Source organism: Psittacula echo, assembly GCF_963264785.1.
Source record: "Psittacula echo genome assembly, chromosome: 7".
In the NCBI taxonomy this organism is placed as follows: domain Eukaryota; kingdom Metazoa; phylum Chordata; class Aves; order Psittaciformes; family Psittacidae; genus Psittacula; species Psittacula echo.
In genome coordinates, this window is record NC_137740.1 from 37,882,301 (window position 1) to 37,954,389 (window position 72,089).

A 72,089-nucleotide genomic window follows, 5' to 3' on the forward strand; every position below is an offset into this window, starting at 1 on the left:
CGGAGGAGTGCTGTAGTGATCGGCGGGACGGCGCCAGTTCTTATAGGGGTGGCGAGCGCAGGAGTTCCCCATCTCATCCTTCCCTTCCCGTTGCAGCAGCGGGTCGGTAAGCGGGCTGGGGGCAGCCAGCACTCATCCCGGGAGCGGCGGGGCAGCCGTCCGCCGGGAATCCCGGCACCGCAGAGCGGCGGGATGTGCACAGAGTCCCGGGGTGGTGGGACCAGGGTTCTTGGTCCCGGAGTGGCTGCGAGCCCCTCAGCCTGGCCGAGAGGGTGGCACTTGTAGAGGCTGGAAGCACTTTCTTCAGAACTAGTACCTTTGCATGCAGCCTGCAGCGAGCCTCCAAATAAGAATTAACTTAAACCACGTGTATGACACACACATAAGCTTTTTCATTTCCATTCTTTACTGTTAAAAGCTATAACAATGAGATGTCAGTAATGAATATTCGTGAAAACCTGCATGAAAACTTGCTTTTTGATGATATACTTGGTATAATCACCAACTATGTCAGTATTACTTCACTTGCATGGGGCCATTCTTAGCTTGGGTGAAAGGCAGTAGAAGACTTTACTATCTGTTGTGTCTGCTGCGAAGTAGATGGGAGTTTTGCTACTGATTTGGAAAGGAGCAGGATGAATCAAGAGTTTTATACTGTATTTTCAGATTCTTTTCATTAACATCTTTTTTCTCATAAGAAGCTTGTGGTGTGTCTAGAAAGTGACTTTGCTAGAATACCAGCACTGCATAATTTTCTAGTTTCACTGTGTGTTTTCCACTTCTACACTAGTCATTGGGCTGTGGGCTGTGGTTTTAATTTGTGTAGGAGACTTATGTTTTTTTCTGACACAGAAGTGGGAGAGACCTTTGGGATATGCTTGTGTGCGTGTTCAGCTTTCCAGGTTTCTTTGCCCAATGCTCATTTATAGCGCTGTCTCAACAGCAGGGCATGAGGTGTATCTTCAGATGGGGTGCTGATACACAATCTGAACAACAGCTTCTTGTTCATGGCATTCGTGTGCTGCACTTAGGCATGTATTGGGATATTAGTTAGATTTCTTCATCAGAAAGGAGGAACATTTAGCCCCAGTACCTTCAGAAGTCTCTGAATGCTGAAAATTGGCTGGGATAGCAAGAGCATCTTCCCAGAGAACTTAATCTCCAGAGCCCCCCCCAGCGGCCCCCAGCCATGGGGGACTGAAAAACACAGGCTAGACAAGTAGAACAGCCATGCAAGTAGGACACTACTTATTCCCTTCGATGCAAAACCTTGAGCTATATTTTGCTTTCTTCATGTAATATCTATCCCTAATGATATATGGGCTCACAGATAATTTGCAAGCCATGTTCTGTTGTTGCACAGGTGTTTCCAAAGCAGAAATGCTTTCTTGACCGGTGCTCCCTCACGGTTAGAAAATGTATTACTGAAACATGGAATGGGTTTTATTTACTGATAAAGTGGAATATATCCTAATACTTGTGAGTGATTATTTTCCTGGTAGAAGAAAGGATAATTAAATGTTGATACATTTGCTGTTTTACATGTAGGAAGGTTTTTCTCAATTATCTATAAAGAACCATGCCCAAATGGTATCACTGTCAGCAGTCATTTATTTTTCTGATAGCATCTGAAACTGAAGTTGTTTCCATGCTGGGCTGCTGAAGATCCTTGTACATGTTTTTGCAGGATCAGAGGCAATAAATCCAGAGATCCACTGAAGCCCCAGCATCACACACTGCAGACCCAAATCTCCCCAGAAGAGCAATCACACAGGTATTGTGGTGAGGGTCTCCAGGGCAGATGCTAAACATGATGTTAACGTAGTGGTTGTGCTAGTTTGGATGGGTGGTGAGTTGAGCTTAGCCAGTTTTTGCTTCTTTTGCCTGATCTGTACCATATCTGTATTCAGTGCCCGTTTCAGCTATGGACTGAATGCAAGTGCACTCCTGTTTAAGGCAGGGTTTTTTTTGAGATTTGTCTCAAAGTAATGTATAAGATATTAACTGCTGGATGCTAGCAATGAGGTAATAGAGTCTTAATGCTATGTTTTTTTTTGGGGGAAGATGTTATATCTGGTTTTCATTCATAGTCTTGTCTATTCATCTGCCTCCATCTCAGACTCCTGTATTATATATATAAGGGAACTTTTTACAAGGGCATATAGTGACAGGATAAGGGGAGATGACTTTAAACTAAAAGAGAGTAGATTTGGATTAGGTATTAGGAAGAAGTTCTTTACTTTGAGGGTGGTGAGGCACTGGCACAGGGTGCCCAGAGAAGCTGTGGCTGCCCCACTGCTGGCAGTGTTCAAGGCCAGGCTGGATGGTGCTTGGAGCAACCTGGTCTAGTGGAGGGTGTCCTTGCCCACGGCAGGGGGTTGGAACCAGATGATCTTTAAGGTCCCTTCCAACCCAAACCATTCTGTGATTCTCTGGTTCTATATTTGACCAGTCTTGAGTCTGAATGAAGCATCTCTATAATCACTGCGCATGGTCTGCTTTTGCCTGTCTGCTTGGCTTGAAGGAAGTGTGGTCTTGTGGCCACATGCAGAGAAGGAAGCAATGCAGCTCTGCATCAGGGCTGGTCCAGTCCCAGGCACTAATGGTCTTGCTGCCTTAGCTGCAAAACGGAAATTATTGTAGATCCATGCATGGGCTGCGCTTTGATGTTCCTTAGTTGTTATATATAGTCTGACATCTAATATTATTTTGGGGACTTAAACATAATAACATTTCCTATGTTGGCAGCATCCAAAAGTGGAAAGCAAGTTCTTTTGAAATTGAAAAATCGGTGCCCTTTTTTTATGGCATATAGTGTCTTGATCTCAGGTACCAACCTCAGCAGGCAAACAAAGTATTATAAAGGTGGAGTGATGCATTTGTTATTAAAGCAACAGAAATAGGGATATATCATGTACACATTTAGAGGTACAGTGCAGAAATTGCATAACATGGTCTATTAAAAGTGTTAGAAGATGTATGATTTTACATGAGAAAATGTAATTCCTCTGGCTTTATTTCAGCTATAAATTGCTCTTGCTGAAATTAACCTCCAGAGAAAAATAAGAACCATTCTGGATCTAGCTATAAAAATGTATTTCAACTATATTGTAGTCAAAACTAGGCAAAACTCTTTTCTTGGATATGCTGCACTCAACCAAAACAATACGTTAAAATCCTATTTGAAAAAGAAAGGAAAACCTATAATAATAAAGAAACCAATTAGAAAAACCCCAGCCCCCAAACACCTCAGTTCAGTTTAGTTTTGAGGACTGCTTATGCGAGTGATGAGAAATAGGATATTCTCCAGCCACACCATTCTAAAAAACTGCGAGGTTCCTGGAAATGTGTGCTGACACAAGGTTCTGCAGTGCTAACATTTTGTTTCAGTCTTGGCTTGCCTTCCCTCCCCTCTTAACAAATAGCAATCTAATTTTTGTCTTCATGGTTGCTGTCAGAGTCCAAGCCAAACGAAGACCATGTTGCTTTCAGGGTAAGCTGCCTGTGAAGACCCATGAACACCACAAGCTGTCCTCTGCATTGTCAGCTGTGTGCTGTGGCAAAATGGCCATTAGGGATGTTTCCTAATGGGCTCTCTAGTTGTGTGGTGTTATTTCTCCTGTAACATGTAAAAATTAAATATTATTTCTCCTGTAACATGTAAAATCACATGAATTTTCTTCACTAGAAGGCGATACCAAGCCCTTCATGAAGGTCATGTAGCAACTTGCAACTCTATCTTCAATGGGAAGAGATTGGTTATTTGTAGGAGAGTCCTATTTCCTGTAATTATAATTATATATAATTATGCAATAATTATATACATATAGAAATTAAAGCTGCAGAATTATTATATCACAGCTAGGCTGACAGCTAATTGTAGATAGTTGCTACATAAAAAGAACTGCAAAACGTTGTGTGGAATAAGACTTTTGGATGCATCAGTAAACAAAACTAGTTTTTCTACTATTTACCACTCTCAGAACATATGAAGGATTGATCAAGGATCATTGTTTTGCTCCTGGATAATTTTTTTGGAAGATCTGGGGCCAGATATCTCACAAACATAGCCTCATTGACAGAAGCATTGCTTCTGATTTATGTTTTTTATGGCTCCATAAAATGAGAAAGCGAAGAGTCAAAAGAAACTTTCCTGGTGTCTTCTGGCTGTCATTTATGGTGTTTATTTATTGAGGAATCCCCTGAAATACGTAACCTTAGGCATGTGTTCAGTCTGCTATTTCATTGACACATAATTAAATATGATATCTGAGTTGAAGTGGCTTTCCTGCATTGGCAGTCAGGGCACCAAACCCCATAAAATCTTATGTCAAGCACCTGCGTCTCTTGGCTTTTCTGTCTTCCAGCCATGGCTAGAGTTGGTGCTGTTTCCCCCATGACCCTGACATGTTCTGCAGCATCACTGCTCTTCACTGAGGGTTTCTGGCTATTGGCTTTCAGGTGATAGCCTGGCAGCTTTGTGTCTTTAGGTGGATTGTCCCCAGCTGGACTGAGGACACCCGAATTCAGCAGATGTTATTTGCAGTCTTCACTAAAACGCTTGGATCCACATGCCAGGTTATAGCCATTTTTGTGAAAGGGATGGAGCTGGTGGTGACTGCTGAATAGGTTCTGTGGCTCCCTAAAAAGCACACAGGGATTTTGATTGGTTACATTTTGGGTAAATAAGTTCTCACACTGAAATAGGAGGATTGCTTGAAGAGCATTCTAGAATTGGGGAAAAGAAGTATTTTTTTTTTCTGAATCAATTTTTGCCTGATGTAAGCCAGGAGTTATGATTTTTTTTTATCCCTAACTTTTATCAACAGCTTTTTTAGTTTGATCTAGGAGCCGATTTTCTTTCCCCATAATCAGCTGGCTGCATTTACAGCAAGGTGAAGGCAAAGCTTTCTATGAAGGGAACATTAACACCAGTCTTGGCATTGTCACTCTAAGGGATCACCGTACTTAGCTCATGATGCTTCACAGAAAATAAAAGATGTGGGCAAGCTCCAGGAACCATTACCCAACTCACAGAAACAGGGTTGGTGACGTGGGTAAAATTCTGCATCAGTCCTGTGGGTTTTGTTCTGAAGTTTTATGATGTAAATAGAAATAAAAAGCTCATGGAGCTGGATGATGCTGCAGTGCAGAGGGGCAGGGAGGAGTGGGTGCTGTGGGCTGGGGCACTGCGTTTATCCCATGGTCCCTCCATCAGAGCACAGAGCAGTGGTGTCTCTTCTGCCCACCATTCTGGGACCTCAGGACCACATGATATCCTCCTTTGTCTCGTTGTCTTCTCTGCGCTCTGAAAACACCCGGGTGAGTAATGTCACTGGTGCCAGTGGTGCCTGTGGTTTCGTGTGGTGCCCGTGGTTTCATGTGGTGCCCGTGGTTTCGTCTGTGGGGAGGGAGCATTGGCCTCTGGTGAGCACAGCACTATCAGCACTCTCAATAGTCCCTCTTTCGCTCTTGGTTTCTGTTTCCATTCACTGCAGCGTTTCTCATCTCTGGGTGCCTTTTTTCTGTTCTTTCATCTGCCCATTTTATCTCCTGCCTGCAAAAGCTCTCGCAGGCTCAGATGCTGTTTGTTGACCTGATGGACACCTGTGATGGGAGAAAGGGGTGACTAATTTTGTTCTCTTCTTTCTGGTTTAGTATTTGCCTTTTCAACTGGCAGTGGTCTTGACCCAGGGAAGAAAAGGAGCATCGATTTCGGTTGACTGGAAGAGGCATCAGCTTTTTTTGCATTTCTTTCATGCAACATGACAGACTGAATCACATTAATGATGTATTCAAGCCTTCACCCCATCCTGAAGAAGCAGGATGGGAAAAGTGTTCACGCTTTTGGTGCTGAGCCCATCGATGATGCAACACCTGAGAATACTTACCAAGATGCACAGGTCAGAGTCTCAAGTGCCTGGGGATATCCATAGAGCTGCTGGCATGACTGAAGGTTATAGCATCTGTTAGAGCATTCCCTGGTGAGAGAGGGAACCGAACTCCTGTCCAAGAACATGTATTTGGTAGGAGTTATTCTGACACCCATTCCCCTGGGGAATGCTCTGCCTGGGATTTCACACCCAGGAGAAGCATGCTGTGATGGATTGAGCACTCTTCTGGCAGATAGTTTCCATACAGGGACATATTTAATATTTTTTTAATACTTCGGTGAGCATTAAAAATAAAAAAATGCAGGCTCAGTGAGCTGAAGCCCTGGCCAAAAGGAGGTTATAGCCTCTAGGGCTCTGGGAATGGTGGGAAAGTGGCCTTAAAGCCATTCTTAGAAGAAAATACAGTCTCTTCATGGGCAAAACCCAACACTTCTGGCATCACAGGTGGTGTTTTGTCTGACAGGCTCAGGCAACGTGTTGGATGGACGGGCAGGGATGGCCTGGACCCTGCAAAGGTCACTAGGAAGGACTGGAGCAGCTGACATGCTTGCAGGAGTAATTATTACATGTGTGAGTGAAGTACAGATTACATGTGTGAGCAAGTGCCATTCAACTTCCAATATTTAGTACAACAAGTTAATTGAACATGTTTTACCCTTATTAGGCTAAAGATTATTCATATTTTAGCTGTTCCCATCAGGTCAAATAAGGGCAGGCACAGCTGGTAACAGGTACTGGGAAACAGAGGCTTTTTGTCCAGTTACTTGAGGAGGAGAGATCTCCCAGCTCATGTGTGCTTCTCAGGGTAAATGATGTTCTCTCTGGGTTCTCAGGGTAAATGATGCTTTGTGTGAGCAGTAATTTGTAAAGAAACGTTATGGAAATACATGGACAAACTTGCTTGTTCTGTTTGCTGAATCCATGGGAAGGCATCCACCTTACAGGCAAAACAGCCTGTGGTTCTTAAAATGCTGAATGAGAACATCAAAGATATTTGCAGCAGCTGCTCTGATTGCAGCTCTGACTTGCAGCTGCCTCATCCTCAGAAACGAAAGGGGAAAGATAGCAAAGGTGCATGAATCAGGGGTTCAAGGTCATTGGGTGGCCGTGGGGCTTTGCCACGCCCATATGGAAAGATTGGGAAGCATTAAACAGGTTTGAATCCTAACAGATGTCATGTGAAAGCTTTTAATGACTGTGCTAGTTATTTAACCACTGCCAGTTGGGATGTGTATCCCTCCTGGCACAGCTTTAATCTCTGAAGTTAGAAAGAGCGATTTGGAGAGCTGTGGGCTATGCTCATACAGGTTTGATTTTTATTTTTTCCTTAGGTGTGTTATGATTCTTCCCTTGTGGTTGCCTTGTGGGTGTTTTGACCTCTGTTATCTCTCACCATAGCCTGCCGTATGTGTGTCACCTCCTGTGCTGGTTAGGCAAGATGAGCTATGAACCACTAAGTGGCAGGGAGTAAAAGACTGCAGATAACCCGAAGAAGCTGCTATTCACATACTTGTGGATCCATAAGGACCTCTAGGGCAATGCAGGGCTCAGTCACCCAGCCACAACCGATGATGGTTTTCCCTTGGTGAAGGCACTGGGAGCTTTGTTTTTGCTCGTGGTTACATCCAGCTGCTGGCCCTGTGAGGGCTTTGCAGGAGACCCAAACCATTTCCAAGGGGACTGTGCTAAGCTGCTGGCGTAATATTGAATTCAAAGGCAACCCAAATATGGTTGCACAGCCTCTAGTCGCATCTTCTAGCCCCAAACATCTGCTGCAGGCTCTTGGTCTGTGCACAGATATGAGGTCTGGTGTGCTTTTTCTTCCCATACCTCACATTCCAGTGCAGTGGGATGGTGCAGGATGAGTGGTCTGATACTGTGATGTGGGTCTCTTCCCCACTCCCAAAAATAGATCTCTGCATGGTTTTGGAGCCACAGAGTTCTGCATAGCTCCTTGACAGCTCTTACTGCTTTGGAGGGGTGTCAGTCCTCTGCAGCCAGGAGTGCAGTTACTCCAGCAAAACTCCCTGAGTGTCTGGTGGGAATTTTCCAAGCTAGTGCCTGGCTGGGGGTGTCAGTCCTATCTCCACAGTTGGCTGAGGCCAACACCTGGGAAAATTCCTCTTCCCACAGCTCTGCTGGCAGTTTCCCTGACGGGCAGTGGAGGAGTGCTGAGCTGGCTGCCTGGAAATGGCTGCTCCCCACAGGCCGTCAGCTCAGGAGATGCACCCGAAACCCTGCAATTCCCTTTTTTCATATGGCTGTAGCTATTTCACTTTTCATTTGAACGTATGTTTCTTCCCCAAACATGCTGTCATTAGGGAGCTAAGGGGTAGGTGGCAATGACCAGCATGGTGCCTGGGCTCTGCTGCCAGTCATTCATGGCAATTGCTTCACTGGCAATAGAGCCAGCGTCCCAGTTTTGGTGTCACATATTAAAAGTCGTGAACTAGAAGAGGCTGTGTTGGGTCAGAGATTTGCACCACTGAGAAGTGGGATAATTTATTTTGCATCCATCCTTTTTTCGTCTCCAAAGCTGAGACTTTCAAAAATAGTATTTTACCGCTAAGAAGGAGCTGATGGTTGATACAAGTGAAGAAGGAAGGTCTAACTCCTCCGTCAAATGACCAAAGAAAGCTGCTTTAGCACAAGACTTGGTACTCACTGGCAAAACAACCAGCAGCTTTGCTGCCAGTGGCCCTGCCCTGCATGCAGGATGTCACCAGTCACATCTGGGACAGCTGGCAGAGAACAAAGGGTCCTACACACATGGGTTTCACTTCGCTTTACAATAAGAAGGAAGAGAAACTTCCCAGGAATTGGTGTAGGCTTCTGCAGGGAAGCGAGTGCCGACCGTAAGACCCCCACAGTGGCTTTTCCTGGGGGATGCCCTCTGCAAAGCTTTAAAGAGGTAAAAACCAGCTCCTTCATGATAATTGCCTTCTCTAAAGAAAAAAAAAAAAAAAAAGGAGCTAAAAGGGGAACCCAAACAGCAAGGTTTGCTTGCGAGGAAACGTCTGGCTCGTGAAGCACATCTCTGCTCCCAAAGGCTGATTTAACATCAAGTGAGACCTTGTCTCAGACATCAGGATGATGTTTTTTCTTTTTCAAATGCAGCATTTCATACTTTATCAAGCACAGGGGAGTTTAGGACCAAGAAGCAGACTTAAAAAATTAAGGAACATCACGTTTTGAGACCCACTGGAGGCAGGCAAGCAAAAGCAAGCAGAATTTCCCTTGGATGGCCAAAACTGGCTGAGGGGAAGAGTGTTGAAGGGGAGCGTGATTGGGGCAGGACATGGCACGCTGAGGAGCAGGTCCTTTTCTGCGCAGCTAGTCAGGCAGCATGCAAATAATTATTGCAACAGCTAAGAAACAAAACTCCGAAATTGCTTCCAAGCTGCACAAAGCCCTGCGCGGGTCTCTTGCTCCAGTAGGGGACAGCAATGCCCAGGTCTCTGTTGGGCAAGGACCTTCCGTGCCGGATGTGGCTGGCAGCACCCTGTGGTTTCTGCATCCCTGCCCAGAGCCTGGTGCCGTGTTGTGCCCGTGGCGCAGGCTGGGTGTGATGGGGCCCTGCGAGTCCCAGGGCCATGCCATGCCTGTCAGGGAGAAGGGGGATCATACAGATTTCATGTACATGTTGCCCTGTGTTTCCCTGCCCTCAGCTGGCCAAACCAGATGGAGGAGATGGTGCATTTGCAGCCATTTATTACAGCTCTGCAGCCTTCTTTTTTTCTCTCCCAGTGCTATGAATTATATATGTGTTTGCTGGGGGGGTCACTGATCTCTGGAGGCTGCATCACCTCCAGCAGCAGCTGACGCTGGTGGATGTTTCCTTTCACTAGCGTGTCCAACCTACCCCTGAGCTTTCCTTCAGCTTTTTAGTCATTTGAATGTTTTCTCCAAATGAACACATATTCATTCTTCCCCTTCCCTCTCCGCCCCCCCCCCCCCCCCTTATGTGCAAGGAGCATTGGGCAGGGGGCTGCTTCAGGCACTCTGTCATAACAGAAGCTGCTTATTACTGTCCCTGCTGAGCTCACCCCTTGAAAGCAACCTTCTGACTGAAAGCTCTCCAAGTCTCCTTTGGGGAATTCGGCTCCAGGGTTACTGTACTGATACTGGGAGTCCCAAGTGGAACTGTGTAAACGCCCCATTCATGGAAGAAAAGCATCAAAAAAGAAAGAAAAAAAAATCAAGGCAGAACAAGAACCCCAAATTCTTCCCAAGGATGCGGCTCTCAAAAATCCCACTGTAAGGAGCTACTCCCTGTGAATATGCAGAATTAGCTACAGGCAAGCGCAGCTGGTGCATCAAGGGTAGCAGTCTGTGATGGGGAGCTTGTGGGACCCTCAACCCCATAGCCCCATCCATATGCAGGTTGGTAGGTGGTTTTGCTTACTGCATCAGCCAGTTTTGGTGACTTCCAGCCTCAAGAGGTACTCTTCCTGTTGCACACAGTGCAGACAGCCTACAGAAGGCAAACATTGCCAAGTTTGGCATCTCATTCAACATGGTTTATGTTTGGTGGGGACAAGGGGAGAAAGAACCAAAAACCCACCCAGGAGGATACAGGAGACTCTGAAAATGGGACCGATACCCTGAAAGAAATAGGTGACAAAATATAGACAGACCATGACAGGGCAGCAGCTCAGAAACCACACAACACCTTTCTGTTTTAAAAATGTCATTTAATCCATTAATTCCACAGCATTGCCACCATACACACCAGCATGACACCTCAGTACACGGGACACAGAGCCAAGGAGATGCAGTTACCCAGAAACACACTTTTTCTTAAAAAAATCACCCCAACCCCCAATGGGGGAAAACCAGCAATAGGTGACTGGAATAACTAGTTCTCTTCAGCAAGTTAAAGGCACTTAGCAAGGGAACGAAACTCCAGCCCGACCAGGCTGCCTCACCCTGGTGCCCCACAACTGGGCCCTGGTGGGTGCGATGCCAGGGATGATGATGCTGAGGGCTGTGGGGAGTTCCCTGGGAGCACCTGGGGCTTTCTGGCTTTTTTTTTCTTTTGAAAGCTAAGAGCAACCATTTTGTATTTGGGGATTTTGCTGTTCATCCTTTAAACCCAGTGGCATCCACCTCCTCACCAATACCCAAACAGCAGCTTCTGATGGAGGCATCAGCTCTGTGCTCCACAGGGATGATTTTGGATTCAGAGCATTGCAAATACGGCCTGTTACAGAGCAGAAACATAAAACCCAGCAAGTCTCCCCACATGCAGGCAACAGCATCAAGCCAACCAAGAGCTACAGGGAAACTAACACCCCAATAGATATACTTTTTCTGCATAGTTAAAAAAACCCCAAAAAAACCAAAACAAGGACTTTACATCACCGCTGGTCTGCAGCTGAACCCATCCCAGCATCTTTCTGTTAAAGCCACCCCCCTGGGGCAGGCACAGCTCCCTGCTCAGGGGACACTGCCCAGCAGGCACACAGGACTTGGCCCCCCACAGGGGCTGCAGACCACGGACTGTCTGCTAGAATGCCCCCAGAGCAACTCCTGGGAAAGGAAAACCAACCCTCTCCCCAACTGCCCCGCTAAGGGCCAGCACTTCCATAACCTGCAAAAAGATGACGGAAATCATAATTTTATAAAATACATTCTTGGCAGGGGATGAAATTTTAATGCAGCTCATGCTTTTCTGAAAACACCCTGAATAAGTCATTAGCCAGACCCTTCGCTAAGATGAATTTGCCCCAAGATAAAAGGAATGAAAATGTAAAAAGCTGGTGTGTGTGAGATGCATGCCTGCTGCTGGCTATGGCTGGGCAGCCTCAGGAAGGGGCTGGCCGAGCTGTTGCAGCATTAAATCAAATAAATGAGGGATGGAGACAGACCTATTAGTCTCCCCGTGTCCCTCTTCCTGTACGCACAGGGGAGGACACATCCAGCACTCGGGTGATGAACATAGCTGCTAATGGGGAGCCCAACCCAAAGGCAGAGAGGTGAGCAATTACCATTTATAATACATTTAATATGCTGCTTTGACTGTTAACATGGATTTTCTTTTTTATTTCTGACATTGGTGAGTCGTTTAAATATTTAGCCTATACAATAAAATAGAAAAAGAACCCATCTATAGTATGTGCCTGATTATTCTAACAATAGTCACAACATTAGGGCCCAGTGAATGTTATTATAGAAGAATCTCTTAAGTCCATGTCATACATACATTATGAGCTTACAAATAAATAACTACAAAAATCCTGTCTTCTTTCTGGGATTTCATGTGATTGACTGGAAAAAAAAAGAAAAAAAGAGGCTTTTTCTGGTGATGACAAATGAGGAATTGCACATTTGGTTCAAGGAATACGTCACTGGTGCATCACCAAAGTCAACCACCAGGCAACAAAAAGACGTATCATATGAAACAATTTTTTAAACTTTTATTTTACATATTTATACATAAAACTTTCAAGGTAACTCTCTGAATCCAACTGAATGTTAATAGTACATCTAAAAATGCATGTCAGGTAGTCAACATTCACAAAATGTTGAAAACTGATTAAAATGTACATATTACTGAAAGCTACAACTTCACTACGAGGCAGGCATGTATTTTTTGACTTGTATAGCACCGTCAAGTACAGTTTCTTTATTTTAAAACTACAGTGAAGAATAAAAAAGTAGTCAATGGTAAAATATCATTCAAATGAAAATCTCTAAACAAACAAAAATAAAGTTAAACTACCCTTTCTTCTCACCCATGATTTATACTGTTATAAGTACTGTACATTTTCTGTAATAATATTATTAAAATGCCTGATATTTAGTGGCACGAGTAAAAAAATTAAAATAAATTAAGAAGCAGAGGCCAATCACCGGACATAAAGCTTCAGACATGGTCAATGACTAACACTGGTTTTCTTGTGCGCCACTGTGGACATCAGAGCTTGGACACACACAGAAGCAAAATGAAGTATCACTCGAGCTCTGCTCCCCGGACTCCGGGGTTCATTTTGCTGGCATCTTCTCTGCCATGTGCTTCTGCTGACTTTCAGCGTGTCTGTGGGGAGGAAAGAAGCTGTGTTATTCAGCATGCTGAAGAGAGGTGGAAACACGAACCACAGGCTGGGCTGTGCTCCAAGCCAGCATCCCCACTGCCCTGGCAGCGAACCACAAAGAACGTTTTCCTGAGGAAAAAACAAGCACCGAGCATGGGATGCATGGTCTCTGCCCAGGCTCCTTCCTGGCAGGAGGGGACCAGGAGATGGGTAAAAGGTAGAGGAAACCCTTCCCCAGAGTAGTTTTAGGTCAGCTGGGATCATTTCCTCTCCTCCTGCAGGGATGGCCACGGTGTTTGCCCCCAAACAATGCCAGGATGAGGGGAGCTGGTGCCTCCCACCGTGCACCAAAGCCCCCACCATGCTGACCAGCTTCCAAACAAATATCGATTACTAAACTGTCATTAACTGCATTTAGGAAGCAAAGCATTTCCTGAAGCACAGAAGGAGAAAACAGATGCAAGGTGGTGTTGACGTTTGCTTGCTGACCCAGCTGCATCCCCCACCCCAAACCTCCTGTTTTTGTCACTTGCTCTGTAAGGGAAGCAGCGACAGTGTGTCACAAGACTCAGAAATGACAACCTGCCTGCTTGTCCCAGGGAGACACCAGCCCCCGGGCAGCATGAGAAATGCTCCCAAATCCCTCAGCTGGCAGATACTTTATTCAGGCTGAGCACTGACAAATCTCAAACAGCTGCTACGCAGCACTACAATGTTTTTAAATAGAAACAAATTTAGGCCATATTTTTTGCAATCTTAATGCTTCAGTCTTGAAACCATAGTCCTGGTGCACTGACAATAGCCAGTGCACCTTATTTTTCCCCTTCTTTTTCCCCTAAAGCTTTCAGGATTAATGTTTCTGCAGCACATCACTAATTATCTCAATGAAAAATATGTCTTAAGCCTTGCTGCCCAGGAGATGGAGTCCTTTAGGAAACCCACCTATATTCTGCAAGGCTTTCTATTTTACCAGCTATAGAACATTAATATGAATGTGATTCAGAAATTCTCCTGTCAGTCAAGTCCTCCTGACAGCAGAGGCAGGGCGGCTCTTGCTTACCCCAGCAAGAGGTATGGGTTGACATGGGAGTCCACTTGGATTGTTTTTTTTCTGGGGGGGGGAAAGGGAGGTTGCAGCATCACTCCTGTCAGGGCTTCGGAAAGGGAAACAACAATTCAAAAGCAAGCACCAACACCTATGTTTGGGGAGCTGTTGAAAACTGCTGACAGCTTCCAGAACTTGAGTGCCCTGATTTCTTGCTTTAGAGTAGAGAACAGTGTCTTTCCCAGCCCTTTGATAGCAAAAGTACTTTACTGAAATTCTGCTAAAAGAAAAACCCTACACACTGCCAGTGGCAAGCTGGAACCCTAAGAGAAATACCCCGTGGAGCCTCCTTCACCTGGTCAGATCCTCAATGTCCACCAGCATGGCGTCCTGCTCCGTGTGCAACTCGTCCCGAATGAGAAGCAGCTGCACCAGCTCCTCGTTCAAGCCTGGTGATGGGGAGAAAGGGGATGAGTTTGTGATGTCCCAGGGAACCCTGGTTTGGGCCCCATACATCATCTTTCCCCATCACATTACACAAGCTGGTACAGAGAACCAAGAGGGACCTCACTAAAGGATGCATGTTTTCTAGTGTAAGCCCCTTGCTGCTGCATGCACTTCCTCACTTGAAATAGCTTAACGCAGCAGGAAAAATAAAGAGGAATTTCTCAGTGCTTACAGTCTGCTGGTTCAGCTTTCTCTCACTTGTGGGCAATAACCCTGAGCAAGAAACAGGCTGCAGAAAGCGTCTGAGCTGCTCACCCAGGCAGCCTCAGGTTTAGCTTTTGAACTCCCTGTGGCAATGCAGAACATGCTGCCTACTTGTCCTGGTTTGGGGTTACTGTCCAAGCTGGTCCCTCTGCTCAAGAGGGATGTTTGTGACATTGGATTCCTGCTTAGGGCCGTGTCAAACAGTGGGGAGGAAGAAGAATACAAAAAGGACCATGTGAAAAATTAACCTGAGGGCACTGGCTCCCATGAAGGCTGTACTTGCCCAACACTTGCTGACAGAGCTGCTGTTTAGACTGTTTAAATACAGCTGTACTGGTTTAACACCTCTTCAGTTTGGGAAGCAGGCTCCCTGTTAATGACATTAACAGTTATGATCCCATACTTGGGTGCTTTGTAAAGTGAACCTAATTATTAGGCCTTTTTTTTTTTTTGGCCTTTGAGGCACAAAATAACAGATCACAACTCAATAGCACACCTCTCCATCCTCAGTGGGCTGCTTCCAGAAGGGATGCCAATTAACCAACACAGGTGGGGAAGGAGCAGCACAGCGGCCCCCAACCAATGTGTTTTTTTTTTTACCTACAGCCACCAGAAAAGTCTACCCCAAAATGGGGATCCCTTGGGGAAAGAAAACCCTAGATCCTCTCTTGGAAAACCCTGAAGCCAAGCAAGAGCTTTAAGAGAAACTGAAAACAGGAAAGAAAGCCAAAGGCGTCAAATCTGGACAGAACTCCTCTGTGCACCTCTTCCATATACTCACGTTATTATACATTTGACAATATTACTGTGTGTATCCTAGAGAATTGTTCTTAATTAAATGGAACGTATTGAAGAATAATTAAACAAGTATCACTTACTTTCTATCTGTGAGTGGAGATCATTGACTATCACTTGTAGCTGCCCGATAGTCATGTCTCTTAGATCAGTGGGTTTTAAACTTCTCTTCATCAGGCATTCACTTATATGAGGCATATGTGGCAGCTGAAAAGACATTTTTAGTTTTTTACTGTTTTCTTCCAACTATTTGCATTTCTGTGCAGCAGCAGTTTACATTGCCTGCATCCCACTCCCAAAAGCATGCATCGATGACTCCACCAGGACTACCACACCAACCTAAAACATCTACACATTTGACCCAAGTCTTCAAATCTACCAGCATCAGCAATATACTGATGTAAAGAGAGGCACAGGCTATGGCTTGTCCAGGATAGGATGGGAGCAGACTACGACTTGGAGGGTGAGCGGCATCATGTGTTGGCCTCAAGGCAGTAACAATCTTCATGCTTCATCATCTCATTCCCTGCACCCATCCCGCTCCTGTAACACCCAACAAGACAACCCATGTCAACCCTTCAACTCCTGACAGCAGTCCTTATCTCCACTGCTCCTCTGCATGTCTACAAGCACTGTGAGCAAGCACCATGGTTGGTGTGCATGTCTCAACAAGCAAAAGCAAACAGCAAAAGGGCTGGCATTACCCCCACGGACCGTCCCATAGCCCTCACTTACAAGATCCGCTACCGGTGATTTCTTCCTGTTCTGTTTTTCCACCTCTACCTGCATTTTGGCCATGGGTTTTGCCATAGCCAAGGCCATTTTGGCTTCAGCTTGGAGTTTCTTTTGCCTGGTGAGGAAATCCATGTCATCAAGGGACTCCGACTCTTCCTCCGTTGTGTCTCTGTCAGAGTAGGACGAACTCTGCTTGCTCTGGGGAAGCAGACATGTAGCCGTTACAGCCCCATTGCACCAGCAAAGTTTGCCATAGGCTTAACATATTTTTGTGCACTTAAAGTAGTATAATTTCTACAGAAACAGTGAATAGCACAGATTTTTTTTTTTTTTAATTTTAATCTGTAAGATTATCTTTAGAAATCAGAGTAATTCCCAGATAGGTCCCAATGACTACTGATAGTAATTTGAGCATTTTAAATGGAAAGAGCCAACCAGATCAATACATGTTGAAGGGACAGGCTGGTTAAGTTGGAAGAAAAAATCTGGGGCCACAATGTTATTATTTACAAAGGAAAAGAGAAGAGAGGAAAGCTGGTGGGAGCTGATAGCACTTCATATCCATTACTGCCCTGATAATTATCAGAGCCAAAAAGAAAGGGAGGAAGGAAGGAAGAAGGAACACTTTCACATGAAGGCATCTACTCCACTGCAGCTCTGTGCTAGCTACGGGCAGTTCACTATCTGCCCCTCAGCATCTCACTTTTCATTAATTGGTGGCTGAAGATGCTGCTCAGGAGTTTAGCGTTGCTATTTTAATATGATCAGTTCTTCACCAGCTTCCATTTTGGATGGCCTATGGTTTCCACGCTCTGGAGCCTCTGGAGGGGTTCCCAGACCTACCATGGGCGACAACGGTGTGTCCAGGCTTGTTTCTGTCTTGCTGTCATCAGCGTCACTGTCCTTGTCGCTGCCGCTGTCGTTCACAAAGCAAATCTGCAGGTTCATCCCACTTTGTAATCTGTGGGGGAAATGAGAGAGGTAACACCACAGCTCCCTCACGCCAGTGCTGCCGTCGGCAAACTGCAGCTCTACCCACTGCACTGATGGATCACATGGACAAGATGCCGCAGCACCATCAGCAGCAAGTCGTTTGTGTTTTGAAAGGATGCTATTGTCCCGATTTTGTATTGGCCTCAGGAAAATATTACCATTTTCCCTTTTTTTTTTTTCTTTTCAAGAAGATGGTCATCCCACTCCCAAAAGCAGCACTAGGACCATGGTCTCATGGCAGCAGGGCACAGGCAAGCTCCTGCTGATGCCCAGTGCTGCCATTTCGGAACAGCAGTTAACATGGGATTGGGAACTCAGTGACACGGTAACAACAATGCTTCTACCACCATCTATTGATGAACTTCAGAATTACTAAGATACTGCAGAGCTATTATCATGGGTGGCTATATTATTACATGAAGTAAAATATATATAAAGTTTATATAAAATGAATATATTAATAAAGAAATATATTTTAATAGCAATATAAAATAATATAATGTTCTATAATGTATTAGCAATTGAAAGTATTTATTCAGAAGGATAATAGGCCTGTTTATGGCGAAGAGGCACTACTGTATCACAAGAGATTATGACTGTTTTCTGGACCTTCTGCTCCACCACCTGGTTTGGACAGGTTAAGACCACCCAAATTCACCTCCATGGGAATTATTTTCTCAGGGTAGGAGATTCCCAGCTCATGCTGAGAGAAGGGGAAAGTACTTTTAAGGCTGAGAGCATTCTGGCTTTGGCTCACATAATAGTTATCCCCTCCAGAGCCGTTGCAGAGCAGGTCATCAGCCATGTAACACACATTTTAGGGATGCTGAACAGCTTGGCACACCACACTGCAGATGGACCCCAGGGCTCCCTCTGCTCAGATCAGCCTCAGGAAGCAAACAAGGGAACAGATTTTTTGGACAAGAGGGTATCTGTGAAAGCCCACAATGATGCTCACATTGTGGAGCAGCTCTGCAGCCACAAGCCAAGCCCATGCACCCCAGGCTCTCCACAAACAATTCACCCATCTGACACCAGGGTCAGGCCCGTTTGCCTCCCTCCTACAAAATCTGCTGAGGCTTTGCACATCTTCAAAATTCATTAAATATTAACCCCAGAACTAGAGATTTTGGGGTAAACACTATCAGACTTCTTGGTGGATCATACTCTATCACAGCCTGCTGAAGATGGGACAAACTCCCCACATGTTCTGTTACTCCTCATTCCTGACAGAGGGGCTTATATTGGTACTTACAGGCAGCAAACTTTTATTTTCCACTTGTTCCAGTGGAATTTCTTAGTCACTGTTACCATAAAATAGACAGCATTAATAATTAGAATTGTTTACGAAACACTAGCACCCTGAAAGGTGGTAGATGCCCCACTGCTGGAAACATCCAAGGCCAGGCTTGGACAGGGCTCTGAGCAACCTGATTTAGTTGAAGACATCCCTCCTAATTGCATGGCGGTTGGATTAGACAGATAGCCTTGAAAGGTCCCTCCTATCACAAACCACTGAATGATTCTATTGTATAATTCTGCACAAACTTTTAAGCCATGGTGCACAGACATGGGCACCCAGGCTGTGGCTTCAAATTGCATGGCACGGAAAGGGCAGAGAAACTGCAAAATGTGGGTCTGCGACTCACGTGCCTTTCAAGAGCATGATCCCCACACCCAGCAATTTCAGCAACTTAAGTTCTTTTATTTTGTATGCAAGCATGAGAGCAATAGTCCTACAAAGGCAGCGTGCAATACTAATGCTTTGCCTGGACTATGAATATTAACAAAACACCAAAGTGTTCAGGTACAGCTGGTAATTTCTTGTGGCACAGCTGCCAAACCCCGCCACGCAGTGCTAATTAGAGCCGCGCTATAATTACAAGATAGCATCTCCTGGTTTAGCTGTAACTACACACAGCAAAACTGTTTTCCCTTTCAAATGACTTGCAGTTCAATTTAATTTCACAATTGTACTCTCTGGTGTAATAACAGTATTCCTCCTGGCTTTACGCCTCTCTAAGACTTCTTTCTTCTCCCACACCATGGCAACAGGTAGATCTTCTCTCCCAGTGTGGGAGGTGTTTGATGCCTTCCCAGTGCCACATGTTATTCCTCAGCAGCTGAATATAAACAAGCCTTTCTGGAGTGTATTTGATGTAGGAATTTTAAAAATCAGAATAAGTGAGGTGTCCATGCTATGCAACGTGTCAACCCTATGGATGGAGCAGTGCACAGTGAGTAGAGCCTGCACGGAGCATGTGGACATGGAGGGGAGGCAGCGAGCCACGTCTAAACTCATTTTTTCCATTCTCTGGTTGCTTTCTGTGCATGAGATTACTTGCTGTCCACTGCCCTGCTGTCACCAGGGCTAGCTATCAGCATCAGATCTGTTTCCAACAGGCTGCCAGCTCCTGAGCTACTGAAGGAAGGTGAGCTTTCACAAACTCATGGGTTTTCACCAGGCGACACCATGCTGCCTGACCCAGGACTGCTGGGACGACAGGACCATTCTCAAACCCTGCCCTGCTTTGGACATGCACGCCTGGCATTAAACGAGGCATTCAGCCATTAAAATCCTCAGTATTTGGCAACAAAATATAAAGAATTCCTTGGGGAAAAAATTAAATTAACAATAACTCCAATTATGCATTCATGATACTTCCACCACCATTCTTGGTCTGCTCACGCCCAAAGGCAACGCCCAGTTCAGGGCAGAGATTCTAAATGTAAACCTGAAGGAATCCTAACTCAGGAAACTTCAGCTCATTTGCTTTATTTCCCAAGCACCCAATTATCTCTTCTACACAGTTTTAAACTTATATAACTAAATAATAAACTAATAGCACATTATTTACAATTATTTACATAATGTACAACTATTGAATTTGGAGAGTAAGATGTTCTAAACCAAGGAAAATTCAAGAATATGGCTGCAAGCAAAACCTGAGGGATTCTCTGAAGGAGAGACTGCAGGATGTCCCATTGGAGGCATCTCACAGATTCTGGCCTCCAAAGAGGTTTTCGGCTGTGAGCCCACCTGGCTTACCGAGAGGAGAGGCTTGGCTTGCCACTCTTACTGCAGCTGGTGTAAAGTCCCGGGCCATCATCGAAGAAACTGCCCAGAGCCAACTTCTGTCTGATTGACTCCCGCTCATTCTTCTGGGCCTGAAAGGGAAGGGCGACACAAAGGATGAAGCTGTCGATCATGCCAGTGTGCACACAGGAGAGCTGTCCCACCAGCCGCATTGCCACGCTCATGATGCCAAGAGTCTTCCACACTGTCTCCCATGCTTGGGTGGCCCACACAGCCCATCCCAACAGGGAAGCCCATCTGCATCTCTCTCTACACACACTGACAAATCTATATCTATATATGCACACACATCTGCTGTATACCTAATATATCATAGAACGGTTAGGGTTGGAAAGGACCTTAAGATCATATATACACTGATATCTGTACCTATAGACATATACAGCCACTGAGGCCACACTTGCACCATTAGCATCCTCCCCTTTCCTGAGCAGCCTCCAAGACCACACAATCCTTCTGCCAGGGTGCTTACAGATGTAGTTTTAATCATCATCAAATTATCCTGTTTTTAAAATATATTTTTATGCATATTTTTTTATCTGAAATTAATCACCAATCAATGGTTACGGAGATGACTCTGTAATCAATGTGCAATAAATGAAAATCACAGATCTAGATTCAAGATTAGTACCAGTACTATCCCAGTGTCTGTCACTAATGGACTATGCGCCAAAGTCGACAACAAATTCATACAAGGCAGCAAGTTATTGATAGAAGGAACATTCTAAAGCCCTCAAAACCATTTAATTTTAAAATAACACATAATACCCAGTCAAGGATACCCAACAAAAGAAAACGTAGCAAGCAAGCATAAGCTCCTTCCACAGTGTTAATTAATATAACTGTGCTTCCCATATTTCACCTAAGTAAATGTAAAACACCTCTTTTTCACACAAGGAAGTGAGCTATAACAAAATGCAAATTATTAACTTAAAATAGCTAATGATTTAATTCTAACTCCAGTGCTGACTACATATATTATGTTATCACACTGCACACTATTATTGTCAATCCCTTACCGAAATACATGCTTCATTTGCAACCTAACTCCTTTTATTTAAAATATTAAAAATAACCCACATGGCATCAAGTGATGAAATATTTTCAGGTTCAGCTCCCAGCTTCCAAAGTTCTACCCAGACTGCCCAGGTATCTTTTCCTAATTTTGGGGTTTTTTTCAGCTTCCATTAACTGATGCCTCAGTCACATGGAGACAGTTAGATTTAGAGTTAAAAACAGCCATCCCTGCTGGTGAAGGTAGCACAGTGAAAAAAAAAAAAAACCAAGTAAAAATGAGTGAGAAATATTTTTTTAATTGGCTGAAAGCAGAGACAGGGTTGCCTATGGTGATTCTTCATCCATCCCATCTCACACACAATGCATGTGGGCCTCTCTCTCATGAGTGCCAGCTGCATCCCTCAGTGCATCAATATTTCATGAAGACACAGATACTCAGCCTCTCCTTTTTTCCAACTCAGATGAGCCTCTCCCACATTTTCCCAACTACATCTGATTTTCCTTGTATTCCAAAAGAAATCAGGAGCCCAAAGCACATCTCCACGTCCTGTGTGTGACAGCACATCCCAGCCTCCCCACCAGCTGGGACCACTCCCTCTACCAGCAGTATACCCACCTACTCTGTGTGTGCTGAAAACTACTCTCCTTGCATTATAATACACACAAATACAGGCACACTTTTACATATTTGCCCTTTCAGATGGGGCTGTCTTTCCAGATCTTTTTTACTTTTGCTCCATTTCCCACCGAGATACAACTGCTCCCCATATGACATCTGTACGTTTAATCAACGTGCAATTTGTTTTCTCCACCAGGTCATTACTGAGGATACTAAATAACACTGCTCCCAGGACTGAGTTCTGAATATCTCATTTTATAAACCAGACACAGGCTAATGACCATAAAGAAATCAAAAGTCTTATTTGTTATTATAGAACAGGGAACAGTTGCTAAGAAAGACAATATACCTAAGGGAACTAGATTTGAGGCTTTAGATAAATTACCCAACAGCTGCAGCATACATCCTGAGTTGGGTACTGAAAGCTATAAATTGAGAAGGAAAATTGCAACTGTTTTTTTGACTATCAAATATACTTACTTGGTAGATAAAAAATAATGGATCAAATATGCAAAATCAATGGTACTAGGAAGAAAAATATAAACCCATGTTATTTATGTATTCTGACACTGAATCAAAAACTTATGCATTTCTGAAAAAGACATCTGGTGTAGAGTGACATTTGGTTCCGACAATTATTTTAAACAAAAGGCTGCTTTTTATTTTTAAGGCAAAGCAGTTTTGAACGGATGTTTTCTCTCTTACTGTTGGCCTTCCAGTTCGGAAGGTCAATAGCTACCTTTGTTTAAGTACACGAATAAAAACACAATGTCCGACTATGGCTGCGACTGCCTACATGTAGAATGCTTTACACAGCCATTCCAGTAAAGGCAATTTCCAGGAGAGGTTCAGCCTTTCCCTGTAGCGGACTCAGCACACTGTTTCCCAGGCTGTCACCTGCTGTAATTATTGCTGTTTATAAAACTATTGCAATCGCCTCTTCGGCCTTTGCGGATTATACAGAACCATGTGTGTTCCTTACCACTCGCCTCCAATACATGATGGCACCCAGCCCATCCCCAATGCTCTGCGGCACCTCAACACAAAAAACCCTTACATTTTTGGTGAAAAGCCTGAATTTATCCCAGATATGCCTTCTTCCAGTACAAACCCATTCCTGGTGCACATGGTGATACAGTTGATGCTGGAGGCTGTCCCTGACCAGCCTTGATGCTGGATGGAGAGCACTGCCCGCAGCAGTGCGCACAAGGTTTCTGCAGTTTTCTGAGAAACTAAGCAAAGTCTGTGTTATTTATATCACTCAAGTAGTAGCCAGACTGCTCCTTTCGCCACATACCACTCCACGCTATTTAGCATGCAGGCATCTGTACTAGCAGCCTTTACTCACTACAGACTTCACCCGAAACAGCATATAAAATTGCACATGGAAGATTTATTTGGTGTTGAGGTGCAGCAGTGATTTGCCAGGCTCCTTGTCATGCTCCATGACACCCCACCTTGGGTAGAGCAGCCAGCTCCTAAGAAAGGCTGGTGATGGCACTTCTGGAGTTGCACCAAACCTGGACCAAATACCACGAGTGCTTTGCTAAGGTGCTGACTGTTGGAGAGGGAAAAGTCTAATTACACAGCGAATTACAGATTAATGGGTGCCAGTAACACTTCAGCAGGGCCCTGTCCCATCCTGCCAGTGCCACTGTGATGCAAGAGTTAAAATGCAGCAAGACCAGCAGAGGCTGGATGCACCAAACAGGGTGCACAGCCGGTGCCTGGCCCCAGCCAGGACATGGCCAGGCCACCAAAGTTATTTTTGCCAAGGTCTGTCATTACCAGCCATAGACAATTACTATATTTAAAGTTCCAGACCCACAGGCAGCACCTTATTTATGTCTGTAAAGTACAAGTGCTGTCACTGGATTTACAAACAAAAATCATAACCGCAGAATATTTGTTTTTATCTCCTTTTCTTCTAAGTGGATTTGCTGGCAAATGCAAAACCAAGTCAAACTTGCGTATCTCAAGCCATATGGCAAAGTGCCTTAAAACCCAGGGGTTTTGAGGTATGAGAACGCATTTGGAAACATGTCTTTATATTTTATCATAAAGTGATACAGAAACAGATAGAAGAAGGTTTGCTGCTGGTGTGTTAAACACCACTGAGCATTTTCCTGCTCCAGCACCTGAAACCCAAAGCCCTCGGAGGGTGTCGGGCAGCGTTTTGGCAGGTCTCCTCCTGCCAAAGCGGCAGCTGTGGGCAGACAAAAGACTCCTTTTTGTCTCTTACCTTTTTATAACTCCCCTCCCTGGCCGGCCCGGCTGCTTTCCTGATGACGTCACCCATGCCATCACCGTCCCGACTCATCTCCTTCGCTCCCGGGTCCTCACGTGGCCAGTGAAATGCTCCCACCAGGGCATCTCAGTCCTTCCTCCACTCCTCAATCAGCACCATGGGATCAAGTGCTCACTCCCAGAGCCAAGACCTGCGGCAGCCCACCGTTCCCCGTCCGGGATGCTTCCCCGGCTCCTCTCGCCTCCCAGCTGCTCCAGAGCACCTTGCTTTTCCCTAATAAAGTCAACAGCAGTGCTAGAGCCCCAGCCAGCTAATGAGAGGAAGGCGAGGGCTGTGCAGGCCAGGGAAGCCGTGTCCTTCTCCAGCCACTGCCAGCACCAGATAAAAATAGCCCTCGGCAGCTACACATGGGCAGGAAGAATCCTGGTGTCTGATGTCAAAATCCAAGTCCAACAGCGTAGTCGTGGCCAGAAGGGGCAGGAGAATGGGACTTTTTCCTGGGGCACTCACCGTGAAAGTTATCCTAATGAATTCCCAGCGGCTGGAGGAACTGCCCATGGCTGGGGCTATAAATCCAGGCAGAGCCAGGGCAGTCCTCAGCCCTCGCATGGCTGCTCGAGGATGGGCAGTCACAGCAATGTCAGCCACAAGTTGAAATTTTCACTCGACATGACACACACCAGAAAGGACCCCAGGGAACTATTTCTTGGCCAAACCAGCTTTTTCAGGTGAAAAAAAAAAGAAAGAGTTTCTAGGAATTAACTGACAGAGCTCACAAAGGCATCCAGCCTTAATCTGCCACTGGTCTTGTGGACTCGCAGAGCCTGGGGACCCCTGCACTGTCTGGTCCCTGATCAGGGTGGCTGAGCACCCTAGCCCCAGCTCCTGGAGAGCTCTGCAGCCCCCAAACCTGCACTGCTTATAGCTCCAGCTTCTGCCCCCAGCAGTCCTGCCTGGAGACCTGGTCTTCACAACACAGCCCCAACCCTGAACAAATCCTGCCTGGTCCCTGCTGAGATCCCATCTGTGTTGCATTCATCACAGTGGGAAACGTTTGCTCTGGATAGGCAGTGAGAGGCAGAGATCACATGCTTGGTGCAGCTATTTCTATAGAGAATCCTAAGAAAAATGGAATTTGTGCCACAATTCCTTAGTGATCCTCAAAATACGGCACAACAGCCACAAAATACTGATTTCTGTGCGACACATCTATCCTGCATGCCAGATGAATTTTAATAGTGATACAAAGTTTACATGTTTCAATGATATATCCAAATCATGCTGACATCATTTCACCCAAAATGATTATTCTAGTTAGATTAACCAGCTCTACCAACATACAAGTTATGCACCATGGCATTACTCTACTCTGAAGTTTCAGGAAAAATAATAAACAGGACTTTTTTAATTCCATTCTTGTCTCAGGACAAGTGCTTTGTAACTATAATTCCCAAATGAAACAAAGTTGTTCTCTGGATATTTCATTATTTTTAGTTCCCCTCCACCGCTGACTCATTGTGTTCTTTCCTGCTGTTGCTAAATTAACTTCCTCTCCTGGCCGTGGGGTTGGATCCTGACACAATAAATTTGGGAAAAAAAACCCTCAACATAGAAAAACAAACCAAAACATCCTATAGCCCTAGAGGAAGGATGTTTTGGCCAGGAGCACTGGGCTAGGGGCTGAGCCTGGAATTTGCCACATGCTTACCCTGCAATTTGGGACAAGTCCCCACATCAACCTGCTCTCATTTGTTGGATGGTAACATCCCTGATGTCCTGTGTCTCCTTCCTGGCTGCTGAGGTGAGTCCCAGCCAGGTTCCACTGTGCCTGTGGTACCCAACACACAGTGGGGGATGCTAGGTGAGCACACACTACGTTCTAGGCCCCCTCTCTGAAAACTGATATCAAAGTCCCCCCACTAAGGGGAGGAAGCAATGCAGCCTATTGAAAATAAATATAACACTTCTCATTCACATTTTAAATAATGTTTTATCCCCCATTCCAGGTCAGGCCAGTTTGCCTTTTCCCTGCCCTCTGAGGTGGGATGTTCTGGGACCAGCCTCGCAGAGGAGCCTTGACCACCTCCTGAGCAGATCCCACACAGCTGGTCTGAGTCTCCAGTGAAAACCCAGCTTCCTCATTCAAGGCAACAGACAAAAAAGAAAGGTGGTTAAGAAGCATGGCAGCGAGTCCCTGCCTTCCTGTAACCATTGCTGGAGATATATTTGGGTGCCCTCCTTGGTAGGCAGGATCAGATCCAAAGCTGCACCTCTGCTTATAAAGCACCCTTCCCCCCCATCTATTTTATGCAGAAGTTTAAATAAGCAAAAAAAGCAACGATGGGGGCTAAACTGTCAGGTAGGTTTCATGTTGGTGTCACTAGCCAAGGTCTCCTCGTGTGCCAGCTCGCACCAGTAGGCAACTGGCCTCCATGGCCATAGCTGCAGAGACAGCTCCTCCAGCAGCCAACAGTGATGCTGGTGGGGGGAGAGAGAGGTTGTTTTTCTTTTCATAGCACGAAGGGAAACCTCAGAAAGGGCTTATCTGGAGCAGGTCATCTGGGAGTGCACAGGAGCGCACAGACCCAGAACTGCAGGGAACACACAGGCTGGGAAAGGCCACACTCAAGTCCTCCTTCAGCATGACAAGGAAATAGGACACACCAAGTTTTATGTGCTTTAAATGCGCACTGATTGCTTATGGACAAGAAGAAGCTAAATTTAACTCCACCACGCATCCGTAATGCTTGCTCGAGCCAATGAAAACACCCCTCAATGCTGTTGGGGCATACTCCACTGGGGAGGAAACCAGCTCCCCCCCCTTTCTGCTGGGGATTAACTCCCACATCACCGGTTACCAAGTTAATGGATAAAACCCCTCAATTCTCTGCAAAGCTCAATGGAAGCACTCCAAGCATCCTCCCTGCCAAACCAGTGCATAGCCATGGGGCAATTGGGCTGAGGTTATGGAGCTGGCTTCCAGATTCATAGAAATCTCAACTCACCAAACTATTTCACAAAACATTTTATTGTAAAGGTTGGAATAAATCTCTTCAGAGATGTCTTTCACAGCACAGCATCCTTCCAGAGCAGAACAGTCAACACAAGGCACTTGTAAGTCCCTGCAAATTTTGGGATGAAATAGACTTTACATTGACAGAGGGGAGACTTAGATTAAATATTAGAAAGAAATTCTTTACTATGAGGGTGGTGAGGCACTGGAACAGGTTTCCCAGAGAAGCTGTGTCTGCCCCATCCCTCGAAGTGTTTAAGGCCAGGTTAGACAAGGCTTTGAGCAACCTGGTCTAGTAGACGATGTCTCTGTCCATGGCAGAGGGGGTGGAATTAGATGATCTTCAAGGTCCCTTTGAACCTTTAGGCTGGAGAGTATGGAACTCTGTCTGGGGACGGGTGAGCACTCGACAGAGAGTTTGTGGGTCAAGGTTAAAGGGAGAGCAGCAACGGGGGACATTATTGCGGGGATCTGTTACAGACGGCCTGATCAAGAGGAATCTGTGGATGAAGTGCTCTATAGGCAGATAGGAACAGCCTCACACTCACAGGCCCTTGTTCTCATGGGAGACTTTAACCACCCTGACATCTGTTGGAGTGAAGGTACGGCCCAGCACAAGCAATCCAGGAGGTTCCTCGATTGTGTGGAAGACAACTTCCTTCTGCAAGTAACAGAGGAGTCGACAAGGAGAGGTGCCATGCTTGAGCTCGTGCTCACCAACAGGGAAGGGCTGGTTGGAAATGTGACGCTCCAGGGCAGCCTTGGTTGCAGTGACCACGAGATGGTCGAATTTGAGATCCTCAGGACAGTGAGAAGAGCGTGCAGCAAGCTCACTGCCCTGGACTTCAAGAGAGCAGACTTTGGCCTCTTCAGGAACCTACTTAGTAAGGTTCCATGGGATACAGCCCTAGAGGGCAGGGGGGGGCCAAGACTCTTGTTTGTTATTCAAGGATCACCTGCTCCAAGCTCAGGAGTGTTGCATCCCAACTAGAAGGAAGTGCAGCAAGAGGGCCAGGAGACCTCCTTGGATGGATAAGGAGCTGCTCAGGAAAATTCAAAGGAAAAAAGATGCTTATAGAAGGTGGAAGCAGGGACAGGCAGCCTGGGAAGAATACAGGGATGCTGTCCGGGAAGCTAGGGACCAGGTGAGGAAGGCTAAGGCCCAGTTAGAATTGAACTTGGCTAGGGATGTTAAGGATAACAGGAAGGGATTCTATGGGTACGTAGCGAGTAAAAGACAGACTAGGGACAACGTAAGCCCCCTTCAGAAGATATCGGGAGAACTGGCTACCCGGGATTTGGAGAAGGCTGAGGTTCTGAATGACTTCTTTGCCTCAGTCTTCACTGGCAAAGTCTCTGACCGCACCACCCAAGTCTTGGAAGGCGAACGCAGGGATTGTGAGAATGAAGACCCTAGGCCCACTGTAGGAGAGGATCTGGTTCGAGACCATCTTAAAAACCTAAATGTACACAAGTCCGTGGGACCTGACGGAATCCATCCGCGGGTCCTGAAGGAGCTGGCGAATGAAGTTTGCTAAGCCACTGGCCATCATATTTGAAAAATCATGGCAGTCAGGTGAAGTTCCCGATGACTGGAAAAAGGGAAATATAACCCCCATTTTCAAGAAGGGGAAAATGGATGACCCGGGGAATTACAGACCAGTCAGTCTCACCTCTGTGCCTGGCAAACTCTTGGAGCAGATTCTCCTGGAAGACATGCTAAGGCACATGAAAAATAAGGAGGTGGTTGGTGACAGCCAGCATGAACCCAAACCATTCTATGCTTCTATGGCCATGCCCTCCCTCTGATGATGCTTCCCTGAGCTCTAGCACACCAAGTGCCTTCCACCTACTTTGCAGAGGGTTCTTTTTTCCATCTGTCTAAACAAGGCGGTCTCCAGCCTCAGCTCTCTATAATGCAGGCTCTATTTTCTTTTATTGTAATTGGTTTGGAATGCAGGGTCAGTGCGCTCAGCCACACAAACGGAGGTGTCTCTGCTGTACCACGACACAGCATCCCTCCAGCATGGCAGTCACAAGTGAGAGGCCAGGCTAGCAGCTCTCCAAGTCTGTCAGCACTCTACGGCAGGGTTTGTGGCATTTGAGGCTTTTCTCCAATGCCCATCCCTTGGGATTATGTTCTGCCATGAGAATTTGTATTCACTTTGAAGAAAAAGACGATGACAGTCTGGTATTTCTATATTGCCACGAAAGCCTACAAAACCCTTAAGATATCAAACAAAAGAAACCTAATAAAATCTCAATTTTTATTATTTATTAAGTTATTTTTAAATGAGCACTTTGCATTTTAAACTTGTGAATTTAATAGAATAATTCTATGGTTCAGTGCTTGCTGAGACCCTGGAGTGGCAGGTGCCAGCCATCCTTGCCTGGTCCATCCATGCGGCAGCCAGCCTGGCCCACAGTGACACCAGCACCTCCTCAACCCACAGCAACACCTGCACCTCCCCACTACAGGGGTCTTTCTAACAGACCCTTCTTAAGAAACATGCACAAACTTAGCATCAACAGAGTCAAGCGTGCCGCAAGCACGTAGACCAGGTCCCAGAAGAACATCCAGCACTAAGCAGGATGCACCGCACACTCCAACCCACCTAAGAAATTATTTCTAAGCAAATAAAATCTCATTTTTCATATGGGAGTTTTTTCTTTTTCATTTTCTTTGCATGCATAAAGCCCAGTAACATCTCCAGAGCCACTCTCCTGCCAGCAGATAACTAAGACTGTGACCGATGCCAGTGCTCGGAGCCAAACCCGGTTCCCATGGGCAACTGCCTGTTTGGAGACTCGTGCCTTATGCAGGGACACTGGGTGCTGAAGGGAGGGGTTTCTCTGCTTTTAAAGGCATAATAGGAATCAACCCAAGAAGACGATGTAAATCTAGATATATCACCCATTTGTACAGCTGTGGCAAAGAAACACAGATGATGCCAGAGCAGGCTGCCAAGTCCCATTTCGTTCTATGCAAAGGTGGACCTGTCGGACAATGCTGAAAATACGTATTTACAAAGCAAACTGAAACACTGGCTGAAGGTGCAGGCAATAAAGTACTGCTAGCACACATGTCAGAATAAAACCTTTATTTCTGTATTAAGGCCTGGATTTGCATGCTGGCCTTTTACCCTGTGTGAGCCTGGGACCTCACAAAACATTAACCAATGCACACGAGCTGACGTTTTTCTTGTCAAATGGCACGAGTAATACAGAGCCCTAAACAAAACGTTTGGCACAGGAAAATAAACCAGTATAAAATAGGAAAAGAGAAATAACTAAGGAAAAAATATATGTCATGAAGAGCAGCAGCAGTCTGCATGACTCCAGGATGCAGCCATGGGAAAGATGTCAGATGCTGGGACCCCCTGACTGTGGAGGGCCTGGCCTAAATTCAAAGCCTGATTTAGCCACATCCAAAACTCCAGGAGGCCCTATGGCACCTGCATGTCAAGAAAGCAGCAGTGACAGCTCATTTATGGTGTGAAACAGGATTTTCAAGGCCAGGCACAGCATTCCACAGAAATACCCTCCTCTTCCTCAGCACCCACCATCGCTGCACCCTGTCCTCAGCACCCTGCCTGCCGTGGAGCTGAAGTCCCAGCTGTGATGTGGTCATGTCAGAGCATTCCTGCAGAATTTCTCTGAAACAAACAGGTTTTCAAGTTTTCACCATGAGCTGACTTACTCCTCTATTTCATTTATTTTTATTTAGCAGCTTTGAAAAAGGGGTGCAAGCAGGGAGGGAAGCAGTTCCATGCTAGCACCCTCCTCCCTGAGGGCACTCCAGGCAGCCACCAAAATCCTATCATTGCTGGCTTCCAGCCTGATCCAAAACCTGGGACTGCCAGCCATGAAAGGATTAAAACTTGGCCTTAAGGTTAATGGGTTTGGGAGGAGGCTGGAGTTGCTCCTAATCTTTGCAGTATCATAGGAACATTTTGAAACAGATATCATTTGAAAAAAATACAACCCAAACCAAACAAATGTTTCTCTGGACATTTTTTTCTATGGATTGCATGCGTTCTGGCTGTTTTCACTCTAATATTTATCAGTTTGGAAGAGAGGAATCAATTCATAAACAAGCAAGTAGATTAAAGCAGATGAAAGGCAGCTGTGCTGCCATCACAGCAAGCCCAGGGCATTAACACGCAGGGATGCTGGCCAGGCCTGCGCCACAGCCACCGCAGCAGCAGCTCGCCATCGCTCGCCCACCACCAGGGACCAGCTCCCACCCGGGAAACAATGCGCAACCTTTAACCCTTGCGTTCCTACGAGTATGCTGGGAAAACATCCGCTGCACCAAAACAATGGCACCATTTATTAAGCGGAGAGCAACAGGCTCAGAGCTGCAGAAAAATCAGATCCCCTGAAACAGAGACTGAAAAAAAACCAGGGTTTTTTTTTTTTCTTTTTTTTTTTTAAAGGAGTTAAAAATGGAAACTCATTTCCAGATGCATTTTATAGACTGAAAACATTCAGTGAAAAATCTCTTCAACTCTCCTCTCTTTGTACATATGTATGCTTTGGTATCTTATCCCTTCATGACATATTTTGCAATATGAGATATTTTGTCTTAAAACACAGATTGAAGTTTGAATTAAACATGGTGCTGGGGGGAAAACAAGGAGGAGCCGCTGCTTCAGGCAAAGCCCCATCTCCTGAGGGTCCAGCTCTGCCGCTGGTAATGCCTGTTGGGCATCTTGCAAAACACACTCCACTGCACATACGCAAACGCATTTCTCAGCATCGCCATAGCAGATGGACAGGAGTTTGTGCATTTAATACCCCGCCTGTACCATCGAGCCCTAAACATGCCATTTCCAGTGCAGGTGCACCCTATAGCACCAACCTTCTCTCCAGAGGGAAATGAAACCACAATAATAGCCACCCCAGGTCCTCATTTGCCTCACTAAAATAAGCCTGATGCTGCCCAGCAAACACGGCTGTCGGTGCTGCTGCTTGCAGCACTGCTGCCAGGCCCCAGGGCCCCCTGCGATGGGGGCAGCCCAGATGGATGCTTATCTAGCCCCCAAAACCATCACCAGTTCTCGCACTGATTATTTAGCACAGTAAGAACCACGACGAGGCTGTATCAGAAAACAATTTATCTTGTGGGTCAGCTCTTGAGCTTTGATTAAGCTGGACAGCACAAACACTCCATTTATTCCAATCTAAAATTTCCATCGCTCTCCTACAGCTATGCCAGCAGCACAAAAATCGCAGATTGCGCACTCACACGGAGGAGTTTCATCCAGGCAGGCAGTGAGCGGGCTGCTGGGTGCGAGCAGCGGGGTGCGGGGCGCAGGCAGCAGGGTGTGGGCAGCGAGGAGGGCGCAGGCAGCGGGGTGCAGGCAGATCCTCCGGGCGAGCGCATCCTCGCAAAGCGGCGCGGGCGGAGGGTTTTCCTGCTTCAATCCCGCTGCACTGCGAACCCAGGGATGCCTCAGGGGCAGGAGCCCACCGTGCAAACTCGAGCCGGCGGACCCGGGCTCGGCTCCGGGAAGGTGGTCAGGCCGCTCTAGCTCCTTACCTGGTAGGAGCAGTTTTCCTGGTGGACCATCTCCGTGCATCATCCGCCGCGGCCGCCCAGCCGGCAGCTCCCACAGCCGCCGCGCCGCCCCGCTGGGTCTCCGGCCCCGGCGGGAAGGAGGAGGATGGGAAGAGAGAGAAGAAGGGACAAGGAGGACGAGGACGGGAGCCCGGGCCAGCCGCTCGCCGGTAAGATGGATGCTGCCGCGCTGCTCCGCCTGCGCAGCGGCGGCCCCGGCGAAGCGCAGGGGGGGTTGTGTGTGGGGGCCGATCCCGGTCCCGCCCCGCCCGCACTGACGGCACAAAGAGCGGGGGGCTCCGCGCAGGGCGGGTGCCAGCCGCACTCCTCCGCGGGGAAGGGGAAAAACACCCCAAATGCCTCTTTCAGGCCCTGCCCTGTGCCGGGGCAGCTTCCCCGGCCCCGGGGTGATGCTGCGGCGGCCGCAGTTCCAGTCCCTTCAGCTGCAGAACCGGCCCCTGCGGGACGCTAGTGAATCGCAGCCGCCTGCCTCTCCTCTCTCTCGCGGCGAGACACCAGGCCGTTAAATAAATAGCTAACAGATACTTTTATTCTACCCTCTGCTACAGAAATATAGCGCAGCCTTTTCTGGAAAAGGCTCTGCCCTACATTTCCAGCATTTCCATACCTCCCCGATGCAGTGAGGATGAGTGTGGAGCTCCTCGCATGGCACCCACTTTGGCTGGGCTCTCACCTCAGGTGCGACCCCATTTCGGATGCAGGGAGATGCAATCCTGGGACTGGACAGAGAAAATACTTATGCTCACCACAATACCCTTCTCCCAACACCAACAGGCCCTTCTCTAAACAAATCTCCCCAAGGAAAACTGGGGAGAAACTGGAAAAAATCTGAAGATTGAGTAAATATCCTGGCTCTGCAGATGCTTTTTGCACGGTGACAGGTGGGTGGGCTGAACCACTGCTTGCAGCCTGGGGACAACGAAGCCCCTTTGCAGCCTGTCCATCATCATATGCCTATATGCAGAATACTTCACTGCCATTTCAAAACAGCAGTGTGAGATTATCAAACTTTCTTCTCTGCTTGCAAGCTCAGGCTGGAGACCTGGCATGTGGAGGGAACCAAACGCTAATTTTGCTTTCTATTGTAGAAGTCTTTAACAGGAGAGACTGGAATGAATGAATGGTGGGACAAGTGGATAGTTCATAATTCTCTGCATTTGCAACCTCAATCTGCTGAGCACTGGTTTGTCAGATAACTCAGGTTAGTTCAGTTTGACTCATTTTCCAGGGGGTAACACATACCCCAAAAGCCTCATTTGGTTTGGGACTGGGCTGGCTGTGGCCCCACCTGGGGGTAAGGAGACAGCATAAGCCCTAATTTTGGCTGGACATGGCCTAACCGAGGTGTGCCAAAATGCCCAGAAAGCGATGGCAGTGCCACAGGCTGGGCTTGCATCCTGCATTGAGCACTCTTACCCAGGTAGGCAATAGCATTTTGGCTTGCAACTAGAAGAAACTCTGTGCCTGACCTTCCTTTGCTAGGCAAATAGGGCTTTAATGTAAGGGTGGTGAGTTACTGGAACAGGTTGCCCAAAGAAGTGGTGAATGCTCCATCCCTGACAATGTTCAAGGCCAGGCTGGACAGAGCCTTGGGCAACATGGTCTAGTGTGATGTGTCCCTGCCCATGGCAGGGGGGTTGGAACTTGCTGCTCTTAAGGTCCTTTCCAACCCTAACCATTCTATGATTCTTTATTCTGCTCCTAGCCGCAGCCAGCTGTGGCTGAGTTCTGAAATGCACATGACTGTGAAAGCCAGAAGCACTTCCTCACAACACATCTCGGATTTGAGTCCCTGCACCAGATGTGCCTCTGGGAAAAAAAAAAAAAAAAAAAAGAAGAAAAGCCTTTGTAAACTCATCACTGCCCCAGCTTTCCCAGCTTCCCACCTCACAAACAGGCCAGAGGGAGCTGCTTTGGGCGGATGGAGAGTCCCTCGAGTCCCTGCACAGCTGGGCAGCACAGATAGAGAGAACCCCTCTCAGCTCCAACCTTCTCCCCCCCAGTGCCCTCTCCCCTACAGGAGCAGAGTTCTGGAAAAATTACAGCTTTTGTTTAATAAGAAAAAAAAATCAGCATAAATTTTGAAGAGGGGATGAAGTCATGCCTGGTTTTTACTGGTTCTGCACAGAATCCCATTCAAGTAGGCTCCAGACATCAAAATAAAAAATCCTCACTTTTCAATACATTGCATAAATCTTTGGCTTGCTTAGGAAGAGTATCTGTGGCAAGCTAAAAGCAGCTCCAGGTATTACATAATCCCTAATGCCATTTATTATGTGCATCACAAGGAGAACTCCTGAAATTAGTCTCCGCTTCCCACATGCAGGTCTATCTATAACGGCTGTGACTCAGAGCTGCTCTGCGTGCAGCAGATCCCCGGCAGGGACTGCACCAACCTCTCTGCACCCAGGTCTGGTGTGGCAAAAGGTGAACTCCCCCCAACCTATTTAACAGCTTATTCCTTTTTCAAAATCACCCAAGAAAGCACTCTGCTTGGCTGCAGAAACACCACCCATTTGCAGCAAGGCTCTTCCCTCCAGGGCAGGGAGCCCCATATGAACATTGCAAATGCAGGTGGAAAAGGCCAGATATCATCCTCAACCTCTGGATTTGCTTCGCTGTTTTGTACCCCGTTGCAATTATCCATTCAGAAATGAGGTGGGCAGGTAGGTAATAATTAAAGCAATGAGTGATTAAATTGAGTGAAAAACTTCTGGCAGTCATCCAGGTGGGTCAATGGGAAATGATGCTCCTGGATGAAGGCAGTGAAAAAACACTGCTACTTTCTGCAGAGCCCCAGGTAATCCCCAGGGACTCACAAAAGCCCCTCTCAGGTGCGAAGAGAAACCTGGGTGATACCTGCACTGCCTTCTTTTCCCTTTCTTATCAAGGCACCCTCTAACTTAGGGTGTCTTGTACCACTTACAAGATGATCTAGACAAGTTTTCCTGAAGCTTTCCCTGAAACCATCTCTGCTAGAAACGTGTGGTTCAGAAAGCCCTGGACAAGCTGGGGACACTAGCATGAAACTTCTCTTCAAAACCCCTGCTCCAGGTCTCCTCCAAAGAGTCTGGAAAGAGACTGCTCAGGGCAGAGTCAGTCTTGGCTGAGCAGCCATCCAGCCTGCACCTCCGCTGCTGTTAATGTGGGCCACCAGGAAGGGTCCTGGACTGACACCCTGAGTGCTTGCAGGGCTTTAGGAGTGAAGACACATGATATTCAATCCCATGATGCAGGGAGCAGCATCCCTCCACTCACTCCCTGCAGACACCACCAGGGCAGTTGCCCACAGAGAACAAAGATGTAGCTTGAGCAGGCACATTCAAATTTGTGTAGTGAAATAACAGGATTTCATTAATTACCCATCTACAGAAGGAAAAAACACCTGGTATCCCCAGTTCTAGGGGAAAATGCATAATTTCTGATTCTGTGCACATCTTTCCTGTGGCTTTTTTTTTTTCTTTTTTAAACTTACAGAAAGTGCCCTGGCTGGGTCCCACAGTACACCCAAACCCTGGCCCTCTCTAGCAGCCGTATTCACAGCACAAGGTGGTAAAGGCAGACAAAGCAGGTCCTCCAGGCAGGCTGGCCCCACTTGCCCACATTGCAGCCTTGTGCTTTTTTCCCTGGCTGCTGTGCCTCTGCCTCAGGACCAAGGAAATTATTAACAGGGGAGACGAGGTAATACATGGAGGCTATCGTCTCTCCCATCATCATTCCTACTTCAGGGAAAACATTCCTTAAAAAAAAAATAAAATAATAAAGCTGTGCAGTAGAGCCAAAACCTCCTGTTCACCCTGCCTGGGAGCAGGGGGCAGAGGAGCAGGGCATGTTCTCACCACTGTGGAAGGAAAGGAGCCTGGATGCATTACTCACATGAAAGCCACAGACAGCCCTTTTCCCTGTGTGCCTGTCATTTCTTGCTGTCCCACACATTTATTTTTACACACACGTGTCCTGCGCTGTGTGCCTGAACCCTGCCAGACGCAAGGACTTACACAGCCTTTCAGCCCGAAAGCTTCGTAAGCGGAAAGTAAAGAGGAGGAGCAATGTTTTTTTGACAAGGCAAACTAGTGATGTGCTTCCTCGTCTCTGATGAAAGCACCAGAAACATTTTCTTGCCCCCAGTCATTCCTCAAGGGGCCTTATCAGGGCGAGCACTGGGAAGGTTTATTTTCAGGCTTGTTGCCCAACCTATTTGGTTGACACAAAAAGCTAGTCTAAATTAATACACTTTTTCTTCACGTCTCAAAATAAATATGTACCTAGATCATGCAACAGGTAAAAATGAGGGAGAAGTTGAACACTGCATCAATAGCAGAGGGAGAGGCAGAGAATCTGCCCTGAGCGAGCCCATCTCACCCTCTCTGTGATGCTGCCACTGACCCAGAGCCCAAAGGCTTGCTCAAGCACAGCTAGCTTGCAGGGAACCAGGAATTATATATGGCATCATGGGATTTCAGCTTTATTTGAAGACAATTTACTGGGAGTGATGGATTTAGCTCTTCTTTAAGCCAAGCTAAAGCTTTTCCACAGTTTAAATCTAGCAAGAAAAAAAAAAAAGATTATTTTTTAATCAGTTAATACTAGACATCTGCTTCGAAGGGGAGTATTTGTTTGGATTACATTCATATATACTTTTTTATTTAAGGCAGATGATGCTGATCCATTTTTCATCATTTTGGATGTGTTACTATTCTCTGCGAGGGGATAAACCTCCAAAGGTTTATGAACCCAAACAGTGCCCTTCCCTCTTCCATCCCTCGTTTACTTCCATGGAGGTTTCTGGAACCCTTTGCAAGTAGCAACTTTACAAACCCTTCCTAAAGCAACTGATCTTTCATTTACGATAAAAACTTGTGTGCTGACATGTTAGAATAAAATCCTTCTTGGTCCTCTGAGGGCCAAATATGACATTATCAGAAACACACGGGGAAAACCTTATAGTGAGTTGCTATAATTTTGGAATTCCTATGTGATCAGGGAATTAAGGAGCACCAGGAAGGGTACCCGTTGTGTTTTTATTTTGATGCAGAAGCGCACATCTTGCACTTTTAACAGCCTCATGCTCTATTTTTAGTGGTAAGAGATTCATCCCAAAATGTCAATTTTCTACACGTCCCACAGACGGCATCCTTGCCTTTACATAATCAAACCATGATTTTTCTCTTCCCTCAAAACAAGGAACAGAAGGTTACAGTAATTTTGCATTCTGATACCTCTGATGCACAGGATGTCAAATGCTTCACAGGGAATTGGAGTGAATAATTTAACTCACCCAAATATTTATAACTTTCTGGTGATACATAAATGACAAAATATATGGTAAACAACCAGACTTTTCCATGAAACCCATCTAGAATGACTCGATGATACCATTGCACAGGATTAATTTTCAATTAGACAATTCATAAGCTGGATCACAGATGCTTAATAGAGAATTTGCAAGTGGTCTGATGGTGAGCAGGTATGACAGCCCACCAAGAATCAACTGCTGATGAACCGTTTCACCTACATCTTGCTCCCTGAAATTTTATTAATATTGTTAAAAATAAACTGTTGTTTTGGAAATTCAATATTCATGGTATGTAAATTGCTATGAAGAACATGAGCTTGGCAAGGTAAACCTCTAAGTTTTTGTATTAGCTACTCAATAAACTGTTACAATCCACCTCACTCTTCAGCACTATCTCTGTCCCATCTGGGGGAGGATCTATAGCAAATCCCATTAGCTACAAACAGTTTTCAGCACTTTTGGCCTGTACACACAGTGCCGTGCAGGAGACTCAACATTCAGTGAAAGCAGGGGGTTTGGGTTACCTGGCATAAACCACACATCACTCAGCCACAGCCTATTATTTTTACATTGCTTCAACTGAACCAAAAGCGAATTTCACCCACTGGCTCTCCCTGCAGTCGATGTCCAAACCAGCCCAGGGATAGCTGACCCCAGCAGCATCCTCGGCTGGCTGATGGACTAGGACGTGCCCTTGCCCAGTGCTGCCTGGACCAGCTGTGCCCAAGCTCATCTTCCTGCATTTGCCAGGAGCAGCCAGGCACTGGCAGCCAGGGCATCCACACTTGGCATGACCACGCTGCTGGCTGTGACCTGACAACAGACGGAGCCCCCCAACTTAGGCTCAAAAGCCTATTTTCTGCTCTGAACCGTGCTGGGGTGAGGGGATGCTGGCACCAGAGGGAGGCACGCAGCAGCTCCTCAAAACATCTGCAATGTTACATAAAAGATAATCAGAGCTGCAGCTGTATAAATATTGATACAGAGTAACTTAAAACAGAATCATAGAATAGTTAGGGTTGGAAAGGACCTTAAGATCATCTAGTTCCAACCCCCCTGCCATGGGCAGGGACACCTCACACTAAACCATGCCACCCACGGCCTCATCCAACCCGGCATGAGCTCCAAGTAATGGCAGATCTCTTCGATAACAAATTTGGTAGAAGTTTTTAGCGGGGCTAATAACCCAGTTACACGTTGTCAAATTCCCTTCACTGTGCATCATATTCAGGCTCGCCGCACACAGCTTGCAGGCAGGCTTTCCTACCCCATTGCCCCCACTTTTTTTTTTTCCATCTTCCAAACATAGATTTTTTCTATTTGAAAAAAAAAAAAACAACCCAAACTGCATTGGGCTCCCATTATACACCCATGCATTTTAAAAGCAGGTAGGGAGAGGAATTAATGTATTTTCTGATGATGAAGAGAGAAGAGAGTTAAAAAATGGCATGAGAAGAGGGAAAAAGAAGAGAGATTTTCCCTGAGAGGATGAAGGACAAGGTGGCCTTCAGCTTCCAGACTGGGCACAGCAGGAATTACATGGAAATGTTGATGAGTTGGAAGCACGTACAGAAATCCCACGTCCTATGCTCAACACTTAGCAACCATTAAGCTACTGGTCTGGGGCCAAAAGCAATTTCTGGATCAAATATTAAGCCCTTTTAATTGTGGCAAAATCCCTGAAACTCCAGTCCGGCCATGCAGGCAGGCAGACAGCAGTATAACCTGCACTTAAATACTGGCAATTTATTAATCTTCAGTGTGGCATGTACCAACAGGCTGCACTTATGTTCATCCAACAACAAAAATTAGGTGCTGAGTTACCAATTATAAATTAAGCCTCTGACCCCATGGGAGTCAGAGGGTAACATCTGTGGACGGGGATGGGATTATCCTGCTATTAGTCACCTTGAGTCCATCTATTTGTTTCCATTCTCCTCATGCTTTCTGGGAAGAAACGGCTAGCGGGGCTTATTTATGAGCTGGTTTTATTTTGAAACCCATTTTAATTCCAAAATGAATGGTAAAAGCACAGAACAGGGACTTGCAGGCTGAAGAAGTAAACAAACCATACTACTAGCTCACTCTGAAATTAGAAGTTTCTTTTTCAAACAGCTAAATACCATAATATGAGTATACTAATAGAAACAGGTACCAGCAGTGTCCTTTAAGTGCTTCCTCAATAAAAGTGTGAGCTTACAGAGACAAACCTCCCTCTGAGTCATGGATGGGATAAAAATAGACAGAAGGGGATTTTTCACACATCTCTGAAGTGTGATGTCCATAACTCCAAGCTTAATGACACAGCCTGGCAGAAAGCCATTCTTGCACTCTTTTGGGGTGTGCGTGTATCTACTTATACTATGCACACAACTCCCCCAAAATCTGTAAGCCTCCAGAGAGGTCCAACCCCCTACACTGTTAAGATCAGGGATTATTGGAAGGATGCGATTACTGTGTGGGAGCAAACCCAGGTCCATGTGAGTAAAGCCTGGCTCTCCCTTTAGGTTTCTTTCACTTTGTCAGCTTTTCAGAAAAAGGATGTAAAGATGATTTTCTGAGTTTGACTCCCAATCCCACTGTCACTTGAGAAAGAAAAGAAAAATAATCCTTTTGGGCTGCAGCAGCCTGTAGGTCAAGAAGCTGATTACACCTAATGGACACAGCACATTTTGCAATAGATATTGGTTACAAGGTCCAAAACAATAGCATCAGCAATAAAAAGCCCATCCCTGCCTGTTCCTGATGCCACAGCCCTCCACAGGAGACTGTTAGGTTGCAAAACCAGTATTTGAAGTAAGAAGTGAAGCTATCCCCCTTGGTAGGGCAGGCACACTAAGCATGAGGCTGGAAAAAGTTAAAAATAACAGGATAAGCAAGGGTGGATCCCAGCTGAGCCTTATTAGTCATGGAGCGAGGGAGCCACACGGGGCTGCTGCCTGGTGGCAGAGCAGCACCATATAAGAGCAAGAGAACCACTCTTGTCTCTGAAATCAGATTTTCCCCCTCTCCTGTTCTGCCTCAGGCACTCTTTTCCTCCAAGCAGACTTGCTTTGGCAGCCTCCAGCTTCTACTAATAATACAGTGTATTGTTTTCTGTGACTCTTTAAAAAGAATAAAGAAGATCATGGCTGATTCATTTTAGGATGTCTGCTGGAACTGGATCAGTATTGACAGACAGGCATGTGAGGGGTTTATTCTAGTGGAGGTTTTTTAGGGTTTTTTTGTTGGGTTTTTTTTTTTTTACTTACGCCATCTTTGTGTCTAATTGAGCCTTTGAGTTGAGTGATGTTTGAGTCACTGATGGCAGCAGTGCCCAGCAAAGGCAGTGCTTGCTCCTAGAGATTAATTTGGATGAACAAAAAAGGTAACATGCAACTTGCAGTGTTTTATCTTGGGAGGAAGCCACAAGACGGAGGGATCAGTAATCAAACACAGCTTAGACTCACTCCACAGGAAACTTCCTCCCAGGCTGCTCCAGTAGCACTTGGCCACACAAGCCCCATTCTCCCATCTTCTCCTTGGTGCTAATTGTAATTAGAGCATCACATCAGTTCTGCTACGCTCCACCCAGGCAGCACCAAAACAAGCAGGGCCATCACCTTGCCAAGGGAACACAAGCAACATGGTCCAGTCCCTCAGCCCAGCAGATGTGGAGCAGCCCTGTGCCCAGGACCTGCTTGGAAGCTGGTGGGTGCTGAAGGTATGCCCCAGGGCCACCCCACCCAAATTCATGCCTTTTCACGGCTTGACCACCTGGACACCCAGCAAAGCAGCTGCCTGCAGCTTTCCAGCACCTCAGATATGAAAATCCCTGCGCGTGCTCGAAATACCTGAGAGCGTGAGCGGGGAGCAGGACGTCATCCATGCACAGTGGGGCTGCATTTGCACACAGTGGCTCCTTGTTCCCGAGGCCAAAACACAGAGAATTACCACTTGTTCTCATGATAGCGGCTGTCTTCTGAGCCTTCTCTAAGCATCACATTCATCCAAAACAGCATTTATCTCTCCAAGCCCCTTTTCCAGCTGAACTAATGCACACACAATGCCTTTAGGCTTCGCACACTATAATATAATTTTCAAGTTTAAACGGAATAACAATAACTAAGCAGTGAAATAAGGCTTTGGTACTTCAACACTTGTAAAGACAAATGAAAAGTCAAATATAAAGAAGAGAGCAGTGCTGCAAAGAAAACCACTGCCCTGGCCCAATTTCAGCCCTTACAGCTGGCGAGGGGAATAGTACTCACCCTACCTTGTGTCCTACCATAGCCTCTGTGTTTAACGGTATACTGGACTTCTGCATTTAATGTCAGGGACATTAAGCCCACCATTACACCTTTGCATCACCAGGAAAGGCTGAGGCTCTAGGTCTAAGCTCTACCTTTTGCAAACTCCACAGCAATTGGGTATAGGGACAACCTCTCAATATGCCATTAAAGAGAAGCTGTTTCTGGGCCTTAGACTCCCTCTACAGAGAACTTACAGTTTATATTTTTGGAGTTTACCAGACTATCAGTGCAAAAGAAGTGGGGGAAAGCTGCTCACAGAAACAAAACGCTCAGAGAAGGTGTTTTATTTCTGCTGCACAGCTTGTCTCTCCATCACCTCCACTGGGAGCTGCAAGCCTGGAGCAGAAGGATAATAAATGACATTGTAACATGAAAGGAGACCAAAAGCCAGGCAGAAGCCTGGGTTTTTAAACCAATGAATCATAGTCACCCTTTCACTAGCACCTCCACACTGAGGAGCATCTCTACAGAAAGCAGCTCACACACCTGCACAGCCTCTCTGTGCCCCTGCACCTTCCCCTGGTCTGGCTGTGGTTCTCCTCTCTATCAGTTCTCCACTAAGCACAAGTAAAATGTCTTTTCGCCCAAAGAGCTACTGCTGGAGATCAGAGAAAACTGTGTGATCTGTCCTTGCTCTTCATGATGGTTGGCTGCTCCAGAGAAGGTGGCTTTGGCACCTGATGGGTCACTGTTTGCTCAGAGCCACTGATGGACCAACCCAGAGAGAGCAAAGCAAAGCTCTTTATAGTAAATGCATTTATTTGGCATTTTGTTTGTCCTTGCTTGGGGCCACATTTCTGCACGTCTCACATGAGCTGTAAGAAGTCATCTGGTGTGCATGGTCTGTGCTGGAGCTTGCATCAACACATCTAGGGAGCAGAGCCTTGGTCTGACCTGAAGCCCCTGGCACAGCTTGATTTTCAGGGGACAAGAGAGAAAGGTAACGGACGATACCAAATACCTGAGCTGTGGGAGGCAAAAGAGATGGAGATGAGAATGCTAGCTGATACAGCAAAGTAATTACTGCCTAAGTTACAAAATAAATTAGCTCGGCTGTTCAGGCGCTGGTTGGGGAGCAGAGAGTGCTTTGCTTTGCCGCAGTGGGCTTTACTCCAAGGAATACTCATTACCACACTGGAAACAGCAGCAGCATGTCAAAAGGCACAGAGATACTTCTGGTGGCCTTTACTGTGGGAAGTTTATTTTACCAGAGATGTTAATTCTCCACCAGACATGTGCTATGTTACATGTTTATTAGTTTTCCTCCAAACATATTAACAAGCAAAAAACCTTTTCATAAAGCTACAGTTACTACGTCAAGCTAGCCGGTGCTTCATCTCATGAATGCTGCCCCTTGGGATCAAAGCAGAGACATCTGCAGGGTTGCATCCAGACCACAAACTACTTCAGCCTTGACTCCAGTTTTGTTTGGTCCAGTGCAAAACATGAAAATAAGAGTAATTAACAGGCATGCCTTAAGCAGTGTGTTATATTCTACAGACAACAATGGCTGCAAGCTTCAGCTTTGTCAGCACGTGGCCTCCTAAAAGCTCAGCTGTGCCTGGCTGCTTAAGCCCTCAGAAGAGATTTTGGACACTGCAGAAGCTCTCCAGCCTCTATTATTAGTATCAGCAATTTCAATTATATTAACCTTCAGCTAATGCTATGTTCAAATAATTTCATGAGTACAAAAGGGTATAGATAACAAGGCAGGAGGGACTGCAAGCAAAGTGCCAGAGAGGATGGCAGTTCACATGCATTCTGAAATGGCGGTGCATCTCCCTAGGGGTAACACAGCTTTCTCCTTCGCGTTGGACCAAGATGTACAGAGGGCTGGGATGGGGAACGGCCCTAGACCAGCACCCCAAAAACTCATCTCACATCTTTGCATCAAGCAAAATATATATGTTTATATGGAAGTATGTCCTATAGAGAAAGACAGGAAAATGTGGGAAGCCCTCATCCATGTCTTATGGACAGCCTGGGCTGACAATTCTTGGGAAACTAGTATAGAATTCATCCAGCCTTTGTGCAGAGAGGAGGACTGGATAAACTCCTGAGCACCTTTTGGGTGCAATTTAAATATTACTAAGATACAAAAATATCAGCCATTTTGCTCATTTGAGGATGCATTTTAAAAGATTTCCATGAGAAAAGGGGGACAAGCTGTACAGAGGTTTGGTTTGCAGGTGCATGCCCTGATTTTCACCTACTTTGCCCCTCCCAGAAGCAGGTAACTGGAAAAGATGCCAGAGTTGTTTTTTCAAGGCTACGGGATGTTTCCTGCTGCTCCCAACAGCTTCTAGGTCAGCCTACAAAAGTAACAAGCTGGGAGTCTTCCTCCCAGGAAAAAGCCTTTTTCATCTTTGCAAGGCACAGCCAGAATCTGGCTTTACAATTTTCAACCTGAGAAATAATAGATGAGAAAACAGAAGAAGAAACGACAGGCCAGCTGGATTGTGCCAGGATATATGCTAAGCCACTGGATATCATGCGTTAATGCAAATGCACAGCATAGAGAATTCAGTAAGGAAAAATTACTCATAGATTATTATTATTATTCTTATTTTTAAACTACTACAAGCAGTTTATCATCAAACTCCTATCAGGCAAAGGAGACACAGAAGAGGATGGCCACACATGACTCAGGTACAGAATTCTGATATTTCCCCAAGTCCCTCGTTAATAAATTCAATATAAGATTACATTAAATAAAAAGTTTAGATTATATTTTTAATAACTCACTAAAAGCACTTCAATTCCCTACAGACCGTACGTACTTGCAGCTTTTGTATGCATAAAGAATTAAGCACTTTAATATAGCTCTCTTTTTTTAGCGTTGCCATCTACCAGCTGGGAGAGGATTAAATCTCGGCCTGGCACTTCCCTTTCCTCTGCAACCCCTCTGAATTGCAGCTATTTCCTCCAGCCCAGCCAAACACTCGGATTTAATTTTAACAAAGCACAGACGAGCTAAAATAAATGGCCTTAGTGCAATTTTCTCATTTAAAGGAGATCTATAGATCACTAAGCAGGTAATGCAGATTGGTGATCTAAATAAGATCTACCACTTATGTGACGCAAACTACTCCATAGGCATGACAGGGAAAGACAAAGCACCCCAAAATGATAGAAGCACTTGAAAAAGCTGGAAACCCTTGAGGGGAAGAGTGATTACATAGCACCCCATGTCTAAGGCAACAACCGCAGGAAACTGCAAGAGGGAAACTCATTTTCCACAGAAGCCATCAGCGCTTTGCTTACAGAAGCAGGACTGATTTCAGATCTAGGTTAGCGTGCAAGCTGGAAGAAATATTTTCAAATCGTTTTGGCTATAGCTAAGAAAGCTTCTCACACAAAAATGTGGAATTATCTGCAGATCTAACAGCCAAAACAGACCAAATCCTGTGGGAGAAGCTGCACCCGTTCCTCAGCAGTGTCATTCTGCACTGCACCTGTGATGCTTGGCTAAGGGTTTTTTTTCTGGGTGAGCAGCCCCAGCCACAGTAACTCACAGTCCACAGTGGCCAGCCTTGGAAAACACTAAACTGATCAGGTGATGTGATCATTTTAAACAGCTATTTGTTTTAGAAAATAAATACCTATACTGAGACATTGGGAGAAACTGGGAAATCAGATTTCCTGCCAGTGGTGACTATGCCTGTTTAACATGGGAATCTTTTATACCCTCACAACAGGCTTTTCCCTCAAAAAGCATCATAAAGTCCATTTTTCCCACCAAAGACAAAATGGTGCTCCCTGTAAACCCCCTTTGGGCTGCACCACCACATCCTGGCCACCTATAAATACAGCGACTTGCATAGCTAAGTGTATAAGCTTATTTGTTAAGACAGTTACCAAACAGAAGTCTCCTGACACAAGAAAGGAAATGTTTTTATTTCAGTAGGGGAAGGCATAGGGTGTCCAAACACAAACTGGTTTGGAGTTCATAAAGCTTATTTTACCTAATCAAAGGCAACTTAGCCAAAATATTGGCAAATGGTTGATTTCACATGTAAGCATTTACAAACAAGATCGCACAGCCCAGGGAAACTCGCTTAGGCTTTCCGTTTATCTTCTTCTTTCTGAAGAGAGAAAATCTCAAGTATCACAGAAACATAGAATGATTTGGGTTGGAAGGGACCTTAAAGACCATCTAGTTCCAAACCCCCTGCCATGGGCAAAGACATCTTCCACTAGATCAGGTTGCTTAAAGCCTCATCCAACCGGCCTTGAATGCTTCCACTTACTTTGGGTTCCACGTGTTTGTGCACAGATAAGTACTGAGCTGCCCGCCTGGGTGCCAGCACAGTGAATCTGGTGTGAGAGCGTACACAGTCCTGCGTTAACCATGCGCTCTGCCTAGACATGGGCAGTGCACACTTGCTCCAACTGCCTCCTGTACTACAGGCACCGAAAAGCTAGGTGCTCCTTCCCCCAGTAACAAAACTGATACTGGAGGATGCATGTTTTCACTACAGCAGGAGATGCTGCTGTGTCAGAAGCGCCCAAGGAGCAGGCGACTGGGCTCCAGTGCACACAAGCTTTAGGCAGCATCTCTACTCTGAAGCAACTCATTATCGATGCTACATGAGCACCAAGGAGTTATTTAAACCACGTCATGAAGCAGTACGGATTGGCTTTGCCTCAAAAATCTCTCTCTAGGTGCTGTTTATAATACCAGGTTACCGCAGGAGCATTGCTTGGCTCAGGTGCTCCAAGCTCATCTGCCTCTGCAAGAGATGAGGATCCAGCTTTACTCCACTGACATTACTTTCACTGATTTTTTTTTGCTGTTAGGAGAAATGAAACACTGAATGCAGCATTTCTTTCCAGTTTTTACACAAACTTTAAAAATAACCAAGTATAGCACTTGATTTTCCTACCAGCAGCCAGTTAATGCAAAACCACCTCAGATCCAGGCAGAAAGAAATAAGGAAATAAATCACAATTCTTGCTGTCTGTATCACTGCTAAGCCAATTCTGCTGTTAATATAAACACATGGTAAGGTTTTTGGAGAATTCGGAAAATTATTTAGAATACTTAAATAAGGGGTTTCAGCAGGCATGCCTGAAGTGCCTGTGCAACAACTGTGATCATTAGTTCTGGAGTTGAGGCCGGTACTGTCCAACAGATGCAGGACCATGAAAAAGGCAGACGCTTCTCCACAACAGACCCAGAGACACTTGTCTTCCTGCCTGCCTGCCTGCACCATGCAGGAAGGGCTGCTCCATGCTTAGCAAATCACCGCTTGCCGTTCCAGCTCCTCCAGCAATCTCCACCTGGTTAGACTTCAACCCTACCGCTTTCTGCTTGCTACACTTATTTTATTACCTTTCCTAAGTGCCCGCAAGAGTTTGAGGGCATGGTGAGTTTAATACTTATTCCTGAAAGGCTTTGTCAGCAGCAGCTGACAGTCACTGCTGGGATGGAGCTATCCTGGCTTTCGAATGCTCCTTGGTAGATCTCCAATGTGGTTTGAGTTGCACGGAATAAACACTTTTCATATGGTTTTTAAATTCCCTCTGCCTATAATCTCTCTTTCCAGTTAAAACATTATTTCCATAGCGCCAGGTGTTACAGACACCCCATCTGACTGCCAAGCAGAGTGCAACCACAGTCACTGCTGTCTGTAGCAAAAATAACAGGTTTTACACAGCACAGGTCAGTTCTGAGAATTAAAAACCCCACTACCTTACGTTTATCATACCAATATGCAAGAAACGGAGGCATAAGTACATAATTATTATAAGTACATAATTATATATATATATAAACATATATAAAAATAAGTGTTCTTGCCGCCTACTGAGATTTCAACTCACTTAGGTTTAAGTGGGAATTTGAAAGTATTAGTGAAGGTGCAGCAGGGGCAGGGAACAGAGCTCCTGACTGCAGAATGCCTCAATTTCAAGATTACATCAACATAATGATGTTCTGAGACAACAAAAAATTTGACTTGCCTATGACCCATTTCTCTCTTTTGAAATCCTTGGCATTTGCTATATATGATACCAAATAGCAAAAATATTCTTTTAAAATATACTCATTGGCCTTATACAGCCAGCAGCATAAAGAGCACTCTTCAGTATTACATACAAATACATGAAAGAGAGATGTACTGTTGCCTCCAATGCAATTAGCATTACAACAGTCCAATTTTCTCAGCTTTTCCTGGTGATTTCCATAGCCCATATGAAACATTCACTTACCAATCGACTGGGAAGCATTGCCAGCTTGCTGGGGTTCATCACACAGAGGAATTCACATAATAGTAATACTTGGATAAAGGAGAATCATTCATCAAAAAAGAATTGGTATGCTGTCATCCCATGTATTTAGCACTTTCTTTAATGAAAGGCTCTGCAGCAGGAATGGAGAGAAAGTTTTTGCTCAAGATTATTAATCATGGGCATGTTGCCTGACCCAGTTTCAGAATTAGAAAACATACAACTTTCCAATCTATGTCATTACAAAAGCTCTTCAAGCAACAAGCACTTCAGAGTACCTATAGATGTCTTCTTAGTGTAATGACATCGCAAACTTTGGCAGAATCATTAATATCTTGCCAACCTCATCTAACCTTTGAGCTGGGTGGAAAGTGGCCAAAGTACAGTGCTGCTTTGATTCACCCTCAGTATAACATGGCACCAATGCATCTTCCCCTGCAATACACATGCAGGGATGCTGTTACAAAGCAAACACAACTCCCTGGTTTGACTGAAATGACAGTATTTTGCAAAGCTAAAAGGTTTGTTTTTCATGTCAGCTAAGCCTTAAAACAAATAAACTGCCCTGACGAACCTCTCTCATCACAACTTCGACTTTCTTCAGTGGCCTGATGAAGAGTTAAATGGTCAAAATGAATAGGTAAAACAGCCACCAGGTGGAAAGAGGAGGTCTTGCCAGGCCTCTGTGGCATCGCAATGACAGAAATGCAATTTCCTGCAAGCCAGAAGTCTGATTTTGAAAATCAGCATGTCAGAAGTTAAAGCACTGACTGTTCTTGTCCGGGGAAAATTGCTTCCAGGCATTAAACCCCTAGGTGTTACTCCCTGCTCTCAACTCTTGTGGACAAGACAACACTGAACATCATCTAGCGATGAAGACTCAATCAAACAATTATTACTTACTTTAAGCAAGAACAAAATCACCTCCAATCTTAAAGCAAGTATTTGCTTCCTAAATGCCAGGGACAATGCACTGACTGAGGCAGAACAAAGCTTTGCAACACACGACATCAAGGCTCTGTGCTTGATCCCAGCCTAAGTTCTGTGCAGCCCTGCTACATTGGTACTCCTGCAGGGCTTTAACGAGCGCCCACTGGGCGCAGAAACATAACTACTCACTCCATTTCTCTATTCCCTCTTACGAACTTGGTCTGCACATCTCTCCTTCCACAATGGCCACTCCAACCCAGCTCTCTCTTCAGAGCTGACCTACCACTCCATCAAAACCAGACCCTTGCCGATGGCCAATTACGAAATTTTTTAAAGATTTCATCCTGCACTGTAATACATACTTCAGATTCATTTCAAATCTTCAACGGCCATGAGAGGAGAAACCAGTAAAGCCACAGGCAGACAAAACAGGTATTTACATGGTCCATGATAACTCCCATCCTACTAGCTTTTGGCATCTACTGTGTTAGCCCTTAAAGCCTTTTGCAGAGGTTCTCAACTGTTTTCAAATGCAGACCTGAAGCTCTTTCAACATACACATAGTGAACTTAGGACTGCCACCACTGTCTCTGGCTCTTCATTGCCTTTTGGGGTCCTCCCACAAAGCAGTCCACAGACCTCCGAGGGCAGCTGGACACTGACCAAACACAGCTCTCAGTAAAGCAGGAACACTATGCCTGCCTCCACTAACTCAAGACAGTCTTGAGGACCAAATAAGCCAAAAGGAAACAAATTTAACTTCCTAACATGCTGTAAATACATGAGTCCACAGGCCTGAGGATTAGGTGTGTGTCTGGGCAGCCAGTGAGGATGCTTGATCTGTTGTTTGCACTGCCAAAGGTACCAGATAATGGGCGCCCACCCACCTTGACAATGCATATGGAAATCTTTTAGTGATGAAAAGGAAAAATATAGACACCAGCACACCCTTATTCATACAGCAGGTTTCTGCAGAAGTCCTGGAGGCTGCAGGGATGAGCTTTTATCGCCATTGCTTGCAATAAGCCTGCTTTGAGGACAGCAAAATTCATTCAGTAGTGCCATACATCTACAAACTGTCACAAGCACCCAAGTCTCTTTGAGAGGGTAAGTTGGCTGGCTGAGCCATTTCCTCTCCTGCAAGTGTTTTTTAATTGACTATGGAATTTGCAGATATTATTTTCAGAAAATACATGCTATTGATTGTAATTACCATCCTCGAAGATGCAATGGAAAGAATATTAAAACCATTAACGTTGATTTGGATTTTATTAAAGCCATTAGTGAAACAGCAAGCAGAGCGCTGTTGCTTTCTGAGCACCTCAACAGCTCCTAAGCACCATAAATCATCTCATGGCGCATTTGTTATCGCTTTGGATAAAGCCAGGAGTTGAGCAAAGGGAAAATGGAAGAGGCTGACTTCACACAGCTGGGTCATGAGATTGGTCCAAGCATCTTCTTAATGAGCCTTCTAAGCACCGATTGTTTTCAGGACAGATGTTGTTTCTTTTCTTAGGTAGATGCCCAGCAGACTCAAGAGCCATCAAAAGCAACCCATTGGGCTTGTGCGTGTCAGAGCAGCCTTGCTGGGAGCTTGCTTGCCCAACTGCAGCTCCAGAAACAGTCATTTCACCCTCACATGGGGAGAAAGAAGGAAACATCCTCCATTTCCAGCCATCATCTTCCCAAGGGTACTGGGCCCACATGAACCTTCCCAGAGCCACCAGACTGATGTGGCATTAGGGTAGCATTACAGCAAGCTCACATCTTGAGGACAACCTGCCCACAGACATGGCATAGCCAGGATGGCCAGATCAGCAGCTCGGCACCATCCAGCTGGGTTGGTCCTGCGCTTCTCTCACCAGCATCATTTAATGCCGCTGCTAACACCAGGCAGAAGCTGCCATCCTCTTTCTGAATGCTTCTGGTCGGAGCTTCTTAGCCACCATTACCCTGTTTGCAACCTGAGGAACCAACTTTGGTCCTCACATCTCATTTGTGTTCTGTAATTGCATCTGGAAGCTAAACAACAGCAATTACCATGTAATTAATATTCACTCTCTCCAACCTTTCCAGCAACTTGGGGCACATACAGATATGACTGAAAGTCCCTCTTCAGCTTTAATGCTTTATTTAGTTCACCTGCCGGCCTTGTGACCCCTCCTTGCAATTTTAGCTCAGATCTTTCTTGACTAGAAAACTTCCTAAAACATTGTTAGTGTTTCCCTAGAAGTATGAATTTCCTTTTCCTGTGACTCCAGTTCTACCAACATTCCTCAGCAAGGACTTAGCATAGGTTACTGCAGGCTTGTTGATCACCAGAAACTCCTGAAACCAGCTTGGGATGCTGTCAGCCAAGGACAGGAGGCAGGGATGGAGCAGGTAGGGTTCCTCTCCCAGCACCATATCTGACCCAAGAGCAAGCAGTGCAGCACGAGCTGGGCAGCAAAGCTGAGGCCAGACCAAGCCGTGGTGGGTCCACTCCTATCCCATGAGGTGGCCTTCTGCCCTGCCTTCTCTTGAGGCACAATATAAAGCAATTAAATAAAGGTACTAACAGCAGAAAGAACTCTCTATTCCTCTAATTTCATAGAAGATCTCAGGATTTTATTTTCCTTAACAGAACAGCTACACTGGATTCCTGTTAACATAAACCAGCCCAAGAAACACTTCTAGCCAGAGCAACAGCTGCTTTCACATCACATCCCTGGTGACGAGATCATTGTAGACTACACCAGCCAAAGCCTATAATACTGAAAATTCCCTTTTTCTAATATATTCTGCTAGCAGTTGGAGCAAGCTAGTCCATCTTCTCTGTAGTTGCTTCCTTGATGGTTTCAATTCATGATTTTCATGTTTACAAACACCTGTGATTCCAGCAGGGCAAGGCAAGATTTTATTATAAATAGCAAGATACTGAACTGCAGGAAAATGTCAAGGGCAGGAGAAAAAAAAAAAAGAGATTTTCTCTTCAATATGGTTTCAGTTAGCCTTGAAGGTATTGAGTTCTAGCAGCTCATGGGGCATACGTCCGGCTGCTAGACATAGCCCAGCCATGTGAGAGGAGACAGGGGGTACCATAAAGGCATCAAACACTTACCCTCTGGGCTGGCCAGGGGGCAAAATGCTGTTTCCCAGCAGGGTCTGGGCTGCTGGCAACAGCCCTTTGCCTCAGGTGGCATGGAAAGAGCAGAGCTCCTCTCTGTGAGCCAGGTGAAGGGGAATCCCAGCAATACAAGGCTGGGAAAGCAAACCAAAAGCTTTCTTGTTCAGATGCCTCCAGGACCACTGGTTGGATGGAGGGCTGAGGAATGTCTTTCCAGGGCCAACAGACACTGAAAAACTTGTCTGCAGAGCGGAAAACTCCAGCTGCTTGAGAGTGTCAGAGAACTGGCAGTACAGCTCAACCCATGGGAGATGCTCCCAAGGTGCTGGGCTCCTCAATGCCCAAACCCGGGTGCCCATCGCAGTTCAGCCCAGCTCTACATGCTGCTGAGCGCTTGGGCTGCACAGCACAAGTTGTGAACCCTCGCTCACAGCAGGACAAGTCAGGTCAAGAGGCAGCCATGAATGTCTTTTAGTGCCTTTGTGCTTGCAGGAGGGAACAGAAGGATGGAGGTGAACAGGCAAAATTCCTTAGGTCACACCTCACTTGTTTGTGCACATATCCGGAGGCAAAGAGTTTCCAGCAGCTCAGGCAGCAGAAGTTTATCAGATAATGCTGTAGAAATAACCTCCCAAACCACAAAAATGAGGTAGGTTGGTTTGGGTTTTTTTTTTTTTTCCCCTTAAGCTGAGTTTCTGCACAAATGACTATAATTAAAGATGTTACCTGTCAGTTACTCAGGGCACCAAGTCTACAATGTTCAGCCTTTGAAAAAGCATCCTGCACAGCAGCTGTCCCACTAATCTCTCATTTATCATATCCTTCGCCCACCCAGATTTCTCATCAAATAGTTTTAATTCAAGGATTCCGGGGGAAATCCCCACCTCCCTGAGCTGGATGACTTCACAGGAAGTAAGGGGATGGAATGCCTTAAAAAAAAAAAAAAAAAGGCTCGCCAGCAGCGCGGCTGCAGGGCACGGGTGTCGAGGCGCACATCTCTCATCAGCGCGTCACCGCCGCCGAGGGCTACTGCAGCGGTTTCAGGAGATTCTGTAAATTCCTTTTAATTCATACATTATGGAAGAGTCTCAGCCGGCGCGGTGTCACAGGCGCGTGTGCACCGCTTGTTCATCTAACCACTGCTGCGGCTTGCATCTCAGAAGTTACATACAATTTCTAAAACACTCTGTAAATAACGCGACCACTTAACTATTTACAGGGTTTTCTGTAAAAAACACGGTTGGAGGTTGCATCGCGGCTGACACCAGGTCCTCATCAACCCTTAACAAAAGAACACACACCACCCGGCTGCCGCTCCCCCGGCCAGCAGAAAGGCTACTGTTTCCCAGCCCCTTCAACGCAAAGCCACCTCTGAACGCGGCTCGGGCGGTAGCTTCTGCAGGCACCGTCTGTCTCATCCCCGGGGCCCCGGGGCAGCCGCCCCCCGCCGTGGCCCGAAGATGCTCCAGTAAAGTTGCCTCCTCCGGCCTCCCGCCTCCCCAGGGGCACCACCGCACCGGGGTTGGGGGGCACGTACCCACCGAAGCGAGACTCCACGCCGCGCCGGCGCCACCGGCTGCCGGTCCCGAAGGAGGGCAACCCTCAGATCCGTGTCTCCTCCCCCCGTCCCGCTCCTTGCCAGGCCCGGCTTCCCCGGCGGAGACCCCACGGCCGCGGCAGAGCTGCGAGTCACCGCCCCGGGGCGCGCCCGCCCGCTCCTCCGCCTCCCGGCCCAACTCACCGAGGCGGGGTTGGCCCGGCGGCCGCGCTCTTGCTCCCTGCACTGCAGCCCCGCCAGGTGCCTCTCCAGGGCTGCCCAGTCCATGGCCGGCGGCTGCGGCTCCCGCGGGGGCTGCGCCCCACCGCCACGCCGCCCGCCCGGCCCCGCCACCCCGCCGCGCCGCCGCTCCTGCGGGGGCAGCGGCGGCGGGCGCTGGTGCTGCCGCGGGCGGGTGGTGGCGGGGCGGCGGGGCGCGGCGGCGGCGGGCGAGCCGCTTCGGCGGGCGGGCGCGGCACGGCAGCGGGCATTGCCGGCGGGGCAGCACGGCGGGTCCCGGCGCGCCGGCGGGGAGGGCAGGTAGCCCCCGTCCTCCTCTTCCTCCTCCTCCTCCTCTTCCTCCTCCGAGTCCTCCAGAGCCGCCAGGTCCAGGCTGCTGGGGGATGGCGAGGACTTGCCCTCCGAGCACGGCGTGGCTTTGCTGGAGTTGGACTCCGAGCTGGAGCGGCTGCTGCCGGCGTCGCTCCCTAAATCCATCCCATCCTCCCGGGAGTCCTGCCGGAGAGAAGCGAAAGGCGCCGCGTCAGAGAAACCGGGACCGGCCCTGCCTGCCGGGCACGGGAACCGCCGGCCCGGGGCGGGCCGCCCGCCTTGCCGGGGCCGCCCCCGCGCACCAGAGCCTCCGCTGCCGCCGCGGGGCGGCCCCGCGCGGGCAGGCGGGAGCCGGTGGCGGCCCCGCGCTGGCAGCGCCCCCCGCGGGCGGGAGCGCAGAGGAGCGGGGCGGGGGGGCATGGGGCGGTGCTGCCCGCCGCCGCGAGGGGAGCCGGGGCCGGGCTGGGGTAGCCGCCGCGGTGGCGCCCGGGCCCTCCGCCCCGCTGCCTGAAGGCAGCGCCGGCGGCGGGGCGGGCAGTGCCGGCCCCCGGGCTGGGCAGGGCTGGGTGTCCGCCTCCCCCGAGCGGTGGTAAACGCTGGTTGTTTACCACACAAATCCAGCTCTCGGGGGAAAAAGTAGTTTTGGAAAGAGGGTGGCATGTGTCACCTTTCGCCATCGCGTCAGGCTTGGGGTGCCCGGGTTTGTGGGAAGGCTTCGGTTGTTCATTACAACGCGAATGGCATCCTCCAGCACACACCCGAGGGATGTACCATGGCGCACGCTACAAATCACTGCTTCTCACACTCTCCATTTCTTCAATTTTTTTTTTGGTAGTAAAGTAACTAGTTAAGAGTAGCCTATAAATAACTGCTGAAAAACCTAATCTACTTTAAATATTCTGGGTCGCTGAAGCCAAGTTTAACATGCAAATGTTCGCATTCCCAAATTCATTTAAAGAAGACCTTTTAAGATTGCGTTGCCGAAATTGAGAGCGTTAATCACACAGAAGAGCACCTTTACTGTGGTATTTGGGAGATGCTGCAGCACTCGGCCTCTGAGCTTGGGGTGTCAGGTACTTCCAGACTCAACCCAGCAGATACGGTGAAGAGAATATAAGGGATAGTAAACTTCTTGCAGTCTGAAAGAGGGAGAGCTAGCAACTAGTCTTAGTTATAATTAAACTCAAGCATTTAATTGGATCGAGAGGTTTTCGGTTTTTTGTTTTGTTTTCATAGAATCATAGAATAGTTAGGGTTGGAAAGGACCTTAAGATCATCTAGTTCCAACCCCCCTGCCATGGGCAGGGACACCCCACACTAAACCGTGTCACCCAAGGCCTCATCCAACCTGGCCTTGAACACCACCAAGGATGGAGCATTCACAGCCTCCCTGGGCAACCCATTCCAGTGCCTCACCACCCTCACAGTAAAGAATGTTTTATTTTTTTTCTCAGTAATAGGGAAAGCTGTGTAAGAAAAACATCCCTAAGGTTGCATGGGGTTTAAAAATGTCCCACTGCATAGGATGGTGAGAGTGATGCCAAGCACCAACGCATGCCAGTGTACATTGTGTACACCCAGGGAGCGTGTGCAGGTCTGGTGTGGCAGCGCCGATGGGAATCTGTCCTCTGCAGTTCCCTGCCCCAGCAGTGCTGGTGCCCTGTGTGCGCACAGGCAGTCCAGCCTGGGTTTGTCAGTTCTTCCAAAGGGAAGAGGGGGAAAGAAGGGAGACATCTGCATCTGGTTAACTCCAACTCCTGGGAGTTTGAACTTGTTGCTATGTGGCTGTTTGTCTAGAGGAGAGGACAGACCTGCACTGGGGGGATGACATACCTACTCTGCTGACTCACAAGTCTTACTCAACATTAACCTCTTTGGCAGCAGTGACCGAGTGCCATGGAAAGACAGGATTTCAGTCTCAGCAACTCATACAGAAAATCCAACACCATGAGGCAGACAGAAAAGAGAGGTGTAACCTGCTTGGAGCTAGGGCACAGACTTGGACTGAAATGTTTTAAGTGTCATGGAGACACCCTGCTTTTCCCCCCATCTAAGCATGCCCCTTGGGGCAGGAGACCCTGGCTGCAGCCACAGCTTGGAAGGGATAAAATGGGTCTATGATGCACAGCAAAGAGTAACACAGTTTATTTCGCCAAGGTAACATTAACCTCTCTGGTTAAGTGTCTTCTACCAGCTGCTCTCCAGGTTACCTGCAGTTACTCCCTGCAGCTAACCCAAGTCACTCTCATGTTAACTGAGAGCAGCCACATTCAAGGCTGCATCCCTCCTCCCTGCTTGGTCCCTGCTTGCCTCCCAGCCTGCTGGCACTTGTGGTTGGGACTCATAAAATTAGTAACTGTGCAAATGCAGTTTTAAAAATAAATCCAGCAAATGGGAATGAGAGTTGAGCCGCAATCCTGGAAATTGATTATATTGGCAAAATTTTTACCAGTTGCACATCTGTAGGGTTAGGAAGGAGATTGCATTTGACATTGCAGGGCGTAATTCTGTATTTGAGTCTCTTTTAATATCGCCACCACCCTAAGAAGTGAGTATCTGCTGAGCAAAGTGGAGAAGCTTTCTCACTGGTTCCAGTCTGGCAGTCACAGTCTGTGGAAAGATTTATTTATAGGATCTCATGGTGTGCCTGGTTGATTAAGAAGATTTCTTGTCTTTGATGCAATGCTTGCATTGATAACATCTTGTCGAAGATGAATGAGCTTCTCTGCCTCCCGCGTGGCACATTGAATTTCCCACTGCAGCCGTGATGCTCAGAGGGGCGCGATGTGGGCGGCAGCCACCTCCCATTGCAAATTTGCATGTTCTTGTAGAATGAGGTGATTTCAGGCACTGTGACCATTGTTCAACCAACACAGTTGACTCAGTTGGCTCCACAGCACTGCTTTTCCATACTGCCAGACCTTGCAAATGCCTGCCTGCTGCCCAGCCTTCAAACGATGGCATTCTTTCATGAGCTTAACAAGAATGCACACATCTGATGATTTTCTAAGTTTCTGTCTTTTTCTTTAATCTTTAATCTTGTAGTGAGTCCTCTACATTTCTAATTACATACGGAAAGTGTATTTCCACTTGACCATTCACAAGAAGAAATCAGATATTGTTATTCAAAACACATATGTAATTTATCTTTTCTACAAGCCTACATCAAATAGGTTGCTTCTCCAATGCAATGAAAAACTTGAAATTCATATGAATTTTAAAGGGTGAAGAGTGTGAACATGAGCCCTTGTAGATGAAAGAATATGCTTTACAGTTATTTTATTCAGCGCAAAGGAGGTTTTAATACAAACAAGGCATGTTGAGTTTACTCTGAAACAGAAATATATCATAAAAATAAGGTACTTATGACTTTCACTGGATGAATGCGGGGCCATTTTAAAAGCCAGTTTGCTTATTATCATAAGCTATTAAATTTATTTCATTTTACCATTTTGGCACTACTCTAACCCCATTCTAAAATGCATTTCATGTGCTGTCTCTCTCTCCCTCTGTCTCATGCTAAATTGCAGAAAATTTTGCATCAGGGGAGGAGGAAGGCAGGGAAGCAAGGAAGTCATAACCACCCTTAAGCTGCTTCCTTCTCCTGGCCTTCACAGACATTATCTGAATCTGTAAGTATGAACACATCTCTTGCCAGCTGGGTGTTCATCTCACCTACCGTTCAGCACTCTCATCTCCTCTTGGGGCTCCCAAACCTTCAGCAGCCCCACACAGGACGTGCAGTCCAATGCAGGTGTTGAGGTAGACAACATAGGACCATCTGCCCCACTGGAAAACCGGTGAATTCCTGGCATCAGTTAGTCCTTGGATAATGACTCAATGCAGCAGCTCGTGATGGCTTTAAGCACAGTCAGTAGAGAATGCTGGTATTTGATCTGATATTTTTTTATCCAAACACTTTTCGATTGTAACTGTTTTAAAAGTTTGATTGATTGTTTCCCAGTTTTGAAAGTCTGTGTTTCCCACCTGGCTTGCTGATTTAGTCTCTGCTGTCCTAGAGGATCCCCACCCAGAGGGTCTCTAAGTGGGCTAATTCAGTTTGGGCTGCATCTTAAGGGAAGAGGGGAGAAACTCTCCTATGGGTACTTTCAGTTGAAACTGGATTGTGTTCCTCATAGCGAATTGACTTACTCCTGTTACCTGTGCAGCCTATAGACAACTGCGAGCCCCAAATTAGACCCATAATTGTTCCAAGGAAACTATGTGTTTACTCTAAAAGTCTGGCTGGGGTTTTGGGGGGATTTCTCTTTAACTGACTTCTACACAGAGCTGACCACTCATCATGCAGGTGGGGACTTGCAAGGGAAATGATGCTGACCTGCCCCAAGATAGTACAGGAAAGCATAATTTTCCTCTGAACACAAAGAATTTATGCTTCCCACCACCCCTAAAAAGGAAGAAGACTGCACTGAGGTCAATGCACATTTCCTTTTCCTGATACAACCTCTCTGTAAGTGTTTCCATGTTTTTTCATCCCATGGGCAGCAGAAAGGTTGTCAGCCTTTACCAGGAGTCTGTGTTGGATCCCAACACACACACCAGCATGCAAGTATTTCCTGAACTCTAAACTGGCCATTTTTGTTATGGATCTTTTTTCTTTTACCCATTCCTCCTCTTCTATAAAAGTTTTTTGCCACACATTTTGTGGTTCCATCCTCACTGAGCTCACTGTGGAGGTATTCTAATATTTTGTTACAAATAATGCGTCTGCCAGCTTTTGCATAAAGTGTAAGCCAAGTTCAATAGCTGTGGTTTCCTCTTACTAAGCCTGCAGAAGCCGGAAGGGTCCCTGGCTTCCCTCACGTCACCGCCTTAATTCTGAGGCATCTTTAAAATATCTGCCCTGGTAAATATTCCGTGTTCAAGGAACCAAAGCTGTCCACAATGTGCCATGCCCCATCTGGGGAGGAGAAGGAGGGAGAAGAGACCCCACAAGCTGCCTCCACCCAGGGCGTCCCTCAGCAACACCATCCCATGCACACCCCCCGTCTTCTCCTCACAGCTCTGGAAAAGGAAATAAACCCCTTTTTTTTTGGTTGGAGAAGAGCCTGTTTCTGTCCTGCTGCAGCATGCAGATACCATGGTGACAGACACCTTCCAAGATTACGAAAGCAAACAGGAACTCATGAATTTGTGTTTTAAGGCCAAATTATATATAGGAGCAACACACACTTGACATCTGTCGCTGTTTCCTATTAGTACTCTTTGCTTGATTAATCCCCTGCAGGCAGCCTGGCCCCCAGTTAGCTCATGCTTTCTAGGCTCTGTTGGAGAGATTCAACTCTTGTGCAAGCCAGCCCTGGTCTGCTGCCTGCCCAAGCTGCGCTGAACTGTGCTGAGCCATGCTGAGCAGTGCCAGCCTCCCACCCATGTCTTGCAATGCATTGGAGGGAGCAGGACAAGTCTCTTCAAGATCCTGCCACCAGCTACCAGAGGGGTCAGGGATGACTGTGGGAGGATGGACCCACAACTTAAGGGCGTTGGAGTGTTCTCCTTGTAGTGTTCAGCTGCAGTTGGTGTTATTTAGCTATTTTCCAAGGTGATGCTGAGAGTCCCAGATACAACTGAGCAGGCATATCAGTTCCTCTAAAATAATTTCCACAGACCTCAGAGTAGGAGGGGAATTAAAAAGGTCAAATTTAAGCTTGAATGCTGCTGGGAAAAGGAATATATCATTCATACTGAAGTGATGCATTTATAAATACAGCCGTGCAAGAGGTACTATTCCCTTCATCAGCAGTCCTTGGTGCTGCCTGCTGCAGACAGTTCCCACACCTCTGCCACCTCCTGCTCACATGTGCAGCCTGGGCACTGATGCTTTGGTTTTTTTTTTACCTGCCCTAACTGTCGTGATACTGACCACAAAGTCTTACCTATAAGATCTTCCCACCCATGGGATTCCTGCTGATTTGGGAGAAGCCATGATCAAACCTAACTGAGACTTCTTGCATTGTTCCAAATGAAGGAGAAGATGATGCAGCACTCTTCCCTGCCTGGGTGCTAGGATGGGAATTTGCTCACCACTTTGGTTACAGGTGGCATTCCAGCCACTTTTAAGTACTGCGTGACCCCTGGAGCTGGCAGCGTGCATCTCCACCCAGTGAATAAAACTGGAAGGAAGAAAATGAAATTGCTTAGGCTTGAGAGTAGCAGGGGGAGAGCCTTGTGATAAAAATGCTTGAAAACAGTCTACAGATCAGAGCAGAAATTCTGTGAATCCTTCAGAGAGATAAATGTTTTGGAAGAGCAGGTGCACGTCCAGACCACTTCTGCAGCTCTGGCTCCAGCCCTGTGAGTATGGTCCCTCACAAACTTTTCAAAGCTCAAGCAACCAACTGCCTTTGTGTGCTACTGACTCGCCGCATTTGGTATAAACTTGTATTGCATCTGTTTTTTTAAACCTTTTTTACTGATTTACTACGGCTTATTCATACATAAAAGGTTGTCTCCTGTCTGTAAATCACAATTAACATCCTGCAGTCCCTGCACACTCAGATTACCCCTATCACGGGCCACAACCCTGATGGTTTGGCATCAGAAGTTAGCAGCACAAGGACGCTGAACTGCTCCGTGTTTCCCAGCCAGCCCTGTGCATCCACACAACTGAGACTCCAGCAACAAACAACAAAAACTGCCTCTGAAACACACAAAATAGCACCATTTCATTTAAAAACTGACAGCATGGGGCACTCATCTGCAGCCTGGTGGGGCACAGACACGGGATCTGCCTGTCTGCATGCCTCACTAGGGAGCTGGAGGGACAGCACAGGGCAGCTTACATGGCTGCAAGCAAAGCCTTTGCAGGAATTGGTGTTGTACCTTGCCATTTGGATTTGCAGGTTTAACTATTTAAATTTAGCAAATTAATCCTTTGCTTAGTTTAGAGGGGGGATAAGGAGGAGGGGAAGTCACACGAGGCAGTAAGAGTCTGAGTGATTACGCTCTCATTAAAGCTTTTCTGCTGAGAGGATAGGTAATGGAGGTGGAGGAGAGGGAAACAGCAGCATCTCAAAACTAATCCACTCTTAGATTTGGTTCATCTTTTTTTGGCTATGAGGGGCTCCAGTTCCCGTACAGAGATTTGATTTTTACAGCAAGAAAAGCTGCTGGGATGGCTCATTCTCTCCCAGGGCTTCCCAAGCTCCCTCACTGAGGCTCAGAGGATATGAAAGCTATAAAAGTGGCCATTAGTTGTGCCCTGATGCACCTGTGAAGACCTTGTCTCCTATCCCTTGTAAAAATTGGAGAATAAAAGAGATGGTCCTGCCCAGACTGGTTTTCCTCTAAATAATTTGCTATGGGATGGAGGATGAATAAACTGAGTGGATGAAATGGGGCGAGCTTTTTAAACAGCCTCTTGTGCTTGTTTTGTTTAACTCATTTTATAGGCATCTCTGACCAAACTCAATGACAAATTAACATTCTGACATCTGGGAAATACTTGGAAAGGTAACAGTGGGGAAGGAAGAAGAAAGAGCACACCTCTATTTTCAGAAGCACTTACCACGCCTTTCTGCTTCCCAGTGCGTTATGAAGGAGAAAACAAGCAAGGAAAAAATTGCCTTAAAGTAAAATTATTTTTTGACGATTTTAATAAGGTAGATCAGAAAAGGGCTGAAATCTCTTGAGATCTGTCGTTCAGGAGACCAAAGCGGACAGCCAGTATAACTAATTTTATTCCCAAACACTGTGAAATGTGCTGATACACCAGAGGGTTTATCACCGCTTCGGCAAGGCAAGAATTACCACCTGAATATATTTAAACTGAAATTATGCTGAAATCGGAAGGGAGTGAATACTGCTTCATTGCTTTAACAAAGGTGCATTAAAGGCAATTACCAAAAATACCCTTCAAGGATAAATGGGTTGCAATTAAGTTATTACCAGTCCGGTGCCAGCAATCCCCAAAGACTGCTCAGAGAGCAGTTATTTCCAGACGAAGATTTCTGCTTATCCCTTCTCCTTTGACCCCTCCTGGTGTGGATGTCCATATCCTCCAACACCCTGCACCTTCAGCATGACACCACCCCATGCACCCAACTGTCTCTGTTCTCAGGGGACACGTGGCATCTCAGGGACTGGGAAGCTCAGATGGGTTGATGCAGATGTGCTTGGTACCTTAGAAACATGACCATCATCTCTTCTCCTTCTCTCAACCAAGCCAGAAATATGTCTGCTATCCCATATTTTTCCAGCAACGACACATTGCTGAGGTTGATCGGCACTTGGTGAAGTTGCGAATTCATCCTTTTTTCTGTTCTCCATCCTGCCGGGAATGCTTTCCCTGTGCCAGTTCCTATCTGGCAGGTACAGGAGGGCCAGTAAAACACTTAGGGTAAACAGAAAGCAGGGTCAATAGGGATCTTCCTTATCTATCAAAAGGCCTCTGGAATTTGGTGTAATCATCAAGTCTGTGGGGAAAAAAAAAAAAGCCCTTTTATAAACTGGTTTCACAGACACATGGGTAAGGAATGCAAGTAAGGAAATAGCTGAAATACTTCAAATGCTCGAGTCTATAACAGCACTGCTGCATCTTAATATTTATGTTGGTAAGTGCATTAACGCATGAATTTCAATGTGTGGAGAGCGTTGTAGTGTTCCTGCACAGAAACCCATTCTGCCTGTGATCCTTGGGGCGTAAGGTAAAGCCAGGTAAAAGCAGATGTGTGGGGTGAGGGCTGTGGGTCCCAGTGCAGGACCAAGGGCTGTGGGAACGGGGGGAGGGAAAAATCAACAACTTAATTAAGTTTTAACCACAGAGCAATATCTGCCTCAGGGGTCTCCTGTCATAGCTGGTGTTTGAATGTAGCTATTAACAAAGCCAGGGAGGACAGCACTCAGCTCCATCGGTATTGCAGCAGATTTCATGCCAGCTAGCTGAGCTGATGCTGGTAACATTTAGAGCAAGAACCAACCTTCAAGAATTTCTTCCAACTTTTTGTTGCACCCCAGGCCATCCAGTGGGCCCTGATTTAGGGCTGAGACTTTTCTGCTGGGATCATAATTATCTGACAGTGAATAATTTCTTGCCCAAACCTCTTAAATGGGACTCACAGAAAATGGTTTGAAAAACAAAGTTAGAATAGTCCTTACAAAGTCATGTAATCTCTTCCCAAGCATAATTGTTACAAAGAAGTTTCGCCATCCTTTCACCACTATTCAGCTCAGCTCAGGGTGGATTCAGTTAAACGTAAATGGGCCTACTCTAAAGCAGCCAGAGGCTGGGATGCAGATGAGACCTCTGCACCAGGAGAGGGGAAGGTGCAGTTACTACTGAAAGAGATATTGCTGCAGGTGCCCTTCAAAGGGTGGGATCAGGTTCCATCAATCTGCTCAATTACCATTTAATTTTGAGTCTACAACTATTGCTGATTCCCGGTTTCCAGTCAAGGGCAATTATCTTTTGTTATTTCTTTGTCTCTGCATCTTTATGAGCCTATATACATTTAGATGCTGTTCAGGTTTACAGGAGTACATGCTGCTTCTTTGCTTTTCTCTAATGATTTATGATATCCTTAATACAGCCATTCACAGCAATGCAGTATTAACATAACAGCTCAATAAACAGACTAAGAACAAACTGTTCTTACTTTGGGTTCTTTTTAATTTCTTCTGGATTTCAGGGATGAGACTGAAGTCCCGCTCTGCCTTCTCCTCCACAGCTTTTCCTATTATTTATTTCATTGGGGCAGCATGGTTCTGGGTGGCATATGCTGGTCCGCAGGATGCCTACAATGCACACCGTGAAGGTGAGTTTCCTTGTCTCTTCTCCTTTGCTCCCCTTTTCTGCTTCGGCTGCTGAGACCTGTCTGTGAAGAAGGTATGACCCGGACCACAGGCACATTTGTTGTGGTCTGGGGCAGAGCTCGCAGCCTTCCCAAGTGTCTCCCTGCAGTTACCCCCAAAACCTACTGCACCCGTGGGGCAACCACATGGCAGCAGGAGCAACACAGAAGCCCAAAGAAGCACCAAGGGGTGTTGGAACTTGGAGCTGCATGGTCATAGATCCCTTTCGAGCACCAAAAGAGAACTGCTTTCCAAAATTTATGTGTATGCATAACAGCCGCCTCTTAGAGGGCAAATTTTAGTTAAAAAGCTTTCCCTCCATCATCCCTTGTGTTGTACAAGACTAAACAGATTGCAAACACAGAAAGGCTAGGAAAGCCTTATCTGTTATCACACCTAAGCAGCTCTGTGCTCATTCAAAGGCTGATTGCTGGCTTTTTACCCACTTGGTTTTGCAAAACATACTGAAAAGCTGATGGCCATCAATTTCTAATGTACCACATTAGGAATCTGGTCACCTGGCACTGGGAAGTATTTTGGTACTCATCTGTATTCAAAGCAAAAAATGTAACTTCAAACCACCCTCCCCCCCCCCCCAACGTGCAAAACCAGGGAAAATAAAATATGTAGCTACAGCAAATGTAGCTGTGAGGAAAAAAGCCCTCTTCCCTGATGATGAATTATACTTTGCTTGCAACAGATGCAGCTCTTTATATTTGTTTTCTGCATAAATCTACATATTAGCCTGAAAGCAACTGTACGTGCTTTGTCTTGCCTTGGTTTCATCACTCACTGCTCTTTTCAGCTGATTGCCTTCAAGTGCAGGGCTGGGGCCTCCAAGTGCAGCTTCACTCCAGCAAACATCCCCATTTTGTGGCTTTTCCAGTCCCAAAATCACAAGGAGGTAGTGGGTAGATACGGACCACGTATGACTTTGCTGCATGCATGGTGGATAGAGCCTGTGATCTTTCTTCTTCTGTTGTCCATCAGCTCCTGGCCAGTGGGGGTGTCTCCTCCCCAGCCCTGAATGATGGGCAGAGACCTGGTGCTTATAGAACCCAAGAAATACAGAGGGACAAGCTGGGGTGGATGCTGTTCTGGGGCTTGTTCTGCAGTTTGCTTTATATCATTTATGATTTATTGCATGATGCCAACTGGACAGGCTTCCCTGGAGCTGGGCTGATCAGTGAGGATGGCTGTTGGTGTGCAGCATGCCTGGCAGCAAAACCCCAGCACGGATGGGCAAGAGCTTTGCCCCAGGACCCTTGTAACCTAAGAAAAGGTAGAAGTGAAAGCATGCATGGGATGCAGGTGGTGGGAGGAATGTTTTGCAATCTCGGTCAGAAAAGGTAGAAAGGATAGGTACCGAATGTAATTATCTTATTAAATGCTGAGCCCATTTTTTCAGCTTTTCTTAATCTTGTTTAATGCTGTTGGTGTCAAGCTACATTATTTTTAATTGTTTTTACAAAATGCATCTGATGAATTTATGGTTTTCTCTATAGGATCTCCTGGAACATAGTTCTCTGAGAGAATTTATTTTCCTGTCCTCTAAGGAGTCTTATTTAACATCTGTATGCTGGAAATTGAAGTGACAAAGCAAGTAAACAATTACTGCAGTGTATTGTTAATCGGAGCAGCCTTGTCCTACAGCCACAGTGAGCATCCTTACCCTCATAGGCAAGAGCCTTACTTGTTTTTCTCCTTCCCAGGACTCTATCTGGGCTTGCCAGTTTAAGCAGCTCCTGCTGTCCCCAGGAAAGCTCAGGGATGATCTCCTTTACTGGTGCTGGTGGAAGGGAAGGCAGCTCCAGCTAAGGGCTTGCTGGGTGGGTGCTCAAGTAAAAGCCAGGTGAAATGAGGGATACCTTTGAGGCCGAGTTTAACAACTGAAACAAACCTCTGCTCCTTTTGCAGGCTGAAAACATTGCCTACAAGCATCTACAGGGCATAGGAAGGCATACAGGGAAGTCTTGGGTACTGGCAACAACAGAGAGGACATGGGTAGCAGCATTACTCCCTCCCCCTGGTCCTGTAAAAACATTTTCCATTGCAGAGGACAGATGCAGAAACTCTTGCCAAAGTGGGTTTAAATAAGGTTAAATCATGGTGAGCTCTCACAGGAGGAGCTGCAGGCTATGGGATTTTGAAGGGTCACAGGTGCCTGTGGATCTGCTATGCTGCCCAGAAAGGGCATCTTCCCAACCTCCCCTTGCTTGTGGCATCAAGCCAAAGCCACTTCTGTGGCAGAAGGGCCTCACTATTTGCAGGAAGAGACAAACATGCTTTTTTTTTCTCCCTATGAAAAATTGAAACCCGAAAAGCTCTGTTTCTGAAAGCTCTCACTTCGGAGCAGCAGGTCAGAGGGATGCTGCTGAACTTCACACACAAATGCTGGGGTAGGACAGCAAAAAATAGAAAGAAAATTGCCATGACCTATTACCCTAGAGAAAAGATCTATTTCTGATACATGCACTATTTAAGCAGAGGTATTGCTAGATAGTCTCAGGCTGTAACCTATTTAGGCAAAGCTTCAGGCATAAAGCAATGTCATCTCCAGCTCCTGGCAGCTTATTCACCAGTGACACACCAGCACGACAGCAGGGCAAAAGTAGACTTATCTACATTATCACAGAGGGAACAGCATGGTACATATTAAAAGGCTGGATTATTGGTGCACAGGGATAATTTCCAGGTCTTAGGCTATTGTTCTTTTATGGGCAGTTGATGTGAGCTCAGAGCTCACCTCCGCCGGGATGGGGAAAGAGATACTCTCCTTTCCTTGCAGACAGAGACTGCAAGAAGATGGGCAGGGAACACTGCCACAGCCAACACATGCTATATGCACTCAACAGCATGCTGCGTTCTGCATAAGGTACAGTGACAGGCAATATAGTCCTTCAACTTCATCTGAGTCTCCGAGGCAAGAGAAGGTCTCCTGCCCACGGCCATGAAAAGGATTATTACTGACATAAGCTCTCTATATTCCCCGGCCTGAGGCCTGTGATGCAGCAAAGACGACAAGCACTCAGTGAGATGGAGAGAGATGTTATTGCTGAAGGCATCTCCTCCAGTTCTACTCTCAGTGAGGCTTTAAGGTATAGACTGAAAACTGAAATACAGGTGCTGGCATTTCTGGCTCAGTATTAGGGTTACACTGTGTCTAATAGAAGAGGCTGGCTCCCAGGCAGATGGCACATACAGTTTTCTACAGTCATTCCAGGATAATGTCTTGAACAAACCAACTGTATCTATTTAAATGCCTTAATAATCAACACAGTGAGTGCGGGAGTTCAGAGGTGGTAGATTTAATCCAGTTTTTGAGAGCTTTATCTGTTTATTTTACAGGCAGAAGCTCGATCTTCAGCTATTCCTAAACTGAAAAGTGGGTGGGCTGGGTATTTCTGACTGTGCTGCAAGAAAGCGTGGGACCAGCATTTGCATTCCTCTGCAAGAAAACCAGGTAGCAGAGCTAAGGCACAGAAGTACCTTTTAGCAGTATAAAGCCTGAGTCTACATTACTTGGAACAAAAAAACCTGAAGTTAATTCCCAAGACTGACCCAGACTGTAAAAAGGGTAGGGCAGTGTAGCACATCACTGCCGCGTATCCCCATGGCCTGTACTGCAGCCTGGGCTTTGGCAATGGCCTTGTGCTGCCAGTTTTCCCATTGGAACTGGAAGTCAGTGAAACAGAAAGTGAATAATCCTCTTAGTGCGGCTGGCGCCGGCTGCCATCGCCCGTGCTGTGCTCCAATTAACACCAGTGGCTAAGCCTCACCAGAGATTTTGTTATTAATTACGGGAGGGAGGAAGAATTGAGCATGCTTAGCACATGACTGCTTGGGCTGGGAGGAAGGAGATGTCCTAAAATTACTCACAGGTAAAAAAAACCCAATGCCTTGAAAGCAGCACTGAATCAGCACTGTCCCTGCGATGAAGGGCAGATCCCTCTGGCCACCCTCCTGTAGTAAGGACTGGTTCCTAGTGCCTCATGCCAGGGCTAACCAGACACCCCTGAAAAATAGGGCCAGGAACACACTCCTGAAAGACCAAAGCTGCTTTTCCCTGGGACTGTTAGATCTGGAAATGGGCCTGAGGTGTTGCCTCTGCCCCAAGAGCTGGCAGCGTGACTGGAGATTAGCTTTTGCTGTGCCCTGCTAACCCAAATCCCTTTCGCATCCAGAGGGTCAAACTCTTCATAAAATCCAGCCCAAGTGTTACTTTTGTGTCAACAAGCTTTTTAAATTGGAAGCTCACCCTTATCATTTTTTCCAATTTGACATTTAATCTACAGTTATTTTTTCAAACAGAGGGTTGCAGAGTACCCTGGTTTGTGTCAATGTGATTTCTGGGGTGTCAAAGTTGCACTGCTCTCAGAGGAAAAATGTTGTTTCCTTGTTCTAAACACAGAATTCAATAGTTTTCAATTATTTTCCTCCTGAGAAAAAAAACAAGGCCCTCCAAGCATGCACAGGACAAGATGGGCTGGAGCTGTAGCATCCTCTTCTTCCTCCCTCCAGTCCAGCTAGGGAGAAGGACCCATCGCACCCAACCCCAGCTGCCAGCTGGTCTCACTTGGCCCTTGTCCTGGGCACTCTTGTCATCATGCTTCTTGAATAACTGATTCATAAGTTTTAGCACACTTGATACCTTTCCCACTTAACAGTGAAAACCTGCAAGAAATGAGAGTGCACTTAAGATTAAAAGAGACCGGCAGCATTAAATGGGGAACTGCTTCAGTAAGCACAAACCAGCAGCAAGCAGCAAGCAGCAAACCATTCCACTGGACTGCTAGATAAAGCGGTGTGCATCTCTAAAGGGATGCAATGCTTAAAAATAGGCTGCTTTGTTCCAGATGCTTTTTGAGAGAGCTCAAGGTTGTTACACACCATAGGAGAAGATCTTTTCCTCTTCTGTTCTGGGTATTTTGCAGCTCTTTGAGAAGAGGTAAATGGGAATACTGCTGGTACCAAGAAAGTACAATACTGACAGCCCAGGGTTTGCCATGGTGAAGAGGATCACTCTAGGCTGTCCAGCTCTGATGACTCAGATGCCTTATGAGAATGGCTGAAGAAAGCACTCTTTCCAGAAGCTGCTTTTCCCATATTTGCCATGCCTGGAGGCTTTGTGAGAAAAATTGGACCAACACAGGAGTGCTGCTGGTGCACGTGCCCAGCGCAGGTCTGCCTGCAGGTCCTCATGCAGGAGCTCCCTCCCCTTATCACATTCATCAAAACAAAAAGCATGTAATTCTTACATGCAACACAATTGGAGAGAGATTAGCCTCAGAATGAGATTAGAGGAGCTATTCAGTGAATGGGAATTAATTAAATGTGCAGCTCCTGGATGCTAGGGGCTGGAGAAAATTAAAATAACTCTTGCTGGGTTGGGAGGAAAAACCTTTTTAAGACTGGGGCAGGACAGACAGACAGCACACGATGCTGGGCTCTTCCCATTTCAAGAGCATAAGCTTATTAGTATGGCTGTGTGCTCAGTGCTCCTTGGGATCCCATTTAAGGAGGTCAGAGGCGGAGGTGAACAGTGATAGCGGCCTACAGATCCAATTAGGAATGACTTTCACAACCGGCTCCTTTTCATTTTTGCCGTGGTTATTAATGCCTCCAGCCAGACCTGGTTTGCAGGGCTGGAATATACGGGAGCATTGCCCACCTCCTGCCCTGGACATGGCTCTCTTGGGGCTGGAGCCACACTGAGCCAGAGGGAACTGCTTCCTTGGGGCTGGCTCTTGGCTTGGGCAGAGGGAGCATCACAGTTTCTCCCTCTCCACCCTAGGCATGATATCCTTGACAGTGGCATGGATGTTCTGCCCTGGAGGACCTCCAGCACACCAGAGTGATGCTAACCACAGCTGAGGAGCAACTACTGGCCCTTGCTGTAGCTATCCTGCTCTAGAAAACGTTTGACAAACACTGGCTCCTCAGTGCCCTTATCTCTGGAAAAGGGGACAAAGCAGGAGCAGGGACAAGTTGTGCTGTCAGGAGCCAGAGAAATGCCATTTCCCCAGAGTATGCAGCGGCTATGCAGAGACTCAGGGTAAGAGCTTGGCTTTGCTGCCTGCACCCTTCAGGCTTTTGCCCAAACACAGCCCAGGAGTCCCCATGTTTCTGCAGGTTGTGTGTGTGCAGCTTTCCAAGGATCACACACAGTGACATGCAGTCTGCTTCCTGAGGGTACACGTGATATTTCCAGGCAGTAGGTAAGTACAGTATCACTTTTCCTCCATGCACAGCTCCAGCACCGTTTCTCCTCAGTGCTCAGTCTTGCCAGGGCTCAGTTTTACAGGGATGTTTCCTCCCCTGCCCTCAAGAATTGCTTTAATTTTCCCTGGTCATGGAGGGCTGGCCATGCTGGTGGCTCCCACGGGGTTTCCCAGGCTGCAGAAGCCAGTGGCGCATAGCACAGGCACAATCATTTTTGCTGTGAGTGAGATTGGAGCCTGATTTCCAACCATGAATTTTGCTCAAAATGGCCCAGCTGTTACCGGGAACGTGGTTATGTGAGTATATCTTGTCTGAGTCATTAAAACAAATTAAATACTACTCCTATGGCTCCTGGCAGTGACCAGCAATGCCCATACACTGGATTTTCCCACAGAATTGCAGCCACTCTGAAGCTCTGGCCTCTCTGAGACACTAAACATCCAATTTACTTCTTTTTACTTTTTAGAGCCCTGAGCATTAATACCCTGCTGAGAGGAGCCGAATGTGCACCTTGTTAAAACCTGATTAAAACAGACTCAGAAGAGAGCGGGCAGGGGGCTGCCAGCCCCACAACCCCCAAGCCTCAGGTAGACACTCCCTTTCCTGGGCAGGGCTCATTACCCATCCCCAGGTGATTTCTCTGATGCCATCCTGTTGCCATCCTTACACCACAGATGGAAGGTATCTGAGATACAGCATGTGCATTGAACAGCTCCTTTCCTCCCGTGGCAGGGAAACGGGGGTTTCCCCTGGTGCAGAGCAGCATCTGAAGCCAGAGATGGATGCAAGAGACACAAAGGTGGGGCTGCACACTTTACCAGCCCCCAGAGAGCCCCATGGACCCTGACTGTGAGCTCCCACCTGCCTCTTGCTCCTCCCTGCACACCTTCCACTGGGGCAGCTGCTTGTTTCAAGATGCTGAGTCACAAATGCAGCCAAACACCAAAACCAACTAATGTCTGTAGCCCCTCACACTTAGGAACTACAGGTAGAGTTTTGTCTATCTGAGCAGAATGCATTGCAAGGAGCTATCCAAGTCCCCAAAGGCTCCTGCAAGGCAATGAGATGCTTGCAGGTTCTCACTTGCACCCACAACTTAGAAATGGTGCTGGAATTATTTCCTTTAATATTTCCAGGCACACACGCGAGCTTAAGGTCACACCAAGAAATCTGTCAACTGCCCTTGATACACTCCTTCAGAAAAAAAATCAAGTTAAGGTTTTAAAGTGTTGATTTAGGATTAATTAGGATCTCTCTCAAGGATCCAGGAGATTTGCTGTGGTAGCTGTTGCTATTGCAGATTAATATAGGATGCACCCACGAACACT

The 72,089-nt window shown here is 46.5% G+C and overlaps 1 protein-coding gene across 2 annotated transcripts; it reads right to left on the reverse strand.

The window, feature by feature from the left end:
* Positions 1–11,628: 11,628 nt before the first annotated feature.
* SCHIP1 (schwannomin interacting protein 1) lies at positions 11,629–54,934 on the reverse strand. 2 transcript variants are annotated; one of them, XM_080624105.1, is made up of 7 exons: positions 54,736–54,934; positions 20,260–20,378; positions 17,061–17,178; positions 16,218–16,415; positions 15,566–15,689; positions 14,332–14,425; positions 11,629–12,933 (listed from the first exon to the last, which is right to left on the reverse strand). In XM_080624105.1, the coding sequence occupies exons 1-7, from the start codon at positions 54,895–54,897 to the stop codon at positions 12,882–12,884; spliced, it is 867 nt and encodes a 288-aa protein (XP_080480231.1). In that variant the 5' UTR covers positions 54,898–54,934; the 3' UTR covers positions 11,629–12,881. The 2 variants fall into 2 exon arrangements, with proteins under 2 accessions (XP_080480231.1, XP_080480230.1); XM_080624104.1 differs by having other exon boundaries at positions 54,385–54,934.
* Between the last annotated feature and the right edge of the window lie 17,155 nt (positions 54,935–72,089).

Bases quoted from the DNA above. Each gene is read 5' to 3' on its own strand.
- SCHIP1 (XM_080624104.1), bottom strand. From the start codon at position 54,897: ATGGATTTAGGGAGCGACGCCGGCAGCAGCCGCTCCAGCTCGGAGTCC. The intron at 17,179-20,259 runs GTAAGCCAGGTG...TTTCCCCCACAG, and splicing joins AAGCCAAGCCTCTCCTCTCG to ATTACAAAGTGGGATGAACC. The intron at 14,426-15,565 runs GTAAGTGATACT...CCCCATCACCAG, and splicing joins TCTCCACTCACAGATAGAAA to GCTTGAACGAGGAGCTGGTG.